Raw genomic sequence first — 70,804 nt, forward strand, 5'->3', positions numbered from 1 at the left:
ATCTTAATTGGAATAAACTAAAAAGGAAAGTGTGTTATCTTAATTGGGACAGAGGGAGTACTACTTTTGGTAATGGACCTCACATTCCAATAACTTTATCTCACTCATATTTTATTATAAAACTAATAATCCCTCTGTACTAACGAAGTTGAGTCAAAAAATTTAGGCACGAATATTAAGAAATTGTGTTAAATAGTATGAGAGAGGGATAAACTAAGAGAGATAAAAAGAGAGTAAAGTCAATAATAAAATAAAGTAAGAGTGATTGGATGTATATTTTTTGTTAAAAAAGAAAATGACTCAACTTAGTTGGAAAATTCAAAAAGGAATACACTCAACTTAGTTGGGACAGAAGGAGTATATAAAAGTATTTAGACCATCTCAAAGGGGAGAGGTAATGGAGAGGTAGAGTCATATAACTACCGTAATTACCTTTTTTCTATGAAAAATCATTCTCCAAGGAGAGAGGTATTTGAGAATGTATTATACATTTTCTCATTTTAAATAGTTATCTTTACCTCGACATTAACGGAAAGGTAAAATCTTATAATTACTAGTACCATATTTGCCTTCTTTTCATGGAAAACCATTCTCCAAGGGGTGATGTATTTGAAAAGGTATTACACTTTATATTTTTTTAATGCATTTTACTATTATTTTATTTTTAAAAAAATGATTTACCATTCTATATACATTTTTCATTTGGAATGTGTTGGAAGAGTATATTTCACTTTTTGAGAAGGTAAATAGATGATATACCTCTTTCATTTACCTTTCCTTGTTGGAGATGCTCTTAGAATTTGCATTCCACTAACATTTTCAACCAACTTATGACTACATTTCTTAAAACATTTGAGTCAAAACTTCTACTCTCTTCGTCTCAATCAAATTGTCCACCTTTACCTTTTAGTTTGTTTCACTCAAAATGTCTACTTTCTATATTTGAAAATAAATTAAATTTCCTCTATTCTTATTAAAATATTCAACTATCTTTTTCTCTCTACTTACATTATTTATTATTTCTAAAATCTCATGCTATTAAAAATTATGGACATCTTAAATAAGACAGATAGTGTACTCCCTCCGTTCCATTCAAGATGTCACATTCTTGAATGGTATGGAATTTTAGGTAGAGTATTTGAGTATGATAAAATTGGATGAAAAAATGGTTGAATATTTTAATAAGGAAAGAGAAATTTATTTCTAAATATTGAAAATGAACATTTTAAATATAACTAATAAAAAAAGTTAGGACAATCTTAAACCGGACGAAGAGAGTAAAGCTATCCATAACGCTGCGGGCCGGACCGCACCTGGGTCTCAGCCAGCAGCCCGTCGCGTTGGAGGGAGCACAGTTGGGGCTTGGGCCGCGCCTGGTGACGCAGTGGCGCCCAGGTGCGGTCCGGCTCAGCGTTGGAGCCTCCTGGGCCGTGCCCGATGCGTCCCGACCCGGCATTGGAGGGCCTTCGGGCTGGACCCGAACCTTATTCCTTTTTTTCTGATTTTTTTGCGTTTGGAATTAGGTCCTTGAAGAAGAATGGAAGAATAAATGAAGAGGAGGAGGAAGGGGAAGAGGAAGAGGAAGAAGAAGAGGGAGAGGGGAAAAGGCGTGCGATGTTGGGAACTGGGAATGAGAAGTGGAGACTATTTTGATTTTCTCATTTTCATTGGGAAGTGGAGACTATTTTGATTTTCTCATTTTCTTTTTTTTAAGTATATAATTAATAATTATATGTTGGAAATTTGGAAGTGGACCTCTCATTTTGATTTTCTTATTTTGTTCAATTTTTTAAATTTTTAGTTTATAATTTATTATTTTCGAATTAAAAATGAATTTCTCGTGTTATAATTGTTCAATGTTTTCAATTTTTACAAGTAAATTAGGTTGGAGTTGTGAATAGTGCAATTTAATAGTTAAGGCTTGGATGAGGACTACAGGGTTATAGGAGTTGTGGTCTGGGCATGAAATTTAGAGAAATGATGACGTGAAGGGGACTTGGGCCTGAATCTGGGCCGAGGTTGTGGATGCCACTTTCTTGAATGGTATGGAATTTTAGGTGGAGTAGTTGAGTAAGATAAAATTGAATGAAAAAAATGATTGAATATTTTAATAAAGAAAGAGAAATTTATTTCTAAATATTGAAAATGGACATTTTAAATATAACAAATAAAAAAAGGTTAGGACAATTTTAAACCGGACTAAGGAAGTAAGTGGAGGCGTGGATACAGGAGCGGACGCAGAAATTTTATTTAGTAGGGGCTCTACTGTATTTTCTCTGAACAGCAGATTAGGAGTCTCGGTTGAATTTGACATGAATTTTGAAAAATATAAAGGAAAATGGGTGACAAAAAAAGAGTAGAATGTAGACTCATTTTTATAAACGTGTTTTATAATTAAATGCGAGTGAAATGAGTTAGTGGAATGCGGTTGCTATAGTAAAAGTAAATCGAAATTCTTAACCGCGGGTATGGCAAATTGGGACTGTTAATAGCAGATGAAGATGAAGAGAGTATATAGTACTCCATATACTAAAGATATGTGTGTATGTGTGCGCATATAGTGGTGTAACCATGATTTCCAGTTTTTAGAGTGAGATAAATAATTATAGTGTCTAATTACTTCACAATAGAAAGATAAAATATTTATTTATCGGAAGATTTTAAAACACAAAAGCTATGAAATAAAATGGATGATAAAAGAGAATGATTTAAACAGTGCATTAGGGGACGGAGGGAGTAATATTTAACTTATTAATATTTTGGTGATTCGTTAGTATATAATAAAATTGATACGTAGAAAATATCTTTACATCTTAAATACTAAGCACATCCTATCTTATACGACTTGGCGATAAATTTTGTTACCATTATTTATTTTATTTCTATTATATTTTACTTTAAAATTAATGAAATTTGGGAAAGGTAAATTTTATTATTTTTGTCTTAGTGTAGTACTATAAGATATATTAGGAAAGTTGGAATTGAACTCCTTATTTTTTTATTATAAAGAAAATCCACATGGAATGTAATAACTTTTATTCTATAAATTGAGATCCATTTGTCAATTTCTTAATAGTGTATCATGAAATGTAGTATACTATGTATGAGGTGATCCCTTCCGATGCACCAGAAGAGAAAATTTAAGAGGAAACTAGGATTACAAAATACAGTCCATTAGAAAGATAAAATTGAATTGAAAATAATTATTAAAAAATCCACTAATAGTAATCATTTAGGAGTATTATATTATATTTTAATGCCCAAGTCGTCTTCTTCTTCACGCAGTCAGCAATCCATTTTTCTTCTGTGCAATTCCAATTCTAATTCTAATTCTAATTCTAATTCTAATTCTAATTCTAATTCTAATTCTAAGATTCAGCCCCTTCTTTTCGTTCAACTTTCAATAATGTACTCCTCGAAACCGTTTTTTGGGAAGGGCTGACGATCAATTTTACAAATTAAGAAAAAAAAGGAGAAATAAAAAATTGGGTAGGGTGTTAAGCCATTGCGTGGATATACGAATAAGGAATCTGATAGACATTTGAATCATTGATGCAGATTTTTCAACTCTTTTTAGACCATCCACTGCGCTGTCTTTATACCGTCCCTTAATTACTATTTGACCACTATTTGAGGGTCCCACTGTCCTTTTTTCCTCCATCCCTTAACTAAGGAACGGAACCTGCAACGCTCCGTCCCTTATTCCGTCCCTTAATTACTATTCATTTAATTTCATTTTTTATTTTTTTTACAACCCATTTAAATTTAAACAAACACAATTCATTAAAATTAAAACAACATTACAACTTAAACTTAAAAAAAAAGACATAATTAAAAATTTAAAAAAATAAAAATGACATAATTTAATCTTCTCCGCCAAAGTTTTCCATAATGTGCTCAATTAGATCCTCTTGGAGTTGGGTGTGGGCGCTAGAGTCGCATGTCCTTGCCCGAATAGCCAATCGTTCTTGTATAGACGGATGCGCTCCACTTCGCGGCGGACTACTTGGGGTTGAGCTTCCGGGGGATTCGGGGTCGAACCAATTTCCCGCATCGGGTCTTTCGTCTCGGACAATCATGTTGTGCAAGATTATGCACGTATACATGATGTCGACCATGCTCTCCATGAACCACGAACGAGCCGGGGCTTTGATGATGTTGAAGCGCGCTTGGAGAACCCCGAATGCCCTCTTCACATCCTTGCGCGCAGCCTCCTGCTTCTGCTCAAAAAGAGTCTGCTTTGGGTTCGCAGGCCTGCTGCACGTCTTCACGAAGGTTGGCCACTTCGGGTAGATGCCGTCGGCGAGATAGTACCCCATTTTATACAGCCGGTTGTTGGCGACGAAGTTGATGGCCGGCGCTTTACCATCCAAAACTTCGGTAAAGAGATCGGACTGGTGGAGCACGTTTACATCGTTGTTCGAGCCAGGGACCCCGAAGTACGCGTGCCAGATCCAAAGCTGGTAGTCGGCAACGGCCTCGAGTACAACGGTTGGGTGGGTGCCTTTGTGGCCGCTCGTGTAGGACCCCCTCCAAGCCACCGGGCAATTCTTCCATTGCCAGTGCATGCAATCGACACTGCCAAGCATCCCGGGGAATCCGTGCACTTGTTCGTGCAGGTTGAGGAGGAACTGACAATCGTCTGTGCTTGGCCTCCGGAGAAATTCGTCACTGAAGGCTGCCCGGACGCCTCTGCAGAAGTTGAGCAAGTACATGCGCCCAGTGGTGTCTCCGATGTGGAGGTATTCGTCGAATATGTCGGCCGTTTGTCCAGTCGCAAGCTGACGGAGTACATTTCTACAGCGTCGTGTGGCTGGGACGGCAGACCGCGTCGAACCCTTCTCGGAAGAACTCTTCCCGGGCCGCCAAAGTATTTGCTATGTGGAGAAATAGCGGTTTACTCATCCGGAAACGGCGACGGAAGTAGGTATCTCCCCAAATCGGGTTATCGCAGAAGTAGTCGCGTACTAACCGTGCGGCGGCTTCCTCTCGGTTCCGATTGATGTACTTCCGGAAGCGTCGTGGGGGTGGCGCGGCTTCCTCCGCCTCTCATCGTCGATCTTCTTCAAGTGATTGTTCTATTAATTGACGCATTTGCTCAAAAGGATCCATTTGTTTGAGTTGATTTAAGATGGAAATTGGAGTGATAGAGAGGATTTGAGAGGAATAGACGTGTGTTTGTGTGTGAAATGAGTATGAAATATGATTATTTATAGAGTAAATAAATAAAAAAATTTAAAAAAAAAGAAAATAAAAAATTAACGGTAACATTACCGTTTGAAAAATATTTTTTTTATTAAAATTCGAATTTTTTTAAAAAAAAATCGAATTTTTTTTTTAAAAAAATGAATTATTGCATCATCCGTGACGACGCCCACTCGCGGGCCAGCGAGTGGGCGTCACGCATGCATCGGGTGCGCGCCACGTCGCCCGGGCGCGTGACGGGCCAGCGCGTCCCTTGTCTCGCGGATACGGGCTACGGGACGAACGTTGCAACGCGTCCCGCGGCAGAACCATCCCTCCGAGACGGAACGCGAGCCGAATCGGCGTCGGCGAAATCGGCGTCGCCATGCCGATTCCCGCGCTGACGCCGGTTCCGACGCCGATCCTCACGGGCGCCATTGTAGGCCCCGGATCGGCGTCAAACCGGCGTCAAATTTTTAATTTTTTTTAATTCGAATTTTAAAAATTCGAATTTAAATTTTTTTTAAAAAATACTATTTATTTATGAAAATTGTTTTTAATATTTAAAAACAATTTTTACAAATAAATTTATACAAGAAATTCGTAATAGCCCATATATATTTAATGGGCTTGCGAATTATGAAACTATTCTAGGTTGTGTCTCTTTTATAGAGACATCCTTGAATGTTTTATGTTCCACATTCGATGTGGGACAAAAACCACTCTAGGTAGTCTCTCTTTTATAGAGACATCCTTGAATGTTTTATGTTTCACATTCGATGTGGGATAAAAATCATTCTAGGTTGTCTCTCTTTTATAGAGACATCCTTGAATGTTTTATGTTCCACATTCGATGTGGGACAAAAACCACTCTAGGTAGTCTCTCTTTTATAGAGACATCCTTGAATGTTTTATGTTTCACATTCGATGTGGGACAAAAATCATTCTAGGTTGTCTCTCTTTTATAGAGACATCCTTGAATGTTTTATGTTTCCATATAGAAATATTGTACTTTTTTAATTGTACTTTTTAAATTTTGTACTTTTTTAAAATTATTGTACTTTTTTTAAAATTAATGTACTTTTTAAATTTTAATAGTATTATTCGAATTTCCCGTATTTGTCTCGTAAATTAAATTCCGTATGTTGATACGAGTGTAAATTAAATTATATAATTGTTATTAGTGATGTGGATAGGTAGTGTGAAGGCTATGTGAGGGCTATTTGATGTCCAGTTGATGTGGCAAGCTGATGTGGCAGGAGAATTGTAGTGCTGATGATGTGGCAGTGTGAAGGCTATTTGAGGGCTATTTGACGTCCTAACCTATTGGAGATGCTCTAAATATGAATGGCGGAACTTTCCTAGTATAAAATATGTTCACAAAATAATACTACTACTATTGAAAATTTGAGATTAGATGGAGTTTTTTTTTTCTTTTATGGGCAAACCAATTTAAACTTAAAGATTGCACTCGAACTTAACCTTTATCTCTTTACTGCTTAGGCAATACACACACAATTTGACGGAGTTCTATTTGCATTTTTGGTGTCAATATTTTTTTCAGGAACATATTTGTACAGCTTTTATGATAATAATTGATCAAAGGCATATATATATATATATATATATATATATATATATATATATATATAACAAAAAATGGATGATAATTTTTTATTTTAATTATAGATATTCGACGACCCATATTCGAGTATGCTGGTATGGAGTCGGATAGCTATTTTTATCAAACTTGGACTTTAATTTGATCATGAAACAAGAGGCTAATGTGGTCATAAAAAATTCAAAATTACTATTAGGCTAAAACCAGATATTTTGCTTAAGTCTTTTTTTCAACTTTCACCAAATATATAAGTGAGCTGCAGCTTCCTGTCTCATTTCTGTCTAGTCAAATCTAATATTTGTATGTTGCAAATTTGCAATTTAATGTTAGAGCATCCACAATGACTTTCGCCCAGCAATAGCTCAGCCACAAACTCCTCCTGCCATATCATTAGCACTAAAAATTCTCCTGCCACATCATCAGGACAAGCAAATAGCCTAGCCACATCACTCAAAATTATATAAGTTGAATAATTGACAATCACACAAAATACGGAATTAAATTGACAACACATATACGGGAAAATCCGATAATTTTATTTAAATTAAAAAAAGTACATTTAAAAAAATTACATAATAAAAAAAAAACTAACGCCGTGCAGTCCTCCGCGCCCACAACTCTTCAATTAAATCCTTTTGGAGTCGAATATGAGCATCCATTTGACGCATGTCGGCATGTGCTTGGAGGAGGTCGGCTTCATCGTGCGGGACCCCACTTCGTACGTTGGGGGCGGCCATGTCGTGGCTTGGACCGGCTTCATTATCGTCGCTGGCCCAACTAGTCAGTTGTACACCTTCATCTTCGACAATCATGTTGTGCATGATAATACAGACGTACATTATATCAGCAATGCAGTCGATATGCCACAAACGCGTTGGACCCCTAATTGCCGCCCATCGAGACTGGAGCACACCAAATGCGCGCTCCACGTCCTTGCGTGCCGACTCCTGCCGTTCCGCAAAGTAGGCCTTTCTCTCATCTGATGCGCATCTGATCTTCTTCACAAAGACGGGCCACCTAGGGTATATCCCATCCGCCAAGTAGTAGCCTATATCATGCCGGTTGCCATTGGCGACAAAACTAATGGCCGGACCGACGCCCTGGCACTGCTCGTTGAAAAGGGGAGACGAGTTGAGGACGTTGAGGTTGTTGTTCGACCCGACTATCCCAAAATACGCATGCCAAATCCATAGCCGGTAGTCAGCTACGGCCTCGAGGATCATCGTGGGATTCTTTCCCTTGTAGCCTGTCGTGTAAAACCTCTTCCAGGCAGCGGGGCAGTTCTTCCACTCCCAATGCATACAATCTATGCTGTCTAACATACCCGGGAACCCATGCTTCTCCCCCGTGCATCTGCATCAGATCCTGGCTGTCTTCGGGGTAGGGCTTCGAAGGTACTGATCATGGAAAATTTCAATCACCCCCTGACAGAAATACTTCATACATTCAAGGGCAGTCGTCTCACCGATGTGGAGGTACTCGTCCCACATGTCTACCGCGCCTCCGTAGGCCAACTGCCTGATTGCCGCAGTGCACTTTTGAATAGGTGTGTGGCCGGGTATGCCAGCCGCATCGTGCCTGAAGCGGAAATACAGATATTGATGCTCCAAGGCGTTAACAATACGCATAAACTGGGTTCTGCTAATCCTAAAACGGCTCCTGTGCGAAGTAGTCTTCGTATAGGCGCTGATGTGCAGCTACGTGATCACGTTCAATCACTGTTCGGTGGTGGCCAACTGGTCGTGGTCGAGGTCGAGGTACCGCCGGCTGCAAGGCCCTCTGCATCAGCCGATCAATCTCACGGTTCGTATAGGCCTCTAACGCTTCGTTCATTCGACGTTCGTACTCCTCAGCATCCCCAACACTACCACCACTACTACCACCAACGTTGCTCATTTCCCGTTGTTGATCTTGTACAGAAATTAAGATAGAGAGAGTACTCGTTAAAACAAGTGGTGCGAATGAAAATGACGTGCAAAGCGCGTATATATAGTGTTTCGAAAATTAAAAAAATAAAAAATAAAAATCGCTCGTCGATCGCTCGCCGGTCCGGAGCCTGCAATAGTGGCGAGCGCATCGCCCAGCTCTCGCCGATTTTTTCGCCAAAATGGCGCTCGCCGGTTACAATGGTTCGGCGAGCGAACCGGCGAGCGCCGGAGATCGGCTAGCCGGTCCGCTCGCCGCAATTGTGGATGCTCTTAATGAAATATAGTATTTATCAATCATGTATCCAAATGCACCATAAACAATTTGCGAATTCTACACTTGCCAATTTTATGAAAGACTTCAATAATGATTTACAAATACTGCTGTATCATTTCTATTTTTCAATGGAGATAGCAGTTGTAATTCGCTAGTAAACTTAAATTAAAAATTATTAAAAGGAATAGAAACTAAATTGAGTTGGTATTGTTAAAAGAGGATAATATTCTGTCCTGCCGACTTCTTATTCTCAACAATCTTAATATTCTGACACAAATACAACTTCTATAAAAGATCTTGAAATCTCCCATGAAATTAACGTATTTTTAGGTGGAGTGGCGAATTATTTCACTTATGTAGTGATGTATTTTCAACAAAAGTGAAGAATTAATGTGAAATTAATATAGATTAGACCTTAGATGTGAAATTGAACAGCAAACTTCAAATCTTAAGCTCATCATTAACTCAAAGATTAGTCGAAAAGGGGGAAAGTAATGATGAAGCTATAAGAAGATAAATTTTTTATTTGACCTTAAAAGTCGTCTAAATACAGATACACAGGTTTTAATGTTTATTATATCAGTATTTCATCGGTTCGAGTGAGAAACGAATTTCACAAATGCAGTATACACCAATATAGTGAAATTTTTGAGAAAATTAATGCTCCTTGGTCCTAAGACCATCTCTAGTACTTTTAAATGTAAAATGAGCGTACTGATAAAATGGTATAAACTCTAAATTATGATCTATAGCGTTAGAAAATATCAATACATGACAAAACAACAATAACAAAAAATGTCAATATAATGTCAACACAACATCAACTGTTGACACTGTGTTGATATTTTTTGTTGCTATTATTTAGTCACCTGTTAACATTTTCTAACGGCCCATAATTTGGAGTTTGTACAATATTTAGAGTTTGCATTTGATTACATTCCTGTAAAATGAAGTGTAACTCCAAAATCACTTATTTTTTTTGTTTATTTTTGAGTTAAATAGACCGAATTTTATATTTACACAAAAATAACTCCAAATCACATTTTCTAATTTTGTTAATAAAATAGGTAATGGATAAGAGGTATATTCTTCGAAGTTTAAGTTTAGTGTAAAAAACTTGAGTAAAATTACTATTGATGTGACAATATTCATACTCAAATGAGTTTTAGTTTAGTATAAATGGTCGGAGATGTTTTAAGCTAGCTACTTGCTACACATTCTTTTCTGACAGTTCAAACCTACTTGCATTATTTTTTTTTTCGCCAAAAAATTTATTTTATATTATTTTACTCTTTCTTTCTATACTTTATATCTTCTCTCCACTTAATCTTTAATTATTAATTCCTCTGTCCATGAAATGTTGTCCACATTTTACTCAGTACGGGTTTTAAGAAATGTGAAGAAAAAGTGAGTGAAAAATATTAGTGGAATGTGAGTCACACATTTATATACTCCTTCCGTCCCTTAAATTTAGTCACACTTTGACCGGACATGAGTTTTAAGAAATGTAATGAGAAGTGAGTTAAAAAAGTTAGTGGAGAGTGAGTCATATTTTTATATATTAGTTTTATACTAAAATGTGAGTTGGAATGAGTTTGTGGAATATGTGGTCCACTACAAAAAATAGTAAAAAATGAAATGTGACAAATTTTGTCGGGCGGATTGAAATAGAAAAATGTGACAAAATTTAAGGGACGGAGGGAGTATTAGTTTTATAATAGAATATGAGTGTAATGAGTATAATAGAATATGAGTGTAATGAGTTAGTGAAAAGTAGAGTTCATTTACCAAAACTGGAAATAAAAACAAAATGGCCAACATTTAACGGATGGACCAAAATGGTAAAAGTGGATAATATTTCACGGACTGAGGAAATAAGTTTCTTAAATTTCGTAGTATAAAAATGCATCAACTAGTATGTTAAAACTTTTAAATCTTGTCCCACATCAACTAGCTCATCTATATATGTATGGATAGCCCTCCCTTTTAATGAGTGAATGACCCATTTCTAATACGGTATTAGAGCGGGCCCAAGTCAATGATGAATTTTATCTCTTTATCTATTCTCTTGCCTACCCACGTGATAGAAGTCTGATGTGTCATTCCTGTTAGTTCATGGATTACAAGATAAACACTAGTCGGTCGTAATACAACCCAAAAGAAGGAATAAAGAAAAGTAAACTGAAACGAAGTTACAATGAAGAGTTCGAAACATTAAACTGTAAATAGTGTAAGTCGGGTCGAGGAGACCTCTTTCTTCAAGACAGGATACGCCCCGATAGGAATCTCGGATAGGCATGTCGTCCCCAAAGATAAAATGGCTTTCGTCTCTGATGAAGCAGCACCGCAATCGATAGAGCTCCAACGAACTGAATGTAGGTGAGGGCAGAGCTTCGACAGTTTATGCTTTATATGCTTGTGAATTGGTGTAGAGAATGCAAGAGTATGCATCACTATTATAGGCCATGTGGAGGATATGGAGTCAAATATGCCATTAAGGCTAATTTGTAATGGTCGGCGGTTACAAACGTTACAAACGTCAATCATGGAGCATGAACCTGGACGGATGTACCTACACACCTCTCACGTAGTTGTTCATTCCAAAAATATATTTGGACGACCCGATCAATGTGCATGCATTTTATGAAGTTTTCTCCGTATGCTCATTTGCCACATTATTTTGTCTACGTGTCTAAAATGAGATTAATTAATTACATATATTATTTCTCACTCACCGGGAATCGGTTTAGAGAAAGTGAATATATCACAATCATCTATTCGAATTGTAGATCGATTATAAATTATTTAATTTTTTCAAAATAAAATATTCTGTCACTAGTATGATCCGTCAAATTGCGTTGATCGGACTACGATTCCAATAATTCCGGCCTACACGCAAGAGGGGCGTGTTAAAACTCTTAAATCTTATCCAACATCGACTTAGTGAAAATCCTATCTATATAAGTATGAATAATCCTTCCCTTATAAGGTCTTTAAATGGATGGGTGACTCATTTATAGTAGTTCAGAATTTTGAAAAGTAAGATACAAACAATAAAATATACTCACAATGTGCATGACTATATTAAATAGAAAATCAAATAAACATATTCCGAGGAATACAGTGGGAAATCGTCAACGTACTTAAACTTGGATTTTCAAGAGAGGAAGTAAAGTAACGTAGTCGGCAGGGGGCTTTTAATAATATAAAACTACATAATTATACTTCAAATAAAAGAAATCTTGAAAAGACTAATAAAAAATTACATGGTCCATTTACACATGCTACAAAATTTAGTCAAAGATTTCTCAGACCCCTCTATCTATCTGCAAATCCCCACGTTACTTTGCTCCTATAAATACAGCCACCATTTTCATTATTTTCTCCCTCACCACACATCACCTTCTCTTTCTTTATTGTGTGTGTTTGTTTGAGCTCTTACATTCTAATATTAAACTTTTTAGTACGGCGCCGGAGGAGAGTATGGAGAGCCCGTGAAGCTCAGGAGGGATAGCGCCGCTGTTTGTCCCCGCAGCCGATAAACGTAGATCTTGATTGGCGCTATCCATCCTGAGTTTCATAGGTTTTTTTCGTACTCTATCATCTATTTTACAATTAATATTTGATTAATTATATCGTTAATAATATTTTTGGTAAGACTATTTTCTTTCAATATTTCAAATGGGCATATGTGAATGCTGACTGATTGATTAGTTATGGCCAATAAAATTAAGTGGGGTTATTCCTGCCTTGCTAATAGGTCGGGAATATGGGGAAATGTTTTTGATCATTTCTTACACGGAAAAAATAAACCCTACTACTTAGGTCCTAATTAATCGTCAGGAGCTGATTAGTTACGAATTTTGACTCGTTCAATTATTTTTTTATTTACTTTATTATAGTGGATTGTTCAATAATTTCATTTGCAGGAGCTGCTGCTGGCAGGTGGTACCTTGGAGTGAGTAATGAGTTGTACTTTTTTCTCTTTTAATGTTCGATCAATTCATCGACCCCCATTTCTGAATAATCTATTTTTCTTTTTTTAGTTTAAAAATTATGGATTTGAGAAATTATAGTAAATTTTATATACGCAGCAATTTTACATTTTTTTTGTTTAGTTTGTGATTGTTTTAAGTGTATACAAGTGGAGTGATCCATGTGTAGTGAAATAATAGTCTTCCATTCCCTCATTAACGGTCCACTTAGAACATCTCCCATTAATTGTCTATTTTCACTTTATTTTAACATAAATAGTAGAATGAATTTAAAAAAATGGTCCATGGACTATAGGTTTATATCGCCCGTAGTCCCTGGACTTTAAAAATATCCCCAATAGTCTCTGGACAAATGGTTTATCTCGAAATTGGTCATTTTGCACTGTTTTCAAACGAAAATACCCTTTTGAGGGTTTGGGTATTTTGGACATTTCAAAATTTTGACTTTTCAGTGGTGTCAGCCGTGCAAGTGGTGTAATTGATGTGTGACTGTATATTTCTCTCTCTTTACACCTTCTCTCCACCTTCTCTCCTCTATCTCTCTTCCCTTTTACTTCATTCATCTGGCTTCCTCCGCAACAGTCGCCGGTAACAAGAAACAAGAAATCAAATGAAATGTTGCAAGGTTTATTTATGGTGGTGTTATCCAAAGTGTGCGGTTTTTGACTTGTTGGGCAGAATCGGCGCGAAGGTGGGGTTGGTTGGAGGAGAGGACGAAATTGATTTCTTTGATTTACTGGGTTTCCGTTGTTTGTTTCATTTGTATCCATTATCGTGAGTTTGAGCAAGTAGTTTTGATAACTAGATTGCAGTACGTGATTATTGGGGAAAAATTTGATTGGCGTCAATTTAATTTGATTATGCGTTTTCTAAGGTCTATAACAATCAAATTTTATGAAGTTTGAAGTTTCTGATGTTGTAGTGAAGGAAAAAAAATGATTTGAAATTTTATTTGATGCACTATGAAATTAACGTTGTCGGAAGTTGAAGTATGAAAATGGGCATTTAAATTTTCATTCGACGGGTCCGACGTGTGGTAAAACACGAAATCTAGAAATAAAACTAATAGTACCTAGTAATAATATAGTGGCTACTAAGATGGATCATGTTGGAAATCCTACTTAAATTGATGTTGCTGGACATCTACTCGAATGGATCTTGTTCGACATCTTCCACCCATTGTTCCCATTTCATTTCCCATTCGAATAGGTGTTGATTGTTCGACGTCGCTGTCATAGTTGAGATTGAAACAACTGTGACATTGGCGGCAGTTTCTGAGACCAGTGCTGAGAAATGAAACTCAGTTTTCGATGGTGTCGGCTTTGTTTCGCTTACATTTTGGGGTCGCTTTAATCTTGCAAAGATACTTCTCAACTTTTTGTCAGACAATTTTCCACCAACGACTGGATTTGGATTCGTGGTAGTCTCTATTGTGTTGTGTTGAGGCGTATGTATTTGGTTGTGCATGTTTTTATATTGGTTGATGGGGTATGATTAAATGAGTTAGATGGAAGTTGGAATATAGATGAATCCAATGCGTCTTAACGCCTGATCTGATACATAAATATATTCATATGCAGTATATGAAAATAATATCAAATTGGCTACTTATAGTTAATATCACATGTCATACGAAACTAATATCAAATCTACTGCACAAACTAGTACAATACAAAAAATAATAACAAATTGTGTACTAGTAGTAATATCAGATGTAGTAGATGGCAAAATGTACAACACAAAATAATATCATACTTCGTACTAATAGTCATCTGAGATGTGAGAGGTAGTGGATACCACAAAATAATAGCACATCAAGTAGAAGGTTTATGTACATACGAGGTACTCCTAACTTATGTATGCAATCCTACATAAATGCATACCAAAATCATCATCAGTCTGCACATCCCTTTACTAGTCCGTGGGAAAAAACAAACAAAAAGGAGAAGCAACACAAGTATTAAAGGGTAGAGACACAGACTGTATGTGATTTACAACAAAAAACGATTAAGTTAAGTTTAGAGATTTGCAATGCCATTCACAAAAAAACACAGTTTCATATTGGAGGCCAATTCAATTCAATCAGCCGCCTTCCGACGACCACATCTCTTAGCTTTCCGAACATGGGTTGATGACGAAGCAGCACGACTCGGCCCAGCAGTTGTCTCCGTAGGAGGGGGAGGCGGTCGGTCCCTGTGCGCGTCAGGCTCTTGACTCCCATCACACTTGCTTGACTGCGTTGGCTGTTGGGCACTGAAGTGCCATTCTGACAAGTCCGCCTATTGTGCCCAATTTGTCCACACCGATCGCATGAGAGCACTGCAGTTCGCTGTAGCGATTCAACTCCATTCTCGTGAAGATGTACCTAGTAGCAAATCAAACTTGCATTCTTAGTTAATGACGAACACCACATATGATACATATAATCTGAAAAAAGATGTGTTACCTGAGGCTAGGCATGCACAAGGGTCGGGAACCGCCGGTTCCGGGCCCGAACCGGCGGGTCAAGGATCGAGAAATCCATGAACCTGAACCGGCCCGCCTAGCTCCCGGCGGTTCCGGTTCCGGTTCAAAAAACCGGCGGTTTACGCGGCGGTTCAACCGCCGATTTTCGGCTTGAACCGCCGGTTCCGGGCCGGTTCGACGGTTCGACGAATTTTTTTTTTTTTTTTTTTGCATTTTTCAACTTTTCAATTTTAATCAAATTACATTACACTTTTCAAGTTTGTTTTTGTATGAAATGTGAGTAAATAAAATTGAAAAAAATACGGCTAAAGTTGTAATTTTATTGAAATTGCATGTTTACAAATTACACGTTACAAGTTACAACAATTACAAATTGAAAACATATGACGGTCTTGAAGTCTTAAACAAAATTTAAATACAAATGAGACTACTAGTGAAGAACTAATTACAAATGACAAGAAACGACGTTGAAGTTCTTAAACGTATAAGTGTATTATATATATACCCTTAACCGGCGAAGAAGATCTTTCTACATAACTAAATTAAGGACACCTTTAGCAATTCAACTTTAAATGTTGAGTTTCGTCTAACAATCAACAATTATAGTAGAATTGTCAAAAGTTTCCCTCATTTAGCCGTATAGAGAAATATACTTCATCGACTAGAGTATATACAAATACAATTATGTAATTGTATTTGCATATTTTTAAAGTAGGAATTAATGGGAAAAAAAAGAAATAAAAGAAAAAAGACTTGAGCTCAACTTAAATTAAAAATTTAAGTTGAGGTGCCTACGTATCCCAATTGCTCATTTGCATTAGGGAATCAAAGTCCACGTAGTTCTCTTACCTTACTTACCTATTTGGCTTGGCCGGCGGCGGTTGACGGTTGGCCTAATCTTCATCCCCGGTGAATTCATCTTGTGATCCCTTTTGACGATCATTCCAATCATTTTCTTGTTCTCGGACGTCAGCTTTGGCCCAATCATCAAGTAACATCACGGCTTCCATATTTTTCACCGAGAGCTTACTTCTTGATTCATCCAAAACGCGCGAGCCAACACTAAAAGCGGACTCGACGGCGACGGTGGAAGCCGGAACAGAAAAAATCTCCTTGGCCATTGAAGCAAGGATGGGAAAATCTTTCTCGTGGGTTCCCTACCAATCGAGGACGTCGATTTGGGCGGGAGGAGTAGGACCTTCATCACCAAAGGAAAAGAGTAATTCAAAATATAAATCTAATTCACTGACCATATCTGAGGACCTTCCGCCGGTGCTGTAGTTGTATAGGTCGGCTAGTTGGGATTGCGCGTCGGGGTCATCATAATCGGCTTGAAATGCAAAGCCATAGTTATGTTGTGGAGGATGGGGTCTTCTGACTTGGTGAGTGGTGTTATACTTGGTTTCATATTCGGTGTAGAGAGAGCGCAAGTTATACTCGAGGTTTTGTTGCACAACTGACCGGTCTGGGAGGTTTATTTGAAAGGTTTCTGAGAGGTCGACTCCAAATTCGTCACTGGTATCCGATTGGATTGCTTGAAGGGGACCAAGATCAATTGAACTCAAATTGTTATAATAAAAATCTAAAATTCTAGAGGTACCTGCTAATTTCCATTTTGGATCCAATACCTTTGCAATCAAAAACACGTTAGGAATCTCACTGAAATACTTGAGCCATTTTTCAATCATATAATACAAAACGCACATTAACTCGGGAGAAGAGGAAACATTTTTCATTGCAGTTTTAAAACCAAGTGATATGTACATGCAATGCTCCAAAACACGAACAATAGTGCAATAATAAACACCCGACAATTCAACAGTAGCATTTTTGAAATATTTGAACAATTTAAATAAAGCCAAACTGTTATCCCAACAACTATGCGAAAGATATAAATCACGGTAGGGGTTAGTTCTATAAAAATCACATAAAGCATCTTTATGTGTCAAAGTAGAATTCAGACAATCATATGTCGAATTCCATCTATGAGACACATCCATAGTAAAATTCGTGTACCTGACATTCTTTTGATGGCAATATTTCTTCCATGCTTTGCCAATAGCTGGCTTTTGATGGATTAATCTAACTGCATTTCTAATAGGAGAAACATGCTTTTGCCATAATTCAAGCGCATCCTGTACACATAAATTTAAAATATGGCAAATGCATCTTTGATGAAAATACTTACATCCAATTACCGGTGTACAAGCCGCAATCAAATCGGCAATACTTGCTGTGTTGGCAGTTGCATTATCAAAACCAATAGAAAATATCTTGTTGCATAACTGAAACTCATTCAACACTTGTATAATCAAAGAAGCAATTTCGGGTGCAGTGTGTGGACTTTCAAATTCTCTAAAACCAATTAAACGCTTGTTCAAAGTCCAACTGTTGTCCACAAAGTGAACCGTAATACCCATGTATGAATGACGGTTAAAACAATCCGTCCAAACATCTGAGCAAATGTTCACCCTGTGGCCCATGTTAACTAAATAACGTGATAATTCTACCTTTTTCTCCAAGCACTGCCGAACGGTAGATCGTTGCACGGTCATTCTACCTATTCTTTTGATTGCTACATTCAACCCACTTTGCATAGTAACCTCAAAACTTTTGTCATCAAAAACATTAAAGGGCATATGCTTCATAGCCGCCCATCTAGTCATTGTATCATCAAAATTCTTTTTATCATATTTAAATAGAGGCGCACCTGACGAACCCGAGCTGGCGGGTTGGAAGTTTAGTTGGCTTTGGGTAGAGGCAGTGCCACATTCTACCGGATGCTTTGCCACTAAATGGCGACGGAGGGTGCCATATCCACCACCGGCGGACCATTTGTACACTTTATCGCAATAGTTGCAGTAAACATGAAAGTCCGAAGTCTCTTCTTGAGAGTTCGGATCGTGAGGACTTGGAATCACCACCGGGACCTTCTTGTAGTGTTTGATAAAAATGTCCGATTTCAAAGCTTTTGCCGTGTTAGTGGGTGCAGGGGGAGGCATCTCCTCATTTCCACCGGTGCTACAAGGAATACGAGAATGCGATCTATCCTCGTTGTTGTCCGAGTCCGACGATATAGTAACGTCGAACTCCTCATCTTGTTGGGAAAGACCTCCCCTACCCCCACCTTGTTGCATTTCAGCAAGTAGCATGACGGTCCTATGATCTTCTTCCATCTACAAATATTATGTACGTAGAAGTTAAAAGTATGAACGCAAAAAAAAATTAATGAAATTTTGTGCATGTGAATTGGAAAACAAATTTTTCATTACTTACTTGCATGCGTTCGGCTGCCAATCGGGAAACCTCTTCCATAACATCTCGACGACTAGGTCGTCGAGATTTTGAGGGACGCGTAGTGCTTTGATCTTGGGCTATTCCCTTGCCCCGATTACCACGTCCCGATCCACCACGAGAAGAAGACATTGAATATATTGATAAATGAAAAGTAATATGGACTTGGAATGTAATATGTATGATGTATAAAAGAAGTGGTAAATTATGAGCACAACAAATACAATAGTTAGTAGAAAGTGTAGAATTAAACTTGCGCAATTAGAGAGAATGAGGAGAGAATAGAGAAATGGAGATTGAGAATGAAATTCCGAAAATTCAAGGAATGGGGCAAGGAATAATGAAGGAGAAGTGGGGTATTTATAGGAGTAAAATTGGATGAAAAAAAAAATTTTGAAATTTTGAAATCTGCCGTGAACCGCCGGTTTACCGCCGAAACCGGCGGTTCAACCCTAAACCGGCGGGTTCGCCACGGTTTGCGTCAGAAAACCACCGATTTCTGACCGAAAACCGGCGGTTTATGACCGGTTTTGCAGGCCTAAACACTGACCCTACGACCTAGCCTCTGAAAAGTTGCCGGAACCGTCGGAAACCGGCTCCCGAACCGGCGGTTTACCCCGCAAACCGCCGGTTCCAACGGCTATCCTAAACCGCTACGCGAACCCTACGAACCCCTAACCTACGAAACACTGTTCGACCCTTTGAACCGGCGGTTCGAACCGCCGAACCGCCGGTTTTGAACCGCCGGTTCACGGTTCAATATATTGCCGAACCTGAACCGGCCCTTCCGACCCTTCAACCCGCCTGCCGGTTCAAACCGCCGGTTCCGGGCCCGGTTCCGGTTCATGAACCGGCGGGCCCGAACCGGCGGTTAACCGGCGGGCCGGGCCGGTTTGTGCATGCCTACCTGAGGCTGTTCTCTCTGCAGTTTCCTTGGGCGCCCACGTTGCCTTTTGGTGTTTGGAGGGTCCAGCTCAAAACCAACCTCCGAAGACCTTGACCAGTTTTCCATACCATTGATAGGGTACAACACATGCTCATATAGTGCCGCCATGCTGGCCCTCGCGTGAAATGATGATACATAATCAGTTAGAGGGTGCTTACACTTGAGTATGGATGCTGCAACATGCACGCAAGGGAGCCCACTGATTTGCCAAAGCCTACACGTGCATGTCCTATTGAGCATGTTCACCACAAACTGACCAGCAAGCCCAGAGACCTGGTACTCATTTTCCCCATTCCACAAGGCTCTCCAAGAAGTAGAGTTTGATGCCGCCTTATAAAGGATCTCTTTTATGACAGGTGGTATGTGGGTAGTTGTAGTTCTTCACCCACTGACCTCTTATTTGGATGCGCTCCAATTGTTTTCTTCGAATTTCCTCCAACAACGTCAGAACAGGTTTTTCACGTGCCTCGATGATCTTAGCATTAAACGTCTCACACATATTGTTTAGCTGCAGAATAATGTCGACATTAGACGATGGTAAATCTTGATTCACAACCAAAAACAGTGTTATATACTTTAAACATGTGTTAAACACTTAAAACTTGTTTACCTGTGTATCACATTTGGCATGTCCAGAGAAGTACGCCTTAACCCATTTTTCTTTTGGTGCCGCACCCACCAAATGCTCATAGGCAGCTTGTTTGTACACCCGAAGTTCATCCAATCTTTGCTCGAAAACCTCCACAGTCGTGCTATCAGATATTTGCCACATCCTTTTCTTCAACTCTTTACCTGAGAACCGCTTCTTAAAGTTGTTGTATATATGCTGTACATAGAACCTGTGCTCACTCTGCGGATATTTTTCAGCAATTATCTTCTACAAACCCTGTCCATATATAAACAAAAGTTGTTACCTAACAAGTTATAATATGATATGAAAAAATTTCCAATTGCTATACTTACCTTCTGCTAATCAGACATGAATACATATCGAGGGTTGTTTTCTGATAGCTGCAAGTCCTCATCCAGATGATCTAGAAACCATTTCCACTGCGCATAGCTTTCAGTTTCACATACAGCCCAAGCTATAGGTCACCAGCCATTGTTGTGATCGATCCTGATGGCAGTCAATATTTGTCCCTTATACGTCCCCCGCAAAATACATGCGTCAAGGAAGATGATAGGTCGACAGAACCGTGTCCATCCGATCTTTAGTGGCCCTAGGCAAATATAAATTCTGAGGAACCTCGGACTTGAGATTGGTGTACGTCTATGATTCTCATAATGTATCTGAACAGTTGAGCTGGGATGCGTTCGAAGCAGCTCATTCTTGTAGTAGATGAGCTTCTTATATTGCTTGTCGATGCTCCCAAATATGCCTTCGAGTGCGTGTCCCTTAGCCTTGTATGCCTTCATCCGACTAAGTGTGGAATCAAACTGCTCATCTACACATTGTCTTATTGCAACCAATGGAATTTGAGATTTGTTTTTATCTTCTCAGTGAACTGTTTCCCCAACCACTTAGCCGTGATCCATTTATTTTCTTGAACCTCTGAACATGTGTGAATATGCTCCCTGTTCAATGTTTGCACCACGTAGACCCCATTTTTTCCTTGTGCATGTACACAAACCAAGTACACTCACCATCAGCCCCACGACACACAACTCTCATTCTTGTATCATCATTCACTTTGATATGAACGGGCCTCTTCGACATCATACCATACTGTTGGAGGAGGATCTGTCTATAGAAGTCTCGATTGCCGAAGATATGTCCAGCACTAAAGTGTGGCAACTGATCAGTGAGTATGAACGGCTGTTTCACCATAGGACTACGCGTGGGTGCTTCTTCGTCTGAATCAACATCTCTCAACTCGGTATTGGCTATGTCATCTAGCATGTCAGCATCCTCAGCCATCTGTTGGGCTTCATGATTGTGAGTATCTACCACAGGAGAGAATTTGCGGCGTTTATTTGTTGGGATTCAATACGCACAAGACTTTCACACACTCAGGTGAATCACACACACACTCACAGTTGTATGATAACTCACAATGCAGAAGAACACACACTCACACTTAGAGTATCGAAGATGGTAATCTTGGAGAGAAAACTTGAAAACTCTTTATTGATTTTCACTACTCACTACGTACATGGTTTTGAGCTATTTAAAGCTCTACAATCAAGTAGCAACTGCTACTAACTAACTACAAGAAGAATCAAGAAAGCAAGAAGAATAACTGCTACATCTCGGCTAACTAACTGCTGCTCCAACGGCTAGTTTCTCTAGGCCGAACTTCCTTCTCGGTTCAAGACCGAACTGTTGCTTCTTCTTTCTCGGCTCAAGACGAACTCTATTCTTGACTCAAGACCGAACTTTCTTTTCGGCTCACAACCGAGCACTCTCTTCGGCTCACAACCGAGCTCCCTTCTCGGTTCACAAACCGAACTCCTTTCTCGGTACACAAACCGAACTCCTTTGCTTCTCGGCTCAAGACCAACTGTCTTCTCGGCTCAAAGCCGAACTCAAAGCCGAGCTCAAAGCCGAGCTTCCTTCTTCTTCTCTTCTTCTTCCAACTGAAATGAGCACTCCATTATTACAATTCTCCACCTGAGGGCTCATCTCAGTTCTCGCACAAACATTGATCAACTTCTTATTCCACTGTCTAGGACTTTGCTTAAGTCCATAAAGACTTTTCTGTAACAGGCACACCTTGCCTTCTTCTCCAGTCTTCACATAGCCCTCTGGCTGTTCCATAAAGATAGTCTCCTCTAGATCCCCATTGAGGAAGGCTGTCTTCACATCAAGCTGTTGTAGCTCCCAGTCTAGCTGGTTCACAACTGCCAACAAGATCCTAATCGAAGTGTGCTTAACAACTGGAGCAAATACTTCATTGAAATCAATTCCTTCTTGCTGTGTGAAGCCCCTAGCCACCAGCCTTGCCTTGAATCTGATTCTATCTTTATCAGTGGTCTCAATCTTTTTCTTAAACAACCACTTACAACTGATCAGCCTCCTTTCTTTTCCATCTGTAGTCAGTCTGGATTTATCCACCAAAATCCATGTTTTGTTCTTGAGTAAAGATTCCATTTCCTCATTCATGGCTTCAATCCACCTTTCTCTGTCTTTACTATTCATGGCTTCTTTATATGTGAGAGGATCTGCAATATCAATGCTCTCAGCAGCACAAAGTGCATAGTAGACCACATCAGAAAACCTTTCAGGTGGTCTTGTATTTCTTCTGCCTCTATCTCTTGCTATCTGGTACTCTCTGGCAGAATCTGCTGTAGGCTCATCATTTTTTCTACCTCGAGCTAGAGCACCATCATCCTCTGGTTCAGACTCACTTTCTGAGTCAGAGGCTCCACCTGCTCCTTGGCAAAGTCCCACTGGCTCCACCTTGAGGAAATCACTCTCAACTTCATTGGAGTCCAGCTTCCTTTTTAAGTATGGCATCTGATCCTCCAAGAACACAACATCCCTACTCACCACCACCTTCTGCCTACCAGGCTCAATGCACCAGAGCCTATACCCCTTAACACCCCTCTGATACCCCAGCAATATGCATTTCAGAGCCCTAGCCTCAAGCTTACTTTGCCTAGCATGAGCATAGGCTGCGCACCCAAACACCTTGTATTTTGAGTAGTCACTATGGGCTCCATACCACATGTAATCAGGAGTCTCAGACTTAAGGGCAGTAGATGGACACTTATTGATGAGATAGGCTGCTGTATACACAGCCTCTCCCCAAAATCTGTTGCTCAGACCAGAACTGAGTAACAAGCACCTTACTCTCTCTAGGATAGTCCTATTCATCCTCTCCACAACACCATTTTGCTGGGGGTTACCAGGAACAGTGCGGTGCCTCTTCATACCCTTCTCTTTGCAAAACAGATCAAACTCAGTAGACAAGAATTCCAAGCCATTGTCAGTTCTTAGGCATTTAACACTCCTTCCCTTCTCTAGCTCCACCTCTTTACACCATATCTTGAATTTTGTGAATGTCTCTGATTTTTCTTTCAGTATGTACACCCACAGTTTCCTAGTGTAGTCATCAATAATAGCAAGGTAGTATTTCCCACCACCAATTGAGCTTACAGGTGAAGGGCCCCAGAGATCACTATGTATGTAGTCTAATGGGGCTGTAGAAGAGTGAATACCTGTAGGATAGGGTGCCTTCTTTGCTTTTCCAAGTATACACTGCTCACAGGGGTCCATCTTGTTGAAATCTCCAGAGATCAGGCCCTTCTTGATGAGTTCTTTCAAGCTTCCTTCTGCTGGATGGCCCAATCTCTTGTGCCATAGCATTATGGAATCATCTGACACTGCATTGCTTTCTCCATCAACAGCCTTAGCCTTCAGATAATAGAGAATGTGCTCTCTGTCAGCCTCCATCATCACTGCATTCCCAGATTTCACAAGCATCTTTCCCTGACTCATCAATATGGTGAACCCTTTCTCCTCCAGCATTCCCAATGAGATGAGATTTCTTTTCACTTCCGGAATATACCTCACCCCAGTTAGGATCTTTATAGAGCCATCTTGCAAACTTAGCTTCACTTTCCCTATCCCTTTGATCTGACACACATGGTTATTTCCAAGAACTACAGTCCCTGATGCTTCCTGAAGATCATGAAACCAAGATTTGTTGGGGCACATATGGAAGCTGCACCCTGAGTCCATTATCCACCTGTGACTGATCCCATTATCACTGACATTCATGAGTTGAGCAGGGGGATCAGTACTCTCTACACAATCAGAAGTGTTGTGGCCCTCAGAGGCTAGTTTTCTCTTCCAGGCATGGCAGTCCTTCTTCAAGTGCCCTGGTTTCTTGCACCAAAAACATGCTCTGGTTTCCTTCTGAGCATCAGAACTTGAGGGTTTAGAGCCCTCAAACTTTTTCTTGAAGTTCTGTTTTTTGAACTTCTTCACATTCAAGGCCTCTGCAGCTTGAACATTGGAGCTTGCAGAGCCTCTGCTGGTAGTCTTCTGGAGTTCCTTAGCCATCAAGGCCGAGTAGACTTCTGCATAGGTGATAGGCTTATCTCTGCCATAGATAATTGCATCACTCAACTGGTCATACGAGCTAGGCAAGGCATTCAATGTAAGAATGGCCTTGTCTTCATCTGAAATTTTAACATCCACAGAGCCCAGATCATCAATGATCTTATTGAACTCCTCCAACTGCTCTATGATAGATTTTTCACCAGAAAAACTATAGGCATAGAGCCTCTTCTTGAGATACAGCCGGTTAGCCAAAGATTTTGCCAGGTAAACTTCATCTAACCTGTTCAAGATCTCCACCGCAGTCTTGGCTTCTTGAACTTCCCTCAAGACCTTATCTCCAAGGCACAGAATCACTGCAGAATGTGCCTTGAGCTGCATCTCCTCCATCTTTGCCTGAGCTTTATCATCAAGCATTGGAGCCTTTCCTTTCTCTTCAGTATTTGCAAGAACTGCGGCCAAGCCTTGTTGAATCAAGACCGCCTTCATCTTCATCTTCCACAGGCTATAATCATTCTTGCCTGTGAACTTTTCTGCATCAAGCCTTGCTGCCATCTCTGAAACCGTTTGATCCTCTGCAAATCAGCTTCAATATCCCCTTCCCACAGACGGCGCCACTTGTTGGGATTCAATACGCACAAGACTTTCACACACTCAGGTGAATCACACACACACTCACAGTTGTATGATAACTCACAATGCAGAAGAACACACACTCACACTTAGAGTATCGAAGATGGTAATCTTGGAGAGAAAACTTGAAAACTCTTTATTGATTTTCACTACTCACTACGTACATGGTTTTGAGCTATTTAAAGCTCTACAATCAAGTAGCAACTGCTACTAACTAACTACAAGAAGAATCAAGAAAGCAAGAAGAATAACTGCTACATCTCGGCTAACTAACTGCTGCTCCAACGGCTAGTTTCTCTAGGCCGAACTTCCTTCTCGGTTCAAGACCGAACTGTTGCTTCTTCTTTCTCGGCTCAAGACGAACTCTATTCTTGACTCAAGACCGAACTTTCTTTTCGGCTCACAACCGAGCACTCTCTTCGGCTCACAACCGAGCTCCCTTCTCGGTTCACAAACCGAACTCCTTTCTCGGTACACAAACCGAACTCCTTTGCTTCTCGGCTCAAGACCAACTGTCTTCTCGGCTCAAAGCCGAACTCAAAGCCGAGCTCAAAGCCGAGCTTCCTTCTTCTTCTCTTCTTCTTCCAACTGAAATGAGCACTCCATTATTACATTATTTATGTTCGAGGTAGATTTAGATGCGGCTGCAGCAGAAGATTTTGCTGCGGCCCTCTCAGCCTCGCGTTGCCTGGTCATTTCTTCGAAATAAGACGCAAACATTTGCTCATCCCGACACATGCTTGCCAGAGAAATGAACTGATCGAAGTCTTGGCAATCATCATCACTATGCATATCAAAACCCTCGTTGTGCAGAGGGCTGTCGCCTATGTCTACATCGTCATTGTCGTCCTCGACCTTGCCGTCTTGCAAGTATATGTTCACATCCTCCTCAGGTGCAATTCTTGTTCCTCCATTGATCACATCCTCAGCACCACTTGTGTTTTCTCCTCCCTGGTTTTCCTCTGTGTTCACCTCCTCAACCACAGGTGGAAATCTTGTTCCTCCTCCATTGTTCCCCTCCTCAGCCTCAGTCAGTCGCACAATATACTCATCAAACACAACAGCTGCTTCAACAAAGTCTGGCACAAAATGCCCTTTTAACTGTGATTTAAATGGCACATAATCTTCCAAACCATCCATAATTGGCCTGTACACATCATCTTCTGTCTGTGCATTACCAACATATGCAACTGATTATGGTTCATCTTCTTGTTCAACTACGTCAGTTGGCTGCAAACTCAACCAAAATGCATTTGTTAACCACATCAATCCCCTCCTCAAAACCAACACAACATAATATCAAAATCAATATGCTATGCATGAAAACTAATATCAACAACAGTCTGTATTAGTAACTATGCAACCATATCATCATATCATAATGTAGTCAATTCAAAAATAAATCTCATTATCAATGACAGAGGCAGTAACATTACCTCATCAACATTACATTGGGCTTCATCAGATGCACTATGAACAGATTGAACATCATCTCCAACTTCATGTTGTAATACTCCCACTCCAACCACTTTATTAACCTACACAACACGCATACCAGCACAACATAATAGCCAAATTAGTAAGTAAACAACCATAACATTAATTCAATCCTAAAATTAAATGTCAACATCAACATCATCTTCCTCCATTGCATCACCAGCATTAACATCACCAACATCATCCTACAAGGGAATGTCCATATTTAGATATGGTAGTTATTATAGTTATAACACAAACAAATATTGTTCAAATAGGATACATGAACCACATCAAATTCATCCATCAGATTTTTGATAACGTTTTCATTTTCCCTTTCTTTCACCTTCCATTCCTCACATGCTTTCACCAAGCTATCAACGAGGTAGTCGTCAAACTCGATGTCACATTCATACCACCCTAACAAAGGTGTTTGTGGAATAGCCTTTGCCTTCTTTCTAGCCGGTTTTGGTACAACCAAACGGGGCTCCTCTATTTCTTCAATCACAACACTACTAGATGATTTCGACTGTAAAATTTTTGAACAACTCAATTTGGTCCTCCTGCTGTTGTGCCCGAGCATCTGCAGGTGCCATCTCAGCCACGTAAACGTGAACGAGCCTCGATTTCGAGCTACTAGCAACCTTCGTAAATCGAGAGACATCGTCTTCTTCGATGAACGGATCATGAGGATGTCCAATTTGAGTACCCACGCATCCATCATTGAAATGGGGATGACAATAATAAGACTCACATATACCGTGTCTTGGATACCCAACTCTGACCATCATACTTGCCAATTCGAATAGGTCAAACTGCAATATGCTCAGGTAGTCGATGTAGTTTAACAATCCCGTAATGTAATCTCCAGCGCGGAACACACCATGGTGGTGAAGGGAAATTGTAAAACAATTGGGCCTATTCTCTGTTCAAAGTCACGCAAAACAACAAAATCCATTAATTAAAAAATGTCTACCTTTTTCGGATGCATAAAATCGATTAATGTTGATAAGGCTCATTTCATGCATCGGTTTAAGGGTGAAATACATGCTACTTGATCGGTTTATCGCGCAAAACAAGTGTTAAATGTGTAGAAATACCACTTAACCAAGGCAGCAAGGCCGAACTGATCAAGCAAGTACAAAAGGTGATAAAAGGCCAAGAATCGGGGGAGTTGATCAAGGGGGAACGATCAAGTAGTTAGATGGGGATCGCTGGCTTCTAGAAGAAGAACACGTAAGGAAATGAGCTGGATATAGCGCACCATTCTGTTATCAAGGACGACGTTCTAGAAGGGGACACGTGCTGGAATATGAGACGCAAGGACAGAGCTGAGTCACGAATTTGTTACCAAAAAAGCGTCGCCATTCTAGAAGAACAACACGTAGCAATCAATGAGTCGCTCACTCTCATAATGAGCGAATATTCCCTGTCAAAATCGTTATCCAGCTGGCGGCCGAATTGAGCTTATAAATAGAGGGTGTGCCACCATAAGAAGGCATCCGAGACTTTACTGTCCGTCTAGTTTAACTTAGCTTAGCTTAGTTATTTAGTTTAGTTCAGCTCTCTAGCTTAGTTTAGTTCAACTCTTTAGCTTAGTTTAGTTCAGTTCTCTAGCTTAGTTAGATAGCTTAGTTTAAAGGGCGACCGAAAGGGAGCGCTGCAGAATACTCATTTCTGTTAGCGTTATCTTAAGTTTCCCGCTGAGATTTTTCTCAGTTTTTACCGCTTTCTTAGATTCCAAAGTGTTAGCTTAGCTTAAATTTCACGTTGTACTCAACTTTTAGTTTAATCAAAGTTATTTTCACTTTTAATCCGCGCATTTACTTTTCTGTTATTACCTGCAATTCACTTGATCCAGTAGTTAAATTTCCATTGATCAAGCTAGCTAGTTTAATTCTGTCTGGATTAAAACCAGTAGTTAAAAACTCCCAAGTTAAAGCGTGGCAGCAGCCAACCCCCCTGTTCACTACTCACACACTCGACACACCAACTTCTCTGTGGGATCGACCCCAAACTTGCCGCTTTACTGTTAAAGTTGTGCAAAATTGGGAGTTATAAATTACTTTGGCAAGGTGGAAAGGGCGATAGCTAGATTGCATTGATTAAGTGGCAACGACATTTGCTAACTGATCCAATCGGTTCGGTTATCATTCCATATAACTTGATCCGCATTCTATTCGTGTTTTCGACCTCTTTCCAAGTCCTTCCAAAATGGCGCCGTTGCCGGGGAAGCATGGTCTTACTTTATGTTTGTGCGTAGTGCGTGGGTGTATATAATTTTGTTTCTCATTTTTTTGTTTTTCCTGCTGTTGATGAGAAGGTACCACCAATGCGATTACTGGAATCATCCCTTGATATACAGAAGAACTAACACTCAGTGGAGAGTCCAGGAAGCCGGCATTGTCATCACTCGTCGCAGAGCCGCATTAGAAGCAGCAACAGCCACCGAGCAGAAAACACAACCACTACCAGAATGAACGGAAGCAGAGATGGTCGTTGTCGCTGACGACTCGGGAATCGGCTCTCTACACGCGCATGATGAGAGAGAGCCCACACATGCCATCGCCGCTACTCCTGGAATGCGGACGATCGCAATCAAATCAGGAGTACTGGCCGTTTTGTCCCATTTCTATGGCCTTTCGAAGGAATGTCCGTATGCTTTCCTGGAAGAATTCTGCAGATACTGTGATATTCAGCCCGTGCCAGCTGGATCCACGTCCGAAGATTACAGGCTTATGGTTGTTCCCTTCGTTTTGAGGGGCCATGCGGGTGTCTGGCTGTCAAGGCTGCCGGAAGGATCCATCAGGACGTGGGTTGAGTTCCGTATGATATTCCTCGATCGTTTCTTTCCAACATCAAAAACAAGTGCCCTAAAAAGGGAAATTATAGAAGCCAGACAGGAGTATGACGAGCCCCTCGGCCAGTACTGGGATAGGTTCCAAGGGCTGCTTCAAGCATGCACTAACCACAAGCTGGGAGAGAAGGAGATCTACTCGATCTTCTATGGCGGACTCACGGTGGACAACAAGAACGACCTCAACCTCGCACCACAAGGGGATTTCTCAAAAACCCTTTTTAGCCAAGCTAAGAATATTTTGGAGAGGCTGATTGATGCTAAGCGGTCGTACGAAACATCTCGAGGGCAGTACAGAAGAGGAGCAGTGCACGCAGCTAAGGCGCGCAACGATGAAAAGCTGGAGGCTCGATTTGAGCAAATGAAGAAGAAACTACTGGAAGCAGTAGAAAAAACGAGACCGCCGCCACCGCCTGCACCGAAGGAGACACAGTATGTGCCGCAGCCGCCACCGCCAGAAGAGCATCATTACTATTACTGCGAGTTTCCCCCTGAGGTAGAGCAAGTAAACGCCGTAGGCCACTGGAACATAAATGGCAACTGGATCCAGGGGAAGCAGAGAGATGCTCCGTGGAGGGACCACCCCAACTTCAGATGGACTGATCGATATCAAAGCCAACCACAACAGGTACAGCCCTCTGACGGGCAGTCCAACTGGCCAGCTCGAATCTTGGATAGACCAAACACTGGAGGGAATAGAATGCTAGGAGGTCAGACAGGTTGGTCAAGTGGACCTCAAGGGAACTGGTCAATTGGAGGACAACGTAACTGGTCAAGTGGAGGACATCCTAACTGGTCAAGCCTACAACAGGAAGGAGAATGAGGGTACCAACACCAAGCCCCTCAGTATAGCAAGCAGGGTAGGCAACCAAGTAATCAAATGGTGAGTTATGTCCCACAGTACCACAGGGGAAACCAGCAATCCCAAGGGAACCAATAGTACTTCCAAGGAAACCAACAAAATCATCTGTCCCAGAACCAACCAGAGCAGTATGGGTCTTCCGGTTTTTACCAGCAAGGCCATGGAGGAGGCCGATTTAATCAGAGAAATAACAGGCAGCAAAATGAAGGTCCAGGGGATATGATTCCACACCAGTCCCATGACGCTGTGCGAGAAATGCAGGAAGCCCAGAGAGAACAGAGAGCTGCATTAGAAATGCTTACGAAGCAGTTATATCAGGTCGCCATGTCACTGGGCGAGCTAAGAGGTAATGAAGGAAAGATTCCGGCTACAGTGCAACCTCCTCCAGGGCGAGAGAATGTCAACACAGTCTCTCTGAAGTCAGAAGGAGTTTATCAGAGCTCAACTGCATGTTTTCTAGCATCCAGGACAAGTTTTAATAAAAGCCTTGAATCCAGAGCCCTTGATCAAGTCATAGCGAAAGAAGAGTCAAACATCTGTGAACAAGGTGCTGAAAAGAGGAGAAAGGTTGAAGCAGAGGAAGTGACCGATATGATCCAACCTAGTGATCTTCCCTCCAAGAGAACTGACCCAGGGGTATTTACGCTCCCAATTTCCATCAGAAACGTTCAAATGGAGCACGCAATGTGCGACCTAGGGGCTTCCGTCAATATTATGCCATAATCTATATACAAGAGGCTGGAGAATGCTAAGCTCTTCAAAACCAATATGGAAATACAGCTAGCAGACGGGTCTTGCATTTACCCCGAGGGAGTTCTGGAAGATGAAATCGTCAAGGTGAACAGATTCATTTATCCCGCCGACTTCTTTGTTATAAAAATGACGGAACCAGGAGCAGAGGAATCTATTGGGATCCTTTTGGGGAGACCTTTCCTATCCACCGCCAACACAGTCATTGACGTCCGCCATGGGACAATTAATCTGGAGTTTAAAGGAGAGCGACTTACGGTCGGCATTAACGAAGCGGCAAAAAAGCCACAGGGCAGAGAGAGCATACAAACAGTAAACGCTATCAGCCCTCGGAAACAGGAGTATTCGAAAAAGGAATCCTTCAAAGAGCCATCCTCTGGTTACACTGAAGATGAACAGCTGAAGAGAGAGGCAGCAGAATGGTTTGATACGACAGTGACTGGAGCAATGGATGATCAAGCCATTAGAAGCGCAATTATGGAATTTTGTCAGCCGTCACAACCAGCCGAGGCAAGAGAGATTACTCAACCAAGAAGGGTCGAGAGACCACCTGACCAAGCCTCTCCATTAAAAGGAATGCTGAAGAAGGAATCCTCGTTTACAAGGCAACTACCTGAATCGCCAAATGCCCTCAAGGACATGCCCGACCAGGCGTATCACAGTCCAGTTGAACCAAGTCTGCATGGACAGGAGGTACAATCAAGAAAAAAACTGAGGCTGGGTGAAGAAGGCGTCAAGTGGAAATCAGCAAACCCGATGGAAATAAACCCGGTCAAATCCTTGTTAGTGTAAATAGTTTTTTTTAGTGTGTCAAGTTTTTCTTAGTTAATAAAAAAATCGAAAGTGGAGGAAAGGAACTGATCAAGTGGAATTATGTGAGCTGCCATCGGGATTTAATGTTCCACGTGATAAGTGCAAATTGAATTTAATTGGTGGTGCAGTGATTGAGTTGATAAGAGCAGGTGATGATAAGACGTGCGCAGTAATTAGAGAGGTGTCAGGCGGCGCCGACTGTTAAAATGAAAGGACGACCTGGAGAGAGGAAGGAAGCATATCGGAGAAGCTTTGCCATCTGGCATCTGAAAAGGCGCGCCAGTACGCGAAAAGTCACAGAGATCTCAATAGGCAGGGATCTCAACAGTCGGAGTTTGAGTATAAAAGGGGGTTTTCCGAATCTCACTTTCTATCAACTGCCTTCAGAACCTTTGTGCTATCCCCATCTAATTCTCTCCAAATTCAAGTCACCAGCAAACATAATCAGAAAGAAATGCAGGGCAATCAACTCGAGACCTCCAATACCTCCTCGTTTTCTTCAGGAGCCGGTCTCAACAGTAATAATCAGAGATCCTTTTCACCACCAAGTCCACCAATCACCAAAACACCATTATCGCCCCCTAGATTCACCGGCCCACTCCAATATATGGACCCGGCTGACATAGGGCGTGTGGACTCTGTGCTCAGAAGTTTTCCCGTCGGCACTGACCCCGTGGAGATTTACACCGCCCTAAAAGCTCGCCTAAGAATTTCTCGGTCTAAAGACCCTACTCCGCCACCACCAACAGAAGGGCTGCCTCGTCCCAGTGACCTCCTTCTACGACGAAAGGAGGCAGAATTTAACCTCTCATCGACTATAGAGGAAGACTCCATCCCGAGAAGGACGAGCCACCAGACAATGAACCAGCTACTTCATGAAGCTGAGGGTTCAAGGCAGCAAGCAAGACTGGTGAGAGCAGAGGAAGAGAGCAGAGGAAGGGGGAAGAAAATATCCTTCCTTCCCCTAGTACTGGCCACCATACCAACCAAGGTATGAGGCTTGCTAACGCTGCCAGCATGCTTCCCCCCCCGAGGAAAAAAAGAATAAAAAATATACCAAGGAGGAGGAGCTCCGATAAACACGAAGCCTTAGAAGCAATAAGGAAGGCCTGTGTATTGGAGGCGATAAGGAAGGCGCGCAACATTCCCCTGATTCAACAATCTAGAAGGCAGTAGTATCACCCTTAACCCTGTTTCTTTGTGTAAATTATGTTTTTGACTCCGTTCTCACACTTAGTCCTGTGTCTGGACTAAGTGTGAGAAGTTTATGGAAGTTGTTCTCTGTTTTGCCTATATCTGTTTTATTTTTTGTGTGGTTATTAGCATGTTTTGATTGCTGGCACTGCCTCACACTTAGCCCAGTGTCTGGTCTAAGTGTGAGAAGTTCCCTTGATTGTTGTTATGCCTTCACATGTACCTAACCCTTCTTTCCACTGCATCCAGTCCCTCGAGGACGAGTTCATATGCAGTGGGGAGGGGGGACGGGTTAGTTACAATAAAATCATACATGCTAAAATTTTTCTCAAAAATAACAAATTCCAGGTAGTAATAGATAGGCAATATGCATGAAATTGGATAAATGGAAGACTTGATTACTTTTTGGGAGAGTTAGAGAATGGATTCAATATGCTCACATGTAAAACTTGATTGCAAAAACTTGATCAATTCGAATGACGCAAGTATGATGGAAACGCTCAATTTCTAAACCAACTGTGAAGCCTCTCTATATGTGAGTTATAAGCCAAAAGTATAACACTTTCTACTATTTTTACAAAAGAAAAAATTACGAGAGGCTGACTTTTAATATTGAGATGAAAATTGCACAAGTAGTAATGACTAAAGGCATTAGGACTTAACCATTTGAGCCGTGTTCTTCTTTCGTTCCACAAACCCGCCTCATTAGTCAAGACACCCCCTAGTAGCCAATTCGAGCCCATACACTCTTTCCCTTTCTTTGAAGCCTTAAAACCAAATTCAAAGTTTCATATCACATGAGGAAAGATGGTCAAATAAATGAAGTTTGTCAAGGGAAACAAAATGGGGATAGCAATAAGAATGGTCGGAATAAAGGGTAGCTGGGTTGATCAAGTTAGACAATCAGGTTGATCATATTAAAAAAAAAATCTGACCCAGGAAATCAAAAAGTAAAAACAATAATAAGCCGAAGGTTATAAGGCTAAAGGTCGAAATCTGACCAAGAGGGAGCACCAAGAAATAAATATCCCAATTCTAATCCAGCGAGTTTAGTCAAATCTTTGGCCTTTCGACTCATGTGATTTTTCTTTAAAAATTTTATATTTAAACTTAGAAGCCCTAGGACCCTAACCTGACACGTTACTGCCCTTGAGCCCCGTTACAACCCAAAACAAAGACCTTAAGAAACTATCTTGTGTAGTCCGATTCAAAGTATTAAATTTGTAGCAACACCGAGTGAACAGTCCTAACATCTCTGGTGAGAAAGGAGTGACTGAGTGAATCCAACAATGGTTTTTAAATTGAGCAATATTGACAAGCTGACACCTTGATCAAGCAAAGGCGAAAGAGAAGGAACACAAGCTACTGACAAATGGATTGACCTCGACCTCGAGTATGATTGTTGGAAAATTATCCGGTCTTATGCATACGTGTGAATACGTGTTTTTATCTTAAAGTTTTGTTTTTCTTTTCGTTTTCCTTTACTAGTGAAATAAGTAAACCATGCCTGAAATCCGCCTTATCTTTTTCTTTTATTTTTTCTTTATACTTGAGGACAAGTATGTTTTAAGTGTGAGCAGTTTGATAAGGCTCATTTCATGCATCGGTTTAAGGGTGAAATACATGCTACTTGATCGGTTTATCGCGCAAAACAAGTGTTAAATGTGCAGAAATACCACTTAACCTAGGCAGCAAGGCCGAACTGATCAAGCAAGTACAAAAGGCGATAAAAGGCCAAGAATCGGGGGAGTTGATCAAGGGGGAGCGATAAAGCAGTTAGGTGGGGACCGCTGGCTTCTAGAAGAAGAACACGTGAGGAAATGAGCTGGATATAGCGCACCATTCTGTTATCACGGACGACGTTCTAGAAGGGGACACGTGCTGGAATATGAGACGCAAGGACGGAGCTGAGTCACGAATCTGTTACCAAAAAAGTATCGTCATTCTAGAAGAACAACATGTAGCAATCAATGAGTTGCTCACTCTCATAATGAGCGAATATTCCCTGTCAAGATCGTTATCCAGCTGGCGGCCGAATCGAGCTTATTAATAGAGGGTGTGCCACCACAAGAAGGCATCCGAGACTTTACTTTCCGTCTAGTTTAGCTTAGCTCTAGCTTAGTTATTTAGTTTAGTTCAGCTCTCTAGCTTAGTTTAGTTCAGTTCTCTAGCTTAGTTAGATAGCTTAGTTTAAAGGGCGACCGAAAGGGAGCGCTGCAGAATACTCATTTCTGTTAGCGTTATCTTAAGTTTCCCGCTGAGATTTTTCTCAGTTTTTACCGCTTTCTTAGATTCCAAAGTGTTAGCTTAGTTTAAATTTGACTTTGTACTCAACTTTTAGTTTAATCAAAGTTATTTTCGTTTTTAATCCGCGCATTTACTTTTCTGTTATTACCTGCAATTCACTTGATCCAGTAGTTAAATTTCCATTGATCAAGCTAGCTAGTTTAATTCTGTCTATATTAAAACCATTAGTTAAAAACTCCCAAGGTAAAGCGTGGCAACAGCCAACCCCCCTTTTCACTACTCACACACTCGACACACCAACTTCCCTGTGGGATCGACCCCGAACTTGCCGCTTTACTGTTAAAGTTGTGCAAAATTGGGAGTTATAAATTACTATGGCACGGCGGAAAGGGCAAGAGCTAGATTGCATTGATTAAGTGGCAACGACATTTGCTAACTGATCCAATCGGTTCAGTTATCATTCCATATAACTTGATCCGCATTCTATTCGTGTTTTCGACCTCTTTCCAAGTCCTTCCATATGTTCACAGAACCCTAAACTCAACATTACATAAATACAAATTCTACATTTTTTCAAGTACATAGCAGAACACTTTTAAAGGATAAAATGCGTACCATATTCAAGCTCCGGGTGGAAGATGGTGATATGTCCACCACGGAGTTGTCATGTCTCCTGCTCAAGGTCTATTATAACCCGAGGACGGCTAGGGCCAGCACCACCATTGTTCCTCGTATTTTGACTCGACCCAACACCATCATTGTTCAGCGTATTTCGACTTGACCCAACACCATCATCATTCTTCTTCTTTCGTCCCCTTTTTTTCAGCTGCATCACTGTCGTTGATTCGTCCCCTTCGAGATTGTGGCCGACGATACAACTTTTGGAGAGTGGTGATAAGGCTCATTTCATGCATCGGTTTAAGGGTAAAATGTATGCTACTTGTCGGTTTATCGCGCAAAACAAGTGTTAAATGTGCAGAAATGTCACTTGACTAAGGCAGCAAGGCCGAACTGATCAAGCAAGTACAAAATGCGATAAAAGGCCAAGAATCGGGGGAGTTGATCAAGGGGGAGTGATCATGCAATTAGGCGGGGACCGCTGGCTTCTAGAAGAAGAACACGTGAGGAAATGAGCTGGATAAGACGCACCATTCTGTTATCAAGGACGGTGTTCTAGAAGGGGACACGTGCTAGCTTATGAGACGTAAGGACGGAGTTGAGTCAGGAATTTGTTACTCAAAAGCGTCGTCATTCTAGAAGAAAGGGACGTAGCAATCTGTGAGTCGCTTATTCTCAGCATGAGCGAATATTCCCTGGCAAGATCGTTATCCAGCTGGAGGCCGAATCGAGTTTATAAATAGAGGGTGTGCCACCACAAGAAAAAAGAATCCGATCTTTTACTTTCCGTCTAGTTTAGCTTAGTTTAGTTCTCTAGCTTAGTCCAGTTCTCTGGAATAGCTTAGCTTAGATAATGTAGTGCGTAGTTAAAAAGCGCTGCAAAATATTGTTTTCTGTTAGCGTTATCTTAAGTTTCCCACTGAGATTCTTCTCAGTTTTACCGCTTTCTTAGTTTCCGAAGTGTTAGCTTAGTTTAAATTTCACGTTGTACTCAGTTTAGTTTAATCAAAGTAATTTTCATTTTCATCCTCGCATTTAATTTTCCGGTGTTACGTGCAATTCACCTGACCCAGTAGTTAAACTTCTGTTGATCAAGCTAGCTAGTTTAATTCTGCCTAGAGTAAGAAAATAGTAGTTAAAAACTCCAAAGATAAAGCGTGGCAGCAGCCAACCCCCTTGTTCACTACTCACACACTCGACACACCAACTTCTCTATGGGATCGACCCCGAACTTGCCGCTCTACTCATAAAGTAATGCAAAATTGGGAGTTTATAAATTACTTTGGTAAGGAAGAAAGAGCGAGAGCAAGACTGCAGTGATTAAGTGGCAACGACATTTGCTAACTGATCTTACCGGTTCGGTTATCATTCCATATAACTTGATCCGCATTCTAATCACGTTTTCGTCTCTTTCCAAGCCCCTTCCAAAATGGCGCCGTTGTCGGGGAAGCATGGTGTTACTTTATGTTTGTGCGTAGTGCGTAGATGTATATAGTTTTTATTTCCTTGTTTTCTCATTTTTTGTTTTTTCACTGTTGATGAGAAGGTACCAACGCGGTGGACACTGGAATCATCCCTTTCTATACAGAGAGACTAACACTCATTGGAGAGTCCACGAAGCCGGAGTTGTCACCACTCGTTACAGAGCCGCATTAGAAACAGCAGCAGCCGCCGAGCAAAATACACAACCTCCACCACCTGAACAAACAGAAGCAAAGATGGCCCTCGCCGACAATGACTCTGGAATCGGTTCTTTACACGCTCATGACGACATGGAGCCTACACATGCCATTGCCGCTACTCCTGGGATGCGGACCATCGCGATCAATCGGGAGTACTGGCCGTTTTGTCCCACTTCTACGGACTTTCGAAGGAGTGTCCATACGCTTTTCTGGAAGAATTCTGCCGATACTGTGATATTCAGCCTGTGCCGGCTGGATCCACATCCGAAGATTACATGCTCAAAGCTATTCCCTTCGTTTTGAAGGGCGATGCAGGTGTCTGACTGTCAAGGCTGCCAGAAGGTTCCTTAAGGACATAGGTTGAGTTCCGCATGATATATCTCGATCGCTTCTTTCCAGCATCGAAGACAAGTGCCCTGAAAAGGGAGATTACAGAGGCTAGGCAGGAGTACGACGAGCCCCTCGGCCAGTATTGGGACAGATTCCAAAGTTTGCTTCAAGCATGCCCCAACCACAAGATGGAGGAGAAGGAAGTTTACTCTATTTTCTACAGTGGACTCACTGTGGATAGCAAGAACGACCTCAACCTCGCAGCTCAAGGGGACTTCTCGAAAACCGCATTTAGCCAAGCCAATAATATCCTGGAGAGGCTTATTGAGGCCAAGCGGTCGTATGAGACATCTCAAGGGCAATATAGGAGAGGAGTAGTGCACGTGGCAGAGGCGCAGAATGATGAAAAGTTGGAGGCTCGATTTGAGCAGCTGGAAAAAAAATTGCTAGAGGCACTAGAGAAAGCCAGGCCACCTCCACCACCTACACCAAAAGAGCCACAGTATGTGCCGCAACCGTCACCACCAGAAGAGCATCACTACTACTATTGCGAGTTTCCCCCTGAGGTAGAGCCGCAGGCCCAAGCAAATGCCGATGGCCATTGGAACGCAAATGGCAACTGGATCCAAAGGAAGCAGAGAGATGCTCCATGGAGGGACCACCCCAATTTTCGATGGACTGGTTAGAATCAAGGCCAACCGCTCCAGTTATTAACCCAGCAAGTACAACCCTCTGAAGGGCAACCCAACTGGCCCGCACGAAACCAGATGGTCATGTACATCCCACCACACCTACGGGGAAATCAGCACCCTGGAAATCAACAGTACAACCAACCGCGAATCTGACTACCCGCAGCCCATCTATAGTGGGGGACCGCTGAATCAAAGATACAACCGACACCCCAATGAAGGCCACGAAGATATGTTGGTACCGCACCATCCAAATGATGCGATGCGGGAAATCCAGGAGGCTTAGAAAGAGCAGCGGGCGACGTTGGAAATGCTGACGAAACAACTCTCTCAAGTTGCAGAGTCGCTGGGCGAGTTGAAGGGGAATGAAGCCACTATACAACCACCTGGTCGCGAGAATATTAGTGAAGTATCCTTGAGGTCGGGAAAAGTCTACCAAAGCCCCAGCCATCCTGCGATATCTCCAGCAACTAGTTCCGGACAAAGCCTTGAGGGAGAGGGAGAATCTAGTAGAGTGGATCAAGTAAAAGAAAAGGGCAAGGAGAAGGTGGGAGGTGAGGCCTCGGAAGAAAGTCAGAAGGAAGAAACCGAAAGGGTTAAGCCTTATCCGTACCGTGGAATAGTGACAAGGAAAAGGGATGCCACAATCGATGTGGCAAGTATGTTCAAGGACGTGGATGTGAAGGTACCGCTCTTGACGGTGTTAAAAATGCCCCCGATCAGTAAGTTCATTAAAGACTACTTGGCAGGGAAGGTCAATGAGGAAGGGAGACTAATTACACACGAGAACGTCTCTGTCGTAATCCAGAGAAGCGACCTCCCCTCCAAGAAAACTGATCATGGAATGTTTACACTCCCTATTTCTATTGGAGACACCCAGGTAGAGCACGTTATGTGTGACTTAGGGGCATCAATCAACATTCTGCCATACTCCATCTATCGGAAGTTAGGAGCGGCCAAGCACATCGACACTGACATAATGATACAGTTGGCCGACAGATCGTGTATTCACCCAGAGGGGATTCTGGAAGACGTGATTGTTAAGGTGAATAACTTTCTATACCCAGCTGATTTTTTTGTGATCAAAATGACGGAACCCGCGACAAAGGAGTCGAGTGGAGTCCTACTAGGACGACCATTCCTGTCAACAGCCAGCACTATTATAGACGTCCGAAATGGGACGATAAGACTGGATTTTAAGGGAGAGCAGTATACGTTCAATATTGATGAAGCCATGAAAAATCCAGCTGACGGCGAAAACGTATATTCCATAGATGTGACTGAGCCCTTGGTACAGGAGTATTTGGAGGAAGAATTATTAAAGAGACAGTTCACTGACTCCGCTACAGATAAGGAGGTCGAAAAAGAAGTGGAAGAGTGGTACGATACTATGAAAGTCGGAGAGATGGACGACCAAGCCGTCATGAAAGCAATATCGGAATTTTGCGGGCGCCCGAGGCCAGCTGGGTCAAGTAGGACAGCTCAAGTTTCTAGCTTAGCGAAACGGCTTGATCAAGGCAAGCCACTGGAACAAGAGGCAGCAGAGAACCCTCTGCCCAATGAAGAGCCAAAATCCGCAAAGGAATTGAAACCTCTTCCAGCACATCTTAAGTACGCCTACCTAGGTGAGGGCGAAACAATGCCCGTTATCATCAACAGCCACTTGACCCAAGGGCAAGAAGACAAATTGTTGGAAGTATTAAGAAGAAATCAGAAGGCTATTGGCTGGAAGCTGACAGATTTAGTGGGCATCAGCCCAGACTTATGTATGCATCACATACGACTGGAGGAAGGAGCCAAGCCACACCGTGACCAACAACGGAAACTGAACCCCAACATGAGGGAAGAGGTGCTGAAGGAAATTGTCAAGTTGGTTTCGATCGGGATTATCTATTCCATTCCCGACAGTAATTGGGTCAGCCCAGTACACAAGGTGCCTAAGAAATGAGGGATTCAGGTGGTAAAAATGAAAAAAATGAATTAATACTGACAAGGCCAGTTACTGGGTGGAGAATGTGCATAGATTATAGGAAGCTGAATCAAGCTACGAAGAAGGATCACTTCCCTTTTCTGTACATTGATCAAATGTTGGAGAAATTGGCAGGGAAGCAGTATTTCAGCTTCCTGGATGGCTATAGCGGTTATTTCCAGATCGCTGTGAATCCAGATGACCAAGAGAAGACGACGTTCACTTGCCCCTTTGGCACTTACGCTTACAGGAGAATGCCCTTTGGTCTCGGTATTGCCCCGGGCACCTTCCAGAGATGCATGACGAGTATTTTCTCGGACCTATTGGAAGATTGCATTGAGATCTTCATGGAAGACTTTACTGTCTATGGGGACGATTTCGATCAAGGACTGCATAACCTAAATAGGGTATTAGAAAGATGCCGCCAGAAGGACTTGGTTCTGAATTTCGAGAAATGCCATTTTATGGTTACTGAAGGGATAGTCTTGGGACATGTAGTGTCAAGTACGGGAATCGAGGTCGACCCAGCAAAAGTAGCGGTCATCGCAAAACTCCCATACCCAACCAACCAGAAGGAGATCAGAGCCTTTTTGGGGCACGCTGGGTTCTATAGAAGATTCATCAAAGATTTCGCGAAAATAGCCCAGCCTCTGACGAGACTTCTCCAGAACGATGTCGAGTTTGACTTCTCAGATGTCTACAAAACCGCATTCCAATTTGTAACATCCCAAACTTTTGTGACTCTTTTATTTATGTTTTTGAAATTTTCAAATATGAGACTTTTGTTCTATGTGATTAAGTGCTTTACGTGAAATAAATTGTCGTGGTTGATGTGGAATGATGAGCTTGAGTTTTTATATTTTTTCCATTGAGGAAAAAAAAATTAATAGGATCATGCATTTATTCTTTTTCGAGTCAATTCATTGAAATTTTCGGCCCTTCCTAATTATTGAGATAGTATTTCATTTCTTGGATTTAATAAATTGTTTTGGGATTTTTCTTATCCAAATTAAATCCAAACCAATTGATCCCTAAATTGTATCACATGAAATTCGAACTCTAGCCTATTCATCTTGGGAGTTTTGAAAATCTCCTATTTAAAATGGGAGGATGAATTAATTTCTTTGATTTAATTAGGTGCTTTGTTGACTCCCTTCCTTTGAATTGAATCCAATTAAATCATGTCATATTTTATTTCTTCTCCCAACTTAAATAAAGAGTTGAAACAATTCCATGGCCTTTTAGGCCAAATTTTCGGCCCCCTTCATGATTTTGTAGGGGAGAATTTATTTGTTTCCTATTTTGTGGAATCCCTTTTTATTCAATTAAATACCATATTAATTTCCTATGTCTAATTAAATGGGAATGTGAATTTTTCCTTTTAACTCTTACCCATATCACACGCCCCATGCTCCTATTTTTTCTTGTGGAATTTATTTAATTGTTACCTATTATATGGGAGTCTTTTCCCATAAAGAAATTACCAAATTCAAATCCTATTCTATTTAATTGAGGATTTAAATAATTTCCTTGTGCTTTCCTCTAGTTATTTTCGGCCCCATCTTATTTTCCTACTTGGAGATTTAATTTATTTGTTTCCTTGTATTCATTATTTTTATTTCCAAAGTTATGAATATATTCTCCAAATAAATACAAAATAAATTCCTTGTTGTGTGCTACATGGAATTTTCGAAATTCCTCCCTCCCCACAAGCCTATTTTATTCTTTTAATTGTGGGATTTATTTAATTATATTTTCCCCACAATTACTTAATTAATTAAATATTAAACATAACCCTAGACTTCAAATACCACCTAAACAAACCCTAGCCCCCATTTCTCCCTCACAAAAATCGTTCTTCCCTCTCTCTCCCTCACTCTCACACGCCACTCCCCTCCCTCTCTACAATCTCTCCAAAGATCCCCCATCAAATTCTTGTTCTTGCATCCGTTGAAGCCTATTTTCCAAGAGTCTCTGACGAATCGCATCGTCTCTTGTCCCTACCGATCCGTTTTCGTCAAAGAAGGTATAATTGCTTCACTTTCCCTCATCTTTTCGTTTGAACCATGTTCTTGAGTCCTACATGCATGTAGTGGGTGTAGGATTGATAGATCGCAAAATTTAACGGTGGGAAAGTGTAATTTCATAAGAACTTTGATAGTTATGTGCAAACATGTTTATGAGAAACTTTTAAGCATGACTTTGTGTGTTTCAAGCATGAAAAATTGGTGTTTGTTCGATGGAAGAGGAAAACCCTATTTTCGAAACTATGAACCTGAAATCTGTGGCGTACGACCAGTAGCTTCTGATCTGTAATTGACCAATCAAACGATCGAATTTTGATATGAAATTTTACTGAGTAAACTCCAAGGTGTTTTCTGTGTCTCGTGTGAATTTCAGCCCTTTTTGTCGAAAAATGAATTTTTAATAAATTTTTGAAGTGGACTGCGCAAATCTGCCAGAAACTGGTGTTCTCGCCAAGAATGTTTCGTTTTCTGTTTGACCGACCAAATGACCTCTGACTGATGTGATTCTTGAACTATATGAAAATTTGAAGTGTCTTCTGAGTCGTGTAAAATTTGGCAGCCTGTTTGGGCATTGGATAAATTTATGGTGAATTTTTTAAATGAGCTGCGCAGTGCTGTTAGAAATTTTATGTTCCGACCAGAGAGTTTAGTATTTGATATGGCTGACTAAATGACGTGATTTCAGTGTGAAAATTTGTATGGATGAACTTGAATGTTTCTTCTGTGTTGTGACCAAAATTTAGCTTCATATGAGGTCGGGTGAATTTATAGTGATTTTTACAAAACGGTCGCACAGTTCTGCCAGTTTTCTGCCTAGTTAAAATAACTCTTATTTTCAAGTTTAAAAGTATTATATGATGCATGTATGTCCAAGGAACATGTTTAATGATGTGATCACGTGAGATAAGTTGAAATATATTACGGTGTGTCTTTCCATCTTTGTGACGTATGTTGGGGTTGGGTAATTGAGAAAAACGATGAGAGAGAAACGATAGGACATGCATAGTAATGTGTTTTTGGTGGAAGACTGACTTGTGTTGTCATTTACAAGGGTGATTGTGTATTCGTGAACTCGGGGAATGAGAGTTGCCATAAGTTGGGTTGTGAATTGTTAAGCGAACGAAGGTGGGCTTTCTTTTCAAACCTCTTTATTTTCCGAAAATATTATGTGGCGTTATAAGGGTGGTTTAATTATTATGTCATGCCATGTTTTTGTTTGTGAGATGGTTGTCTGATGCCTAGTTCGTCTGAGCTTGCTCCGTTAGGCTATAGGGTTGTGTTGTGAAACGAATTCGGGTCTGAGTAGGGCCGTAAACCCTATCAGGCTGTGTACACTGGTGGGATCGTGAGCCGTCCTTGCTAGTCGTCCGGTCTCGTGGGCGAATAGTGTGGCCACACTTTCGTCGCACTGCGATATGATGATTGTGATTGATGGATTGATGTGAAAAGTGGGGAGATAAATTGTCTGGCCAGACTTGAAATGTTTTGTGTTCTCGTGATATTTTCTTGCTATCTAAAACTCGAGATCACTTGTATTGATGACATAACTATATTAAAAATGTTTTCGGCATGAGCCCATTGAGTACAACAAGTACTCTGCCCTGCATATTATTTTTTCTTATGTGCAGGTTGAGCAGGATGTTGCGGAGGATGTTGAGCTAGCCTTAGGATACGTTGTGTCTTCATACATAGGCGTGATCCTTGACTCTCTCCTTAAACCTTTTTCCGCTACTATATTATTAACTATGTCTCAAGACTTAAATCGTTTCCGTATTGTGTTTTGAACATGTATGGTTGTGTTAGGTTTTAACCAAGTAATTACGCTGCCTTTGAAAATGGTGTTTTCCGTGAATTTAATTAAATGTTTTACTTTAGAAGTTATTTGGGTTTATTAAAGTTTATTTTTCTCCGCAGCTTCTTTTAAAAGTTTTTATCATGAGTCATTTCTAATTAATAGTACAATTTTAACCTTAAACTTTTTTTTTAAAACAAAAATGTTTTTTTTTTGCCTTTAAGTTAATTAAGTTTCTTTTTAAAGACATTGTCCATGCATGTTGGTCAAGATCACCGCGTTTGTGGTAACCCTAGTATGGGCGGTCGTGACAGAGTGGTATAAGAGCTTAGTGTTCGCTCTGGTCAGAGAGTCTTCTTTTGTCTTAAGTCTAGATTAGTGAATCCTTATTGACTAGAAGTGTCATGAAGGCTCAACATCCACAACATCACGCTCAACCAATGAAAGTGAGGTATGTTTTATTTGTTGAAGGCATGTGAGATAGATGCATGAAATCGATGATGATATGATATGACGATTGACAAGGTTATACATGTGAATGAACGATATGCATGAGGATGAGTTGTAATGGGATGACTATGTGGGCATGTTTGCTTTGATAGCTTAAGCATATATTAAGTTCGTAAATATGATGCTGTAATAGCATGATTTCGTGGAATACAGGAATGACTGACATGATAATTAAAGACTTGTGTTGTATATACTAAAGTGATATTGATATGGTATAATTTTGGATGAGCATGAACTAGTAATGTTTTTGGATGTGTATCATGTGCGAGAATAACACGACGTTAGCATGAAAAGATATGAAGCCGTAAAATAATATTAAACATCAAACTACGTGACAAACATAGGGACTATCGTAAACAAACAATGTTATAAAATGCGTTTGAAAAAGAAACTTTCGTTTTCGCGTAGATGGCACGAACTAAACGAACCGCGCTTAAGAGCAGTCAATATAGTGCCAGAATGCGACAAGCAATATACGATTACGATCACTTTGAGAGAGTAGAAGGAAAATCCTTGAGAGAGGTTGTCGCCCGTTTTGAAACCCTATGGTGAGATGTCTGCGGGTACCATGTATCGGCCTATGGTGGCATAAGAAGACTAATCGAGTTGATGCCCGAAAATTGGGAATCTTGGATGGAAGCAACAGCCAGTCGATTCACATGGTACGAACCAAGAAACCAGATGATGGCCGGCGACATGAAAGGTTTCCTGAAGGCCCTAACGTGTGCTTTGATTGACTCACGTTCCGAGCGACCACTGTTGACAGAAGAAGGGAAAGATGAAACAGTATGGGAAGACAAAGACGTGATCGAGGTTAAACCCACGGAAGAAAGAGAAGCAGTACCACAAGAAGGAATGGTTTCGGGTTTTGAGGATGATTATGTGGACGATAGCATGGATATCGAAGAAGCCCTCCGCATGGTTGACAAGTATCACGTAGAAGAGGACCCATAGGAAGGAGAAGACCCGGAAGAGGAAGAGGACCCGGAAGAGGAAGAGTATAACGAAGGATAGTTAGATGCCGTTTTGTTTTCTAAAGTTGTTATGACGATGGCAGTAGTACCTTTTTGTTTCCAAACGAGTACTACGTTTTTCCTTTCCACTTTATCTATGGAAGTTTCACTTTTCGCATAACTTTATGTGCTTGTGTTTTATCGTATCGTACGCGTGCATGAAAGCAGTGGTGTTTTAATAACAATGAATATTCACAACGGTGCTAACCTGTGTTTTAGATCACCATGCCACCAAGACGTAGACGTGGTCCAAGAGTGGAGAACAATGTGGGGGAACAGACAGAGGAAAGTGTCGGGAATCCACCCCCGCCTCCACCACCACCCCTATCCCAACCAAACGAAAGGGAGTACATCAAGGCCTTTCGAAAGAGAACCCGCCCAAGTTTGATGGGTTGGGAGAGCCCCCAAAGGCGGAGGCATGGGTACGCGACCTTGAGCGTATCTTTGACTTTATGGGATGCACGGATAGGGGAACGCCTGGCGTGCGTGACTTATCAAGTGATAGGACCCGCTGAGGCGCTTACTTGGGAAGAATTTAAGGAAGAAGTGTACAACAAATATGTTCCCATGAGTTATCGGCGATCGAAAGTAGTGGAGTTCCACACCTTAAAACAAGGAAACATGACGGTCACGGAGTACGACCGCGCCCTATGTGAGATGACCCGTTATGCGCCAGAATTGGTAGACACAGACGAGAAGATGGCTGCGAAGTTTCGTTCCGGCCTTAGACCCGAGATAAGGGTAGCTGTGGCCAGTCGCATGGGAATTCTTTATTCTGAGGTGTTGGGCTGCGCTCTAGACGTGGAAGAAGCGCTGCCCAAGAATGAGAGGACAACAAATACTACACCGTCCGCACCCCCATCGAACTTTAGAGACAAGAGGAAGTGGGATGGAAACCGAGCTCCTTTTGACAACAAGCGGCGTTTTTCAACTTTTCGGCAACCGCAGAACCATGGGCGCCAAGTTGTGCCACATCAGAGGGGAAACCCACAGAGAACACCCTACTGTAATCGGTGTTCCAAGTATCATGTTGGGGAATGCAGAATTGGAGGCATTCGGTGCTATGCCTGCGGTGGAAATGGGCACATGTCTCGAGAGTGCCCAAATAACAACAAGGGTAGAGCGAAGAATGGGCAAGGACAGAGGCTACCCCAACAGCCACAACCAATCCGACAAGTGTCCCCACAACAAGCGAGGGCATATGCGCTAAGGGAAAATCAAGGGCAGGAACCCCAAGCCATCAAGGGCAAGGAGAATTTGGCAGGTATGGGAAAGCTCCAACAACTTCCTATTATCGTGTTGTTTGATACGGGTACTTCGCATTCTTTTTTTCAATGTCATGTGTGAATGCCTTAGAACTCGTTACTGCTAAGCTTGAACCGAAATTGAATGTGTCTTCACCGGTTGGAGGATTGATTGATATTGTGAGAACTTGCTCGAACCTAGAGTTTGTGTTAGGAGAATTCGGAGTAGTGGCCCAACTCTTGCACGTTATGCTTTTGGAGAATGTAGACATAATCTTGGGAATGGATTGGCTTACCGAGAACCACGCAACAATTCTCTGTAAAGAGAGACAGATTTCTTTTCAAGCCCCGGGCGAAAAGCCGACTATCTTGAATGGGATCTCCACGAATCGACGAACCTCCATAATCTCCGCTTTGCAAGCAACTACGATGATAAGAAAAGGGCGTCCGGCGTATCTTGTGTACTTAAATGGAGAGGAAAGGAAGGAGTTGAAAGTGGAAGACGTGGGAGTGGTGCGAGATTTTCTCGATGTGTTTCCCGAAGCATTGCCAAGACCGCCGCCCGACAGACAAGTGGAGTTCACCATTGACTTAGAACCAGGGTCAGCGCTAGTATCAAAGGCGCCATATCGAATGGCCCCTAAGGAGTTGGCCGAGTTGAAGGTACAATTGTAAGAACTGTTAGACTTGGGTTTTATTCGACCCAGTGTGTCACCGTGGGGAGGGCCGATTTTGTTCGTTAAGAAGAAGAATGGAACAATGAGGATGTGTATCGACTATCGTGAACTAAACAAGATGACCTTGAAGAATAAGTACCCACTGCCAAGGATTGATGATTTTTTTGACCAACTTCGAGGAGCGGGCGTATTCTCGAAAATGGATTTGAGATCAGGGTATCATCAACTAAAGGTCCGACGAGAGGATGTGCCCAAGACTGCTTTTCGCACTCGTTATGGCCACTATGAATTCGTCGTGATGCCATTTAGGCTGACCAACGCCCCAACCGTTTTCATGGACTTAATGAACCGAGTTTTCCACGAGTATCTTGACAAGTTTGTGTTAGTCTTCATCGACGACGTGTTGGTATACTCGAAGAACGAGGAAGAACATAGATAGTATCTACAAACAGTGTTGGAAACGTTGCGAAAGGAGAAGCTTTATGCCAAGTTGAGTAAGTGTGAGTTCTGGTTGACTCGAGTGAACTTTCTTGGTCATGTTGTGACGGCAAATGGAATTCAAGTAGACCCAGCAAAGGTCGAGGCCGTGCAGAAATGGAAATCGCCGAAAATGCCAAGTGAAATCCGCAGTTTCTTGGGATTGGCGGGATATTATCGACGATTCATTGAGGGATTCTCTAAGATCGCGAGACCAATTACGCAACTACTAAAGAAAGGAATCAAGGTGGTTTGGACGCCAGAGTGCGAGGCGAGTTTCCAACTATTGAAAGAGAAATTGACTACAACACCAGTCCTAGCGGTACCATAACCCGATAAGGACTTCGCCATCTATACGAACGCGTCAAAAGTGGGACTGGGATGTGTGTTAATGCAAGATGGGAAGGTAATAGCATATGCTTCCCGACAATTGAGACCGAATGAATTGAATTTTCCGACTCATGATTTGGAGTTAGCAGCAGTGGTGCATGCATTGAAAATTTGGAGACACCATCTCTATGGAGTGAGATGCGAAATCTATACGGATCACAAGAGTCTCAAGTATTTCTTCGAACAGAAGGAGCTAAACATGCGACAACGACGCTGGTTAGAGATCGTGAAGGATTACGACTGTGGCATTAACTACCACCAGGGCAAGGCAAACGTGGTAGCCGATGCTTTGAGTAGGAAGAACCAACCGCAATTAGCTTACTTCCTAACGCAAGAGGAAGCGTTGATTCACGAGTTCGACAAGATGGGGTTGGAGATAGTGAAAGCGCCCGAGACAGTAGAAGCAAGATTGGCGACACTAGTGATTGAGCCAGATTTGAGAACCAGGCTCATAGAAGCCCAGCGACGTGATGAGAAGTTGGAAGAGTTACGTGTGAAGGTGAGAGCTGAGAAGCTTGATCATTACCGTGAGGAGGCGGATAATGCTTTGACGTACGATGGACGATTGTGTGTGCCGAGCGATGAGACGCTAAAAGATGAGATTTTGAGTGAAGCGCACGACACGCCTTACACTGCTCACCCCGGAAGCACGAAGATGTATCGAGATTTGAAGCAACGCTTTTGGTGAAATGGAATGAAAGGAGACGTGGCGTCGTATGTAGAGCGATGTCTAGCATGCCAACAAGTGAAGGCCTTACACCAACGACCATATGGGAAATTGCAACCACTTGAAATCCCGAATGGAAGTGGGAGCATCTAGCTATGGATTTCGTGACGGGTTTGCCGAAGTCACAGAAGGGCAACACTGCAATTTGGGTGATCATCGATCGACTGACGAAAAGCGCGCACTTTTTACCAATTCGAATTACTTATGGCGCGGACAAATTAGCAAAACTCTACGTGAATGAGATTGTGCGTTTGCATGGGGTGCCAAAGACCATTGTGTCCGACCGCGATACGAAGTTCACATCAAAGTTTTGGATGAGTTTGCAACGAGAATTGGGCACGCAACTTAACTTCAGCACTGCTTATCATCCGCAATCGGATGGGCAGTCAGAGAGGACGATTCAAACGCTTGAGGATATACTTCGAGCTGTTGTCTTAGATCGAGGGGAAAGTTGGGAAACTGTTCTACCATTGGTTGAATTCGCCTACAACAACAGCTACCAAGCGACGATCGATATGGCCCCGTATGAAGCCTTGTATGGCAGGAAGTGTCAATCCCTACTTTATTGGGATGAAGTCGGAGAGAGATGCTAGGCCCCGACGCTATAAAGGAGATGACCGAAATTATGCATCAAATCCGCACAAGGATCAAGGAAGCTCAAGATAGGCAGAAGTCGTATGCTGACGTGCGTCGAACAGAAATCAAATTCGGCATTGGTGACAAGGTGTTCTTGAAGGTATCCCCGACGAGAGGAGTGGTGAGGTTTGGTGTGAAAGGCAAACTGAAACCGCGTTTTGTAGGACCGTACGAGATTATCGATGAAGTAGGTCCTGTAGCGTATCGATTGGCTTTACCTCCCAGCTTTGGGAACGTGCACAACGTGTTCCATGTGTCGCAGTTGCGCATGTACGTGTTCGACCCCAAGCATGCGATTCATCAGGAGGAAGTGATCCTAACCCACGACATGAGCTACGAGGAAAGGCCCGAAGTAATCTTAGATCGGAAGGTACAAGAGTTACGAAACAAGTCGATAGCGTCCGTGAAGGTGTTGTGGAAGCACCATGGTCCCGAGGAAGCTACGTGGGAGTTAGAAGATAAAATGAAAGAAAAGTTTCCCGAGTTGTTTATGTGAGACGATCAAATTTCGGGACGAAATTTCTGTTTAGAGGGGAAGGATGTAACATCCCAAACTTTTGTGACTCTTTTATTTATGTTTTTGAAATTTTCGAATATGAGACTTTTGTTCTATGTGATTAAGTGCTTTACGTGAAATAAATTGTCGTGGTTGATGTGGAATGATGAGCTTGAGTTTTTATATTTTTTCCATTGAGGAAAAAAATTAATAGGATCATGCATTTATTCTTTTTCGAGTCAATTCATTAAAATTTTCAGCCCTTCCTAATTATTGAGATAGTATTTCATTTCTTGAATTTAATAAATTATTTGGGATTTCGAAAATCTCCTATTTAAAATGGGACGATGAATTAATTTCTCTGATTTAATTAGGTGCTTTGTTGACTCCCTTCCTTTGAATTGAATCCAATTAAATCATGTCATATTTTTCCTTTTAATTCTTACCCATATCACACGCCCCATGCTCCTAGTTTTCCTTGCGGAAATTTATTTAATTGTTACCTATTATATGGGAGTCTTTTCCCATAAAGAAATTACCAAATTCAAATCTTATTCTATTTAACTGAGGATTTAAATAATTTCCTTGTGCTTTCCTCTAGCTATTTTCAGCCCCACCTTATTTTCCTACTTGGAGATTTAATTTATTTGTTTCCTTGTATTCATTATTTTTATTTCCTAAGTTATGAATATATTCTCCAAGTAAATACCAAATAAATTCCTTGTTGTGTGCTACATGGAATTTTCGAAATTCCTCCCTCCTCACTTTTATTCTTTTAATTGTGGGATTTATTTAATTGTATTTTCCCCACAATTACTTAATTAATTAAATATTAAACATAACCCTAGACTTCAAATACCACCTAAACAAACCCTAGCCCCCATTTCTCCCTCACAAAAATCGTTCCTCCCTCTCTCTCCCTCACTCTCACACGCCCCTCCCCTCCCTCTCTACAATCTCTCCAAAGATCCCCCATCAAATTCTTGTTCTTGCATCCGTTGAAGCCTATTTTCCAAGAGTCTCCGACGAATCGCATCGTCTCTTGTCCCTACCGATCCGTTTTCGTCAAAGAAGGTATAATTGCTTCACTTTCCCTCATCTTTTCGTTTGAACCATGTTCTTGAGTCCTACATGCATGTAGTGGGTGTAGGATTGATAGATCGCAAAATTTAACGGTGGGAAAGTGTAATTTCATAAGAACTTTGATAGTTATGTGCAAACATGTTTATGAGAAACTTTTAAGCATGACTTTGTGTGTTTCAAGCATGAAAAATTGGTGTTTGTTCGATGGAAGAGGAAAACCCTATTTTCGAAACTATGAACCTGAAATCTGTGGCGTACGACCAGTAGCTTCTGATCTGTAATTGACCAATCAAACGATCGAATTTTGATATGAAATTTTTACTGAGTAAACTCCAAGGTGTTTTCTGTGTCTCGTGTGAATTTCAGCCCTTTTTGTCCAAAAATGAAATTTTAATAAATTTTTGAAGTGGACTGCGCAATTCTGCCAGAAACTGGTGTTCTCGCCAAGAATGTTTCGTTTTCTATTTGACCGACCAAATGACCTCTGACTGATGTGATTCTTGAACTATATGAAAATATGAAGGGTCTTCTGAGTCGTGTAAATTTTGGCAGCCTTTTTGGGCATTGGATAAATTTATGGTGAATTTTTCAAATGAGCTGCGCAGTGCTGTCAGAAATTTTATGTTCCGACCAGAGAGTTTAGTATTTGATATGGCTGACTAAATGACGTAATCTCAGTGTGAAAGTTTGTATGGATGAACTTTAATGTGTCTTCTTTGTTGTGACCAAAATTTAGCTTCATGTGAGGTCGGGTGAATTTATAGCGATTTTTACAAAACGGTCGCACAGTTCTGCCAGTTTTTCTGCCTTGTTAAAATAACTCTTATTTTCAAGTTTAAAAGTATTATATGATGCATGTATGTCCAAGGAACATGTTTAATGATGTGATCACGTGGGATAAGTTGAAATATATTACGGTGTGTCTTTCCATCTTTGTGACGTATGTTGGGGTTGGGTAATTGAGAAAAACGATGAGAGAGAAACGATAGGACATGTATAGTAATGTGTTTTTGGTGGAAGGCTGACTTGTGTTGTCATTTACAAGGGTGATTGTGTATTCGTGAACTCGGGGAACGAGAGTTGCCATAAGTTGGGTTGTGAATTGTTAAGCGAACGAGGTGGGCTTTCTTTTCAAACCTCTTTATTTTCCGAAAATATTATGTGGCGTTATAAGGGTGGTTTAATTATTATGTCATGCCATGTTTTTGTTTGTGAGATGGTTGCCTGATGCCTAGTTCGTCTGAGCTTGCTCCGTTAGGCTATAGGGCTGTGTTGTGAAACGAATTCGGGTCTAAGTAGGGCCGTAAACCCTATCAGGCTGTGTACACTGGTGGGATCGTGAGCCGTCCTTGCTAGTCGGCCGGTCTCGTGGGCGAATAGTGTGGCCACACTTTCGTCGCACTGCGATATGATGATTGTGATTGATGGATTGATGTGAAAAGTGGGGAGATAAATTGTCTGGCCAGACTTGAAATGTTTTGTGTTCTCGTGATATTTTCTTGCTATCTAAAACTCGAGATCACTGGTATGGATGACATAATTATATTAAAAATGTTTTCGGCATGAGCCCATTGAGTACAACAAGTATTCAGCCCTGCATATTATTTTTTCTTATGTGCAGGTTGAGCAGGATGTTGCGGAGGATGTTGAGCTAGCCTTAGGATGCGTTGTGTCTTCATACATAGGCGTGATCCTTGACTCTCTCTTTAAACCTTTTTCGGTTGCTATATTATTAACTATGTCTCAAGACATAAATCATTTCCGTATTGTGTTAGGTTTTAACCAAGTAATTACGCTGTCTTTGAAAATGGTGTTTTCCGTGAATTTAATTAAATGTTTTACTTTAGAAGTTATTTGGGTTTCTTAAAGTTTATTTTTCTCCGCTGCTTCTTTTAAAAGTTTTTATCATCAGTCATTTCTAGTTAATAGTATAATTTTAACCTTAAACTTTTTTTTTAAAACAAAAATGTTTTTTTTCTGCCTTTAAGTTAATTAAGTTTCTTTTTAAAGACGTTGTCCATGCATGTTGGTCACGATCGCCGCGTTTGTGGTAACCCTAGTATGGGCGGTCATGACACAATTTCTGAAGGATAGATTGATAAGCTCCCCAATAATACGTGCCCCCGACTGGAATCACCCCTTCGAGGTGATGTGCGATGCTAGTGACTATGCTGTGGGGGCAGTATTACGGCAGAAGATTGAAGGAAAAAGTTACGTCATTTTCTACGCTTCCAAAACTCTGAATCAGGCACAAATGAGTTATGACGTGACCGAGAAGGAAATGCTCTCGGTGGTTTTCGCATTCGAGAAGTTCAGACCTTACCTGCTAGGGTCTAAAGTGATAGTGCATACGGACCATGCGACCATCAAATACCTCTTGACAAAGAAGGAATCGAAGCCGCGATTGATCAGATGGGTACTCCTCTTACAGGAGTTTGATTGGGAAGCAGTGGATAAAAAGGGATGCGAGAACAATGGCTGATCACCTAAGCCGAATTTTGCAAGACGATAACGGTGAAGCCATCTCAGATGCCTTCCCTGAGGAACACCTATATCTGGTCAAGACAACGTCTGAATGTCAGTGGGTTAACCAAGTAGAAGAGATTGATCATGCTGAGCAAGGGAGCAAAGAACAACACACGCAGAAAGAGCCATGGTTTGCTGACATGGCCAACTACTTGGTAACATGAGAGCTACCCGGGGGTGATTAAATTACAAGGGCAAAAAAGTTGAAGCTTAAGAGCGATTCCTGGTACTTCTATTGGGATGATCCTTACCTATGGAAAATGGCGGCAGATCAAGTAATCCGACGCTATATACCCGAATGGGAGCAGGAAGATGTAATGATCCTCTGCCACGCACTAGCTTGCGGTGGCCACTTTGGACCAAAGAAGACAGCAAGGAAAGTACTTGATAGTGGGTTTTACTGGCCTCCATCCATAAAGATGCTTACGAATTCTGCAAAAGGTGCCCTCGATGCCAGCTTACTGGAGGGATATCTACAAGAGATGAGATGCCTCAGATCCCCATTATTGTCTGCGAAATATTTGATGTATGGGGAATGGACTTCATGGGACCCTTTCCTGCGTCTGAAGGAAATCTATACATACTGGTGGCAGTGGACTCTGTGTCCAAATGGATTGAGGCAAAGGAAACTAGGACGTGTGAATCCAGAGAAGTGGCGAAGTTCTTGAAATCAAACATATTTACCCGATACGGGGTGCCACGGGCTATTATCTCTTACCAAGGAACTCATTTCGTTAACAGAACTATCGAAGCCTTGATACGAAAGTATGGAGTCCACCACCGCCTATCCACACCTTACCCCCCACAGTCCAATGGACAGGCTGAGGTTTCGAATAGAGAAATCAAGGCAATTCTAGAAAAGACAGTCAATCCCACCAGGAAAGACTGGAGCCGCCGACTCGAGGACGCACTCTGGGCTTACAGGACAGCGTTCAAAACGCCTATCGGAATGTCCCCGTACCGATTGGTATTTGGGAAAATGTGTCATTTTCCTGTAGGGGTGGAACATCAAGCCTACTGGGCAGTCAAAGAAATGAACATAAACACCGAGGCTGGAACTGCAGAAAGGAGAATGCAGCTACAAGAGCTTGAAGAGCTCCGTCTGGATGCCTATGGCTCTGCCATGTGGTACAAATAAAAGACCAAAATGTGGCACGACAAGAACCTTCGCAAGAAGGAACTCAAGGTGGGCCAGAGGGTACTGCTGTTCCAGTCCAGACTGAAATTGATGCCAGGAAAGCTCAAATCAAGGTGGATAGGTCCTTATACCATTATCGCCCTCCGAAAAAAAGCAGCAATCGAACTCCAAGGAAGCAATCCAGATTCGCCTTCCTTCATGGTGAATGGTCATAGGGTAAAGCCATACAGAGAAGGAATGGAGGCACTTGTGATGGACGACATTCCACTACTCATGCCTGACTCTCTCCAGTGATCAGGTAACAGGGATGATCGGGTACTCATGGGTTGTCTGGTTGATCAAGCGACAAAGTACTTATCTATTAAACTGATCAAGTGACATCCTAGGGGAACCCAGTCAAGTCCTTAGTAGTTTGTGTAAATAGTCTTTAGTATTTTATTAGTTAATTAAAAGTCGGAAGAAAGGAAGGAAACTGATCAAGTGGAGCCAATTGTTTTTAAAAACTAATTCTCCACTTGGTCAGAACAATTTGAATTTAATTGATGGTACAGTGATTGAGTTGAGCAGGGCAGGTGATGAAAGGACGTGCGCAGTCACTGAAAGGTGTCAGGAAGCGCCAACCTTCACAGTGGAAGGATACCTTGGAGAGAGGGACGAAACGTATCAAAGAAGCTAAGCCAGCTGGCACTCTGAAAAGGCGCGTCTGTACGCGAAGAACCGCAAGGATCTCAACGGTACAGAATCCCAACAGTCGCGATATTATTATAAAGGCAGATTTCGGATCTGCAGACCACTTTTACCCGAGCCATCTACGATTCCTTCTTTTTACTCTCATAAAAAATCCTCCCAAGTTCAAAACCCTTCTTCCAAAAACATCACCTCCTCCAACACGATCTACCCACATTACCTGTAAATATGTTGCTTTAACAGCTCCCAACTTAATCTTCATCTTCCAGTACTCGTGCCGATAGTGATAACCAACAGGCCTCATCTCAAGCCCAAATAGAAAACCCTAGCCCACCTACACCAACTAACGCTTCACTACCCAAGGTAGACGAAGAGGCTCAACGGCGCTTGACCAAAATCCTCCGGAGTCTGCCCTCCGATTTGGATCCCGCCATTGCTTATGCAACCCTGAAGGCACGACTGGGAATTTCCTTGTTAAGGGGCCGAGCCACAACCTCCACAACACCAAACCCTCAATCTTCCAAAACACAAGCCCCCCTTCGTATCCCTGAACCTATAACCTCCGTTCCCTTGGTGCCATATGGTGGGGACGATTCTGAAGATGGGAAAGAGGTACAATTCGCCGCCGCCCCGGCCGAAAGAGCACCGTCTGTGCAGCCGCCACATGCAGAAGGCACGGCTGCTCCCAGTACTCCGACACCACCTAGTGGCGGAGGATCCAACTCCCCTGCCCTCCGAGGGCCGACACAACCCATTGAGGTTGTAAACATTGATGACGATTCTACGAAGGACCTTCTGCCTCCTCCCAGAGAAATATTACACCGAATGGGAGCAGAATGGAACATCATTCCTCAGGCAGAGGATGAATCGGTTCCAGAGGAGGAAGAGGAGTTGCTGCACCGTCGGGCACGCAAAGGGGGCGTCAATAAGCTGGTGGAGGAGGTGGAGGCCAGAATGACCAGCATGCAAAGGGCAGAAGAAGGGCAAGAGGAAAGACGCCGTATAGCACGGCAACTGTCGAGTACGCCAGATGAGCCAAAGAACCTAGGAGCCGCTAGGGCGATAAACTAGGAGGTCGGAGAGGCCGAGAGAAAAAAGAAGGTTGTTGAGGACAGCTGGAAGAAAATGAAAGGGAAGGGGACTGTTCATCCTCCCTTGAAGAAGATGCGCCCCGCCACTCGGGGCATTGTTATTGCTGATCAACCTGCCCCTTCAAGAGAAGGAGATGGGGGCAGTGACATTGAGGATAGGGAACTCCGGTGGGCCCGGACATCCCGCAGGCAATAGGGAAGGCCGGCATCACCCTCCGCTGCTGAATATACCAAACAGACTGTGGTGTTGACCACGGACCTCCTCCGGCAGATGCTGGTATTTGAAAACCCCAAGTGGAATGAGGAGGTCCAACAGAGGGTGACAGACACAATGAAGCTAAAGGCAGGCAAGAAACTTCACCAGCCATCCCTGGAGACGATCCGGGTTGAGGAAAAATTTACCCAGCATATTACTGGGATTGGTTTTGAATGGCTGCTGGAGATCGAGGATACCTTCGTGCCCGCAGATCTGGCGAAAGAGTTCTTCATATCCTTTCGGTTTACCGGAAGTACGAACTTGGAGGCCAAGAGCATTTCCTTCCGGGTGTTCGGGCGCAAACAGAAGATGACACTGAACGAGTTCTCTGTGCGAATGGGGCTGCATACAGAAGCCCGGGTCGCTAGTGGAGAATGGTTCGGGCACGACATCGGCCTTCCTCAGAGGAGGTACGACTTTGATCAATAGGCAGTCTGACAGGCTTTATGCAACGGACGTGCCCCCGAGTTTAAAGCTTCTGAGTCCAGAGGGGACCATATTGCTGATCCGTCCCTCCGTCTTGCTCAAGCCTACCTAGCATGCAATCTCCTTGGCCACCACAACACATTGTCAATCATCACTCTGGCCGAGCTCTATTTTATGTGGTGCATGAAGGAACAAATGAGGGTGCATCTGGGCTACTGGATTGCTTACTCGATCAGTCAGATTGCAAATCGCCCTGCCCGTCACCTCAACGTTTGCTACCTTCTCGGAGCCTACCTAAGGCGAAATTGGACCCTGGAATTCCAGGAGGGTGCGGAGCTTCCCAGTCGCTGCTCAAAACCAGAACTGTTTAACACTGATTTCTTTGTAAGAATTCAGGTACTTGAAAGGCTGCGCGACGAGAGACTCTGCTTTATCTCGAAGGTTCGGAAGGAAAAGCAGACAGAGCTGGAGGAGGCCAGACGCAATAAAAGGAGGACGACGACGGATCGGCCGGCGAGTCCCGACAGGCAGCCAAGGCAGAGGTTGAAGCTAACAACTATACCAGAGCCAGAGGAGGCTGCACGCGCTAACAATGAGTGGAGGCTCCCCATAGAGCAAATGCTGACGCAGCTAGTGGCAAATTCAGACGCCCAACTGGTCGCTCAATCCAGGATTCTGCAGGCTATTCGCCAGCTGACCCTCACTATGCAACCACCACCTCCCTCTGAAAGCTCTCCTCCACCTCGGCGCCAAACATCCTCCAGGCCACTTTCAGCATTCCCAAGTCAGCCTCACGGGAAACCCTAAGTACAACCCCCCCTCCAAATCTCATTCATTTTGCTTCAAACAATTTAATTTTCTTGTTGGTTTGTAGATACTTGTTTCACACTTAGACCTGTTTTGGGTCTAAGTGTGAGAAGCATGCATGCTCGTTTTTGCTCTTATTGTTGTTGCCTGCTTTATTGTCTTGTGTTGTTGTTATATATTTGTTAGCATGTTTTGATCGCTGGCACTGTCTCACACTTAGCCAGTGTCTGGTCTAAGTGTGAGAAGTTTCCCTTGTTTGTTGTGTCGTTGCCTGTGCCTAACCCTTTTTCCACTGCATACAGTCCCTCGAGGACGAGTTCATATGCAGTGGGGAGGGGGGACGGGTTAGTTACAGTAGAATCATACATGCTAGAATTTTTCAAAAATAACAAATTCCAGTTAGTAATAAATTATGCAATATGCATGAAATTGGATAAAGGGAAGACTTGATTACCTTTTGGAAGAATTAGAAAAAGGATTCAGTATGCTCGCATGTAAGAACATGATTGCTAAAACTTGATTAATTTGAACGACGCAAGTATGATGGAAAGGCTCAATTTCTAAACCAACTGTGAAGCCTCTCTATATGTGAGTTATAAGCCAAAAGTAGAACAATTTCTACTATTTTTACAAAAGATATTTTTACGAGAGGCTGGCTTTTAGTATTAAGATGAAAATTGCACAAGTAGTAAGGACTAAAGGTATTAGGACTTAACCACTTGAGCCGTTTCTTTTCCTTCGTTCCACAAACCCGCCTCATTAATCAAGGCACCCCTTAGTTAACCACGTTGGGCCCATACACTTTTACCCATTCTTTGAAGCCTTAAAACCAAATTTTACGTTTTACATCACGTGAGAAAAAGGGTCAAAAAATTAAATTTAACAAAAGGGGATGGCGATAAAATGTTCAAAATAAAGGGTAGCCGGGTTGATCAAGTTAGACAATCGGGTTGATCATATAAAAAATTAGGAATCAAGAAAAGGTTTGAGAAAAAGAAAGGGGCAGGAAATAGTTGTAACCTGACCCAGAAAATCAAAAGAAAAAAAAAGCCGAAAGTTATAAGGCTAAAGGTCGAAATTTGACCGAGAAGGAGCATTAAGAAGAGGAAGAAATAAATATCCCAAATCTGGTCCAGCAAGTTTAGTCAAATCTTTGGCTTTTTGACTCATGTGATTTTTCATTTATTTTATTTTATTTTTGAACTTAGAACCCCTAGGATCCTACCCTAATACGTTACTACCCTTGAGCCCCGTTACAACCCAAAACAAAGACCTTAAGGAACTATCTTGTGCAGTCCGATTCAAAGTATTAAATTTATGGCAACACCGAGTGAACAGTCCTAACATCTCTGGTGAGAAATGTGTGACTGAGTGAATCCAACAGTGGTTTTTAAATTGAGCAATCTTGACAAGCTGACACCTTGATCAAGCAAAAGCGAAAGAGAAGGAACACAAGCTACTGGCAAATGGATTAACCTCGACCTCGGGTATGATTGTTAGAAAATTATCCGGTCTAATGCATGCATGTGAATACGTGTTTTTATCTTAAGGTCTTGTTTCTCTTTTCGTTTTTTCTTTTACTTGTGAAATAAGTAAACCGTGCCTCAAATTTGCCTTATTTTTTTCTTTTCTTTTTCTTTATACTTGAGGACAGGTATGTTTTAAGTGTGAGCAGTTTGATAAGGCTCATTTCATGCATCGGTTTAAGGGTAAAATGTATGCTACTTGATCGGTTTATCACGCAAAACAAGTGTTAAATGTGCAGAAATGTCACTTGACCAAGACAACAAGGCCGAACTTATCAAGCAAGTACAAAAGGCGATAAAAGGCCAAGAATCGGGGGAGTTGATCAAGGGGGAGTGATCAAGCAGTTAGGCGGGGACCGCTGGCTTCTAGAAGAAGAACACGTGAGGAAATGAGTTGGATAAGGCGCACCATTCTATTATCAAGGACGACGTTCTAGAAGGGAACACGTGCTAGCTTATGAGACGCAAGGACAGAGCTGAGTCCGGAATCTGTTACTCAAAAGCGTCGTCATTCTAGAAGAAAGGGACGTAGCAATCAGTGAGTCGCTCATTCTCAGCATGAGCGAATATTCCCTATCAAGATCGTTATCCAGCTGGAGGCCGAATCGAGCTTATAAATAGAGGGTGTGCCACCACAAGAAAAAAGAATCCGATCTTTTACTTTCCGTCTAGTTTAGCTTAGTTTAGTTCTCTAGCTTAGTCCAGTTCTCTAGAATAGCTTAGCTTAGATAAAGCAGTGCTTAGTTAAAAAGGAAAATCGAAGAAGCGCTCCAGAATACTTGTTTTCTGTTAGCGTTATCTTAAGTTTCCCGCTGAGATTCTTCTCAGTTTTACCGCTTTCTTAGTTTCCGAAGTGTTAGCTTAGTTTAAATTTCACGCTGTACTCAGTTTAGTTTAATCAAAGTTATTTTCGTTTTCATCCTCGCATTTACTTTTCCGTTGTTACCTGCAATTCACTTGACCCAGTAGTTAAAGTTCTGTTGATCAAGCTAGCTAGTTTAATTCTGCCTAGAGTAAAAAAACATTAGTTAAAAATCCCAAGTTAAAGCATGGCAGCAGCCAATCCCCCTGTTCACTACTCACACACTCGACACACCAACTTCTCTGTGGGATCGACCCCGAACTTGTCGCTTTACTGTTAAAGTAGTGCAAAATTGGGAGTTTATAAATTACTTTGGTAAGGAAGAAAGAGCGAGAGCAAGACTGCAGTGATTAAGTGGCAACGACATTTGCTAACTGATCCTACCGGTTTGGTTATCATTCCATATAACTTGATCCGCATTCTAATCACGTTTTCGTCTCTTTCCAAGCCCCTTCCAAGTGGGCACCGGCGATTTGCTTGGTCACCAGTCACGACAGAGAGGAGTAAGTGCAAAAATGCATATGTTAGAAGCAAGTGAGAGGAAAATGAGAGGGAAAATGGAGGGTTGGTGTGAGGGAAGGAAGATGAACGGTTGAAAATGGTGGGAAGATGGAAGGGTTTCTTGAAAGTCACTCAAATTTTCCTCTCTCTCTACGTTTCAACACCCTATATGTGTATATATGAGAGTACATGCAAATCCGGGTGAGGCTGGCAGATTGAAAAAGTTAAATTTTTGAAATGTCAATAAAATGCCCAATACTCGGGGACTAAATCTGATATTTCTTTAAAACCCGAAATGATATTAGTTTTGAAGTATTAGTTATTACTATAAGGTATCCTATTTGATATTACTTTATGCATACAGTACACTATTGTACTACATCTGATATTAGTTTATGTACTACATCTGATGGCTAGTTTTGATATTATTTTGTGTTGATTTAGCTGTATGGTATACTACATTTGATATTATTTTTGGAAACACCTCTGATAGCCAATTTTGATATTTTTTGTGTTGTTTTAGCCGTATAGTACACAACATCTGAAATATTTCAACAACTCAGTAAGATTTCCAACGAGGTATAGTACTCTTTACTAGGTACCCTCGTATACCCATTTCATGCCCATCGAAGAATATCGATTTCCGCCATGGTTAATTTCATCGGCAAATTAAATTATTCAAATCACAAAAACTAAAACTTGAAACTTCAAAAAAATCATACTTAGAACCCATAAATCAAACAAAATCAAATTACATCGATTTAAACACTTCAAATTTTTTCCCAAGATCACGCACTTCAAATTACAATTCTTCTTCGCAAAATGTTTCTTCACCTGATTTTTCCCCCACACTGCAATCTATTTGTCAAAACCTACTTCATCAAACTCACCAGAATGGCTACAAACGAAACTAACAATGAAAACCCAACAAATAACACCAAAATACAATCTTTCACTTTACTTCCACCTTCACACCGCTTTGGATATACTTCAGAATCAACTTCGTCTTCTGCTCCAACTTCGTCTTCACGCCCACTATTCCCAACCAAGTAAATGCAACCTTCCAAATCCACACACTTGGGATGACACCACCGAAAATAATTGCAGCCTCCAACCTTGCCCTTTTTCTCGCAAACGAAATACAACATTCCATTTGATAGCTTTCTTGCGTCGACAACGATTTTGAGAATCGCTCTTTGTCGGCACATACAATTTTCGTAATCAAACCGGAGATACCTACAACCATTCCCTCCTCCTCCATCAGCCGATTTTTTAACGGAAAGTGAAGACATGAAGACAAGCTCGACATTGCGGAGGGAAGCAGGAACAAGAAGAAGAAGAATCACGTCTAGTTTTTACAGAGGGAATGGTTGACACAAGAGGAAGAAGAAGGGAAGTGAGATAGGAGAGAGAATAAGGTCATATTTAAAAGAGAGGCAAGAGAGAGAGAGAGAGAACAATCATGACAAAACCTGCACAAAATCAATGATGTGCTGACTCAGTGACCTGTAAGAAATTTGAAATGTCCAAATTGCCCAAACCCTCAAAAGGGTATTTTCGTCTGAAAACAGTGCAAACAGACCAATTTCGAGATAAACGCTTAGTCCACGGACTACTGGGGATATTTTTAAAGTCCAGGGTTTATGGGCGAGATAAACCCATAGTCCAGGGACCATTTTTGAAGTTCACTCTAAATTGTAGGTATTTCCCCACGTTTCATTAACTCATTTAACTCATATTTTATAATAAAACTAATATATAAAAGTGAGACTGATCATATTCCACTAACTTTTTCAACTCACTTTTTTTACATTTCTTAAAACTCGTGCCAAAATCAAATTGGACAATTATTGGGGCCTGAGGGAATAATACATATTAAAATAAGCTATATTAATTCAATAGGTGTATTAAAGTGACATGAGATTCGTTCTTGAATTATCCTTGAATCTATTCTACCTATGCACAGAAAAAATGTGTTTTGTGTAGAAAAAATTAGAGTCACGAAATTAATTACTACAATTTTCGTTTTGAGTAACAGTGCGATCACAAACAATAATACAATTGCAGACTCTCTACTTCAATTGAAAGAAATTCGTTTATATATTTTATATTTTTGGTGTACTTCAACTAAAGGATGGTGGTATTGATATATAATAGAATAATAAAAAAATATACGGTTATTGCAGGAGCAAAGCTCCGGCGGAATAGACAGTTGATCTGAAAATTTGTTTCTTATTTTTATCTACCGTGTAAACAAACATACACTGTATGGATTTGGTGAAGCAATTATATTCTTTTAAACATTCAAATATTTTGAATTTAAAAAAAAAAGTTCTCGTCGCCCTTCTGAAACTCTTTGACCTTTGTAGAAAAATCTCGAACTACTATCTCCATACTTACAAAAATAGAAAATTTTAAAACGATACGGATTTTGATACACAATTGGTAAAAGAAGAGAAAATAATCATTCCATCTGTTTCACTCTAAATGGAGCATTTCTAATTCGGAACGAGATTTTATGTAGTGTTGTTTTATGTGTAAAGTGAAGAGAATAAAATAAAAGGACGGGATAAGTAGAGAGAGTGATGTTTCTATATTTAGAAATGTGTCATTTAGAGTGGGACATCTGAAAATGAAAATGTTTCACTTAGAGTGGGACGGAGGGAGTAATAAAATAAAAAAAATAGTAGAAGTAGTGTTATTGGATTGTGGGTTCAACTTTCTAAAATAGAAAGTTTAGAAAGTTTCTATTTTTAAGAGACAAACCAAAATAAAAATTCTAAGTAGTTTATTTTTTAAGGGCTACACCTAGATGGAAATAGTTTCTGTTTTTAAGGAACGAAGATAATACATTTTTATTTAAAAAGTTAGCTACAAAAGAAATCTCTCATTCTCTATTTTTTCAATGTTATTTATTTTAAATTTAAACATTCATTTACACATGTAAATATCATAGCAATGACTTTAATTTAATATTTCATCTGTCCCAAATTAGTTGAAACACTTCTTTTGAACAAAATTCAAGAAATTGTTGTTTAAAGGTTTAGAGGAGAGAGAATAAAATATGAAATAGAAAGAGAAAAAGTAGAGTGTGCCAATAAAAGAAATGACCGTGACAAATCAAAATGGAACGACTGATCAACTAACTTGGGAAAAAGGAAATACTCCTCCCATCCCTGAAAAGTATGAACATTTGATTCGACTCAGAACACAGGTTTTAATGTATAACTAATATCAACCCCGTGCATTGCACGACTCATTGAATTTTTTCCATACAAATTGAAAATGTAAATTAAATAAATTTTGATAAAAAGTAAAATTATATAAAGTTTTTAAATCACTAATAATACAAACCAATAACATCAATTATGAAGCAATCTTGATTATGTTACTAATAATTTATGGTAACGTTGATAAATTAAAATAGCTTTCCATGATGTCTTATGGATTTTTTAATAATGTTGAAATATTAATCTTACACTTATTTTTGAATTAATTAACATTGTTCATCAATCCGTTTATTACTAATCATATAACATTCAATAATTTAACTAATAAAAAATCGATTAACAATAGAAAATTAATCAACTTTATTAAAAAAATAAATTAGAATGCAAGCAAGACATGAAGAAATCAATAAAAAAATAAAATCTAGAATCATTAATGCTCATGCAACTCTGGCCCACCGCCCATAGGCCTCCATCTCTCTCCAATAGCCTTCATCTTCTCCGCTAATCGTCTCCAACACTTTCACCGTCCTGAGTCAACACCATCTTCTCCATCAGGCCAGTTTGCTCTCATTGATACGTTCGGATTTTGCACTATTTTAAGACCATTATTTGGTCCGTTTTGAGTGTAAAAGTTACATTACATATTCATTATTTGCATATTTTATCTATTTTGGTATTTTGACGTGTTCTGTGAGAAATGTGCAAAATAGACCCTAAAAAGATAGCAAAAAGTCAATGATGGAAATATGGAGTATTCGAGCCAGCCAGTGGTCCGCTGCACCTCCGTCAGCGACCGCTGGCCGCCATCGCAGTCCACTTCGGAAAATTAGAGCAAAGAAGAAGAATACGCCCAACGACTGTTGGGTTGTGCGCAGCGACCGCTCAGTTAGATCTAGTAGCTACGGAATGATTTCCAGTGACCGCTGAAACAAGTGCAACGACCGCTGATCGAGAGACAGAAGCTACGAGATGAATTGCAGTGACCGCTGAGAAAACGCGGTGCATAAATTTGCCCTTTTTTCTCTTTGAGACTTACCATTCTAGAAGAAGGATTTACCATATCAAGAGGAATCCGACCCTTAGGCTATAAATATCCCCTCAAACTTCATCAAAGGAACCTTTTGCCAAATATTTTCCAGAGCATAATATTTGAAGTTCCTTCCACTGTTCATCAAGATCCAAGGCGTTTGAAGTGTGGATTTTATAGAAGATCAAGACTATAAGATTAAACCTTTGGGTTCTTGATAAGGATTCCTATGATTGAACTCTTCTACATTCCCAAGATGTGCCATATATAGTGTTTGACCCTCAATTTTTTATAAAGATATGAAAGATAGGGTGAGCCTAGACCTGCCCAAGGTTTACCGAACCGGCGGAATCCGTAACCGCCGGTTACGGTTCCGAACCGAAACCGTGAGAATTTACCTGAACCGAAACCGTCTATTTTTGAATCGTGGTTCGGTTCAGGTTAAATTTTTTTTCCAACCGGAACCGTGCCAGAACCGCCGGTTCCAAATTGGAACCGCAAAAAAACGCAAAAAATCGGCGGTTTTGAACCGTGAACACATCAACCCTTATGACGTATGCACTTACTATAAATAAATTCAAAATTTAACACAAATAACCACATTTCGAGTACATAAAGCGCACATATTATATAATTTCAAAAACCACTATTTATCAAGTACATATTTCAAATATTCTAAACTGTAGTGGGACCCTCTCACACCTCTATATACTATACATTTATCTACATGCAAAAATGACGAGGAGGAGAAGGTTGCCAAAACGCGTCAGCCGCCGAACCTGATGATACGTGCAGTTCCTACGAACCACGTCAACCAAAAGCTTTAATGATATCTTATTCCTGAAAAATAATAGTGGTTTATATGAGCCACAACTTAGTGTATATAAACAATACCTTTAATTCCACAACCCAAATATCAAACATATTCTTTAACCTATATATATATATATATATATATATATATACGGGTGTGTTAAAATGATAACCATATTTATGGTGATAATCTAATAACCTATCATGGGTCAAAAATATCATTTTTACTAAAAATAATATTTATACACTATAAAATGATATTTTTCCAGCATACATGGAATGATACTTTTAATCCATAAAATGATATTCTATTTTATAAAATGATATATTTCGTCCATACAATGATAGGTTATTAGGTTATCACCATAAATATGGATTATCATATGATCACATCCTTTTATATATATATATATATATATATATATATATATATATATTATAACAATAATCCACAACATTAAAAACAATTCCATATAGATATGGAATTATTGCCACCATGTTTAGTTTATTATTTTGTGACAGTTCAAGCCTGGTATCTGCCCGGGATTTTCAATATGCCAATATGATTTGACTCGAAGGTCCCACTATGATTTGACTCGAAGGTCCCACTGTGATTTGACCCGTAGGTCCCACTGTGATTTGACCCGTAGGTCCCAATATGTGCACTGTGATTTCAAATCCAAGACAAGACTATCACAGATCTTCTTTAATCAAATGATTCAGTTAATTCCAATACCATGTGTGAGAGTATCAATTGCATCAATTAAATATCAATATCATATTCTACCATTGATATCAAATAACACATAATTGCATTAGAGTCACATCAAATAATCTAATTATTCACTTTATTTAAATACCTAGCACAGAAGCACATCAAACATATAAAATTAAAAAGTGTGATTTATATTACTGACAGACAGAGTCTAACTGGATCTCTTATTTTGCCTCCTAATTCACTACCCTCGGTCCTATTAATATAAATTGAAAACTTTTGATCGGTAAAATATATTAATATACAGATGTAATTGTCAAAAATAAAATACACATATACATAAGCTCAAAGCATGAATCTATTCTGTTTGAATTCGATATTCCCTCCTTTTCTTTTCTTTTTTCTTTTCTTTTCTTATTCCCTATTTTATCAACTATACTCTCTCTCATATATGGACCTAATGTCGGCTTAGGCTTAGTCATGATTCTAAATTAATACACCTAATCAAAAGACATGCATACGTTGCGTCTCTTGATCCCACGTGTATAGTCATATATTCACACATAAAAAGTATTTATTCAAATATTATAGAAGTTAAAGTTTGATCAATTTAAAGAGGTCACATAGCCATCCATGTTGGTTTCTGGGATTACAAAGATAACTACCGGGCGTAATACAACCCAAAAGAAAGGAAAGGAAGAACTGAACTTAAAAATACAACGTATAATCGAAACTACTAAACCAGTGTGATTAGCCGAGTCGAGGAGGCCTCTTCCCGCAAGACGAGATACGCCCCGGTAGTGCTCTTCGGTTTGGCGTGTCGTCCCCAAAGGTAAAACGGCTACGTCTCTATTGATGCAGCACCGCAATCAACAGAGCTCCGGCGAACTGGATGGAGGAGAGGGCAGAGCTTCGACAGAAAAAACTATGCAGGGAGAGGGAGAGAGCTTATGATGCAGAATGCTTTTTGAATTGTGTAGTGATGCATGGAATGGCTGGCCTATTTATAGGCTCAGTCCACTGCAGGGGGTCAACAGCCATGATGGCTGTCATCATGGCAATTCGTAACCGACGTCGGTTACAGACGTGTGGCAGGAGTGTGCCATCCGTGTGTGGAGCGTGTGGATTTCTCACGTGGCAACCGTGACTGTGCCTCGCTTGACGACGTGTCAAGCAACTTGGATTGCTGACTCGGCGGTGGTCCAAAAAGAATAGTTTGGGCCAAGCACCAAGCCCAAAGACCACCCAAAGACCAATTGCCAAGATCCAAGTCCAAGTCCAAGATCGAGATCGGGATCGGGCTCGGGCTCGGGATCGGGATCGGGCTCGGGCCGAGGCCCGAGGCCCGCGGCCCGCGCCCGCGACCACGAGCACGAGCACGAGCACGAGCACGTGCACGGGCGGGCGGGCGGCGGCGGCGCGCGCGTGTGCGCGCGTGTGGGCTCTTTCACCCATCTTGGTCCACTATAATTATTAAGTAACATAAAGTCACTTAATTTATACACATTAAAGATGTGTTAATCCTCCAATGTGGGATAATTAACACTAGTTAATTATTCCCTAAGCTCCATCTCCAAGCTTTAATTAAAAGCTAATTATGCCCAACTTTAATCCACTATTTCTCACTCACCGGAAATCGGATTTGAGAAAGTGAATATACTACATTTACCTACGTAAAATGTAGATCGACGCTATGTCATTTAATTTCACAAAATTAAATGTCTCGTCACATTTATTATTTGGTCAAAATCCATTGACCGGGCATATTTAATCCATGATTTTTTACAATCCCCCACATGAGTGGAAATAGCCGAATGCATATGCATGCAGACACAAGCTCAACCCTCGCGAGGTATATAAGCATAAGGATAGGTAGTTGTTGACTTTGAACCCTCCATAGTCGACACCATCGGATACACAGGCGGCTTAGTAGCGCGATGCTTTGAACTAATCCCCCACGGCGTGCACCGAGACAATGGTGTTAACACTTAAACACCTCAACCTCATCCGTTCTCACGTTTTGTGTCCATTGCGGTCTTGGACACCACTTTGGATTCATAAGTGCGTTTTTTATGAAGCGACCACACTTCGCACTTACGTAGGTGATTCTTAGTCAAGTACCTTGCCATACTTGGTCTCTTTGAGAATTCCATCTCTTTGAGATCCTTAAGAACCATTAAAAGTCATAGACTTAGCCTTTACCACGAGGCAAGTTCTCCAACACTCTATTGCTCTCTAGGGAATAGATATAGTTTGAGTGTTTTTCCATGAACTCTCATAGCTTAGTTGTCCCTTTGAACCAAGTTCTTGGGATCTCCAGTCATCATGGTTGGGTTACCACTATGACAATTCTTTAGTTTGTGGATTTCAAACCCATTCCCTCTAGCAACTTATTCATTTGATCACGGTTTAACCCTTTGGTTAGCGGATCCGCTAGATTATCTATTGACTTCACATAGTCAATTGTAATCACCCCTGTTGTGATCAAATGTCTCACGGTGTTATGTCGTCGACGTATATGTCGAGACTTACCGTTATAGAAACCATTGTTTGCCCTTCCAATAGCCGCTTGGCTATCGCAGTGAATCAGCACTGGTGGCACTGGCTTAGACCAACATGGAATGTCTTCAAGGAAGTTCTTAAGCCACTCGGCTTCCTCACCAGCCTTATCCAAGGCAATGAACTCCGATTCCATTGTTGATCGGGCTATACAGGTCTGTTTTGTGGATTTCCACGATACAGCACCACCCCCAATAGTAAAGACATATCCACTTGTTGAAAGTGAGTCTCTATTATCGGATATCCAATTGGCATCACAGTACCCTTCAAGCACCGGGGGGTATCTCGAGAAGTGTAGCCCAAGATTTTGAGTGTGTTTTAAATATCTCAAAACCCTCACAAGAGCTCTCCAATGCTCTTTGCTTGGATTGCTCGTGTAACGACTTAACTTGTTCACGGCACAAGCAATGTCAGGTCGAGTGCAATTAGTCAAGTACATAATGCACCCGATGACCCGTGCATACTCTTCTTGTGCAACGGGCTCGCCTTTGTTTTTGCTCAAGTGAACGTCGAGTTCAATTGGAGTCTTAACCGGCGCGCCATCATAGGCTTTGAATTTATTCAATATCTTCTCAACATAATGTGATTGTGTTAAGATGATTCCATCATTCGTTCTTAAAATCTTCATTCCAAGAATTACATCGGCTAGACCCATGTCTTTCATGTCAAAGTTTCTCTTTAACATGGCCTTTGTATCGTTAATTACTTGAGTGTTGCTACCCAAGATTAACATAT

At 41.2% G+C, this 70,804-nt stretch overlaps 1 long non-coding RNA gene across 1 annotated transcript; it reads left to right on the forward strand.

The window, feature by feature from the left end:
• The first annotated feature begins 42,810 nt into the window (after positions 1–42,810).
• LOC121796441 lies at positions 42,811–53,809 on the forward strand. The gene is made up of 3 exons (XR_006049763.1): positions 42,811–42,859; positions 44,489–44,663; positions 53,681–53,809. It is a non-coding gene; the product is annotated as an uncharacterized LOC121796441 (long non-coding RNA).
• The last annotated feature ends 16,995 nt before the right edge of the window (positions 53,810–70,804 follow it).

The sequence above is a fragment of the Salvia splendens genome, chromosome 3 (assembly GCF_004379255.2).
Source record: "Salvia splendens isolate huo1 chromosome 3, SspV2, whole genome shotgun sequence".
Classification (NCBI taxonomy): Eukaryota; Viridiplantae; Streptophyta; class Magnoliopsida; order Lamiales; family Lamiaceae; genus Salvia; species Salvia splendens.